This window comes from Erinaceus europaeus, chromosome 7 (genome assembly GCF_950295315.1).
Source record: "Erinaceus europaeus chromosome 7, mEriEur2.1, whole genome shotgun sequence".
Lineage (NCBI taxonomy): Eukaryota > Metazoa > Chordata > Mammalia > Eulipotyphla > Erinaceidae > Erinaceus > Erinaceus europaeus.
Window position 1 is genome coordinate 72,563,485 of NC_080168.1, and position 72,089 is coordinate 72,635,573.

The window sequence follows — 72,089 nt, forward strand, 5'->3', positions numbered from 1 at the left end:
TATTAGTGATTTAATAATGGTTAACAAGATTGTAAGATAATAGAGGTGTGATTCCATACAGTTCCCACCACCAGAGTGCTGTGTTTAACATTTATTTCATTCAAACAGTGGAAATTTTTTTTTTTTTTTTTTTTTTTTTTTTGGAGGGGAAGGGAAATGAAACAGTCTTAAGCAAGGAACCTTGGAACCAGTCAAGGGAAGGGAAGGGAAGGGAAGGGAAGGGAAGGGAAGGGAGGGGAGGGGAGGGGAGGGGAGGGGAGGGGACATTTATTGGGCCATATTTATGCTGCGATTTTTGGCAAACTAACCCATGAATTTGGATCCTTGACCCAGTTATGTAATTATTCATCTGATTGACTTGAAACAGTCTCTTTCCCCAGTCTAATCTGGGCAAAGGTCTGGGGCAACTAGTGGCGGCCTTTTCAGCATGTAGCACACTGAGATTTCCCTGAGCTAGCTGTTTCAGCAGCATGCAGGTGCCACAGAGGTTTGCCCTAGAATGCTGTTTTTTTTTTTTAATTAATTTATTTTTTATTTATTTATTTTTTACATGCATAACAACATTCCCCAGAAATTTCCAAACAGTGGAAATTTTTAATATCAGGACAGCAATAAAAACCTAGAGTACAGGTCCTGGAAAAGGATGACAGAGGATCCCCAGTGAAGATTGTATTGTTATGTGGAAAAATAAATGTTATGCATATACAAACTATTGTATTTACTGTTGATTGTAAATCATTAATCCCTCAATAAAGAAATTTAAAAAAAAAAACCTAGAAGAGGGGCTGGGTAGATAGCACAGTGATTATGCAGACACCCTTGTGTCTGAGGCTCCGAAGTCCCAGGTTCAATCCCTCCCACCACAATAAGCCAGAGTTGAGCAGAGCTCTGGTTAAATAATAATAATAATAATAATAATAATAAATAATAAGTAGAAGAGGAGAACACAAGTGACCAACTCTCTATGCAGCTTGATGTCTTCTTTTTTTTTCATTTTTAAAAATATTTATTTTTCCTTTTGTTGCCCCTGTTGTGGTTATTGATGTCGTTGTTGTTGGAGAAGACAGAGAGAAATGGAGAGAGGAGGGGAAGACAGAGAGGGGGAGAGAAAGACACCTGCAGACCTGCTTCACCGCCTGTGAAGCGACTCCCCTGCAAGTGGGGAGCAGGGAGCTGGAACCAGGATCCTTTACGCAGGTCCTTGCGCTTTGTGCCACGTGGACTTAGCCGGCTGCACCACCGCAGGACTCCCAGCTTGATGTCTTCTAAAGCAAGCTGCTATCACAGGGGCTGATAAAACTGAATGACTTTCACCTTGGAAGTGCAAGCATTAGTTTGCTATACAATTGGGTAAGAACAGGAGGTGACGCAGTGGATAAAGCATTGAACTCTCAAGCATGAGGTCCTGAGTTCGATCCCTGGCATCTCATGTACCAGAAAGATGTCTGGTTCTTTCTCTCTCTCCTACTATCTTTCTCATTAATAAATAAGTAAATTGTAACAACAACAAGAAAAGAACAGGAGGTGAAATCCCCTTTTTTATTTCTATAGAGATATAGCTCTGTAAGGTTCTTTAAAGCACATAAAAGGGGCCAGGTGGTGGTGCACCTGGTTAAGTTCACACCTGCAACGAAATGGATTCAAGCCCTCGGTCCCCGCCTGCAGGGGAAAGCTTCACATGTGGTGAAGCAGGGCTGCAGAGTCTTTCTCTCCCTCTCTTTTCCTCCCCTCTCAATTTCTCTGTCTCTATCCAATAGTAAACAAATAAAGGTTAAAAAAAAAAAGCTATGTAAAAAGTTATCTGAACCTATTTTCTCATGAATAGTCTTAATCAGGAGGTTAGTAGGAAGACAAGGTTTCCATAAAGGCAGAAAAGCGCGCGCGCGCGCACACACACACACACACACACACAAAAAAAAAAAAAAAAAAGGCACAGAAGAGCGAGTCCGGCAGTAGCGCAGCAGGTTAAGCGCATGTGGACCGGCGGAAGGATCCTGGTTCCAGCCAGGTGAAGCCGGTGTGCAGGTGTCTACTTTCCTCTCCCCGTCTCCCCCTCCTCTCTCCATTTCTCTCTGTCCTATGCAACAACAACGACATCAACAACAACAATAACAACAACAAGAAAAAACAAGGGCAACAAATGAGAAAATAAATAAGCAATTAAAAAAAAAAAGCACAGCAGGAATGCTGTGGGTTCCTAACAATACTTTAAGCCAGACTGAGTAATAACTCGTCCTCCTTGATATGTTTTTTTTTTCTTTCATTTAGGAGCATTTTTCTAGTCATTTATGTGCTACTCTTGAAACAAAAGCTACAGGAAAAAGTCAAGTTCTGTTGCATTTTGGTTACAAGACAATAAGCAGCAGAGTGCAGTTATTCATAAGGAACCTGTGGCCCTGGGTAAATCCCCTCATCACAGAGCTCAGGAGTGTGTGGCTCCTCGGGGGAGGCCGCAGGAAGAAGTGCCGAGGAGGTGCCGGCGGGTCAGGCAGCGGTGCACTCGGTTAAACGCACGTACCACCAAGCACAAGGATCTGGGTTCGAGCCCGCCCTCCCCACCTGCAGGGAGGTCGCTTCTTGTGCGGTAAAGTAGGTCCGCAGGTGTCTCTCTCCCTTTTTAAAAAATATTTCATTTATTTATTAGAGACAGAGAGAATTCGAGAAGGGCGGGGGAGAGCGAGGGAAAGAGACCGACAGACACCTGCAGCCCTGGTTCACCACTTGGGAAGCTTTTCTCCTGCAGATGGGGCCCAGGGGCTCGAACCTGGGTTCTTGTGCACTGCAGTATGTGCGCTTAACCAGGTGCGCCACCGCCCGGCCCTCTCCCTATCTCCCTCTCAATTTCTCTCTGTCCTGTTAAAATTAATTTAAAAAGGAAAGAAAAAAACCCTCCTCCATGCCCCAGCACATCTCTGTGGCCCCGGAAGTTGTGTGCAGGCTCACAGGAGGCCGGCGCCCTGGTTTCCATGTGCATCTCACTGCACCTGCCCGTCCCCAGCTCCCCTCCCGTTTCTGACGCCCTGGTTCACCTGTCCCCCGAGTGCCCCACTCATGTCCCCTTTCATCTGCCTCCAACGTACTGAGCCCCGCCTCTCCCCACCAGGTTCCTGGGAGGCTCCCCCCAGCTCCCCTGCCCTCCTCCCCAGAGGCCGGGCCCCCTCCCCTGCCCTGTTCCTGGCCGAGCTGCCTCCACCCCGTCTGGTCACCAGCCTTGCGTCTCCTCGCAGGCTCCACCGTGCCCTGGTGGGCCAGGCCCTCCGGGCTAAAGCCTGGAATGCTCACCAGAAGTTCTAGACACCCTCCGTCCACATCGAGCACACTGAGGTTCAGTCGCCCCCCAGGGCCGGCTCTGTCGCCTCATCTGCCGTAAAGAGGACAAGGAGAGCCTCGTCTTCGATGCCTTTGAAGCTTCCGCCGCCATGGCCATCGCCACTGTGACTAAGGCCCTACTGCCTGCTATCCCAGCAATCTTCGCTGGCAGCAGCCAATCAGGAGGGACCAGGCGGTTCCAGTAAGCCAACCAGAAGTCAAGGAAGCCAGTCTGGCTCCAGCCAGCCAGTCAGGGGAGAATGAGCGAGAGCGGGCCCGCCCCCCAGCGTGCCTGCAGATACCAAGCGGAACCACCTGGCTTCAAGCTTCCCGGACTTCCGCTCAGAGTTTCTGGAACTTCCGCCCAAAAAAAGGTGAAAAGCTGCTTTGTGATCAGGCACTGCAACAGAGTTGCCATGTAGCCTGTGTGAGTTGGCGGTGCAGGAGCTGACCCGTCTAATGGCCTTCCCGCCGCCTGTGCTTTGGGCCAAGCCTGACCTCTCCTGACAGGGCCTTTCCGGTAGCCGGCTCACCGAGGGTTGGAGTGTGCAGAGGGCAGTGTCCAGGCACCTGGTGGAGGAAGGCAGCACAGCACAGACAGAATGTTCTAAAAAGTGTGGTCCTGGACTTGGACGAATGAGAGACAGACTGACAGACACCATGGCAATGAAGCCTCCTCTAGTGCGGTGGAGAATGGGCTCGACCCTGAATGGCACACATGGCGCAGCGCTTTGTCCAGACAAGCTGTCCCTGGCCTTGGAGTCTCTCTCTCTCTCTCTCTCTGGGTGTAAATTTTACTTTTGAAGAAAATAGTGACACCGTTTGGACTGTCAAATAACGGAAAGAAGAATCTTGGTTTCTTCCTATTCTGCATCTCAGAGCTTTCTTGAGAGGTTCAGGGGTGGTGAAGAGGAATTGAAGGGGCCAAGTAGGATAAAAATGAAATTCTCACCTCCCCAGAACCCCGCCCCACTAGGGGAAGAGACCGGCTGAGACAGGTCGACCTGCCAACGCCCATGTTCAGCGCGGAAGCAATTACAGAAGCCAGACCTTCCACCTTCTGCAACCCACAATGACATTGGGTCCATGCACCCAGAGGAGAAATATTAGGGGAAGGTGATCAGGGCTTTGAACTCCAATCCAATACCATTACGACCTGGAGAGTAGGAAAAAAAAAAAAGGAAAGACATTGGGAAGTAGGTGTAGGTGTGACTTAGGAAGAGAAGGGGCGGTAACGCAAAGCGCCAGGGACCAGCTTGAGGATCCCTGTTCGAGCCCCCAGCTCCCCACCTATAGGGGGGTCGCTTCACAAGCGGTGAAGCTGGACTGCAAGTGTCTTTCTCTCCCCCTCTCCTCTTCCCATTTCTCTCTGTCCTATCCAATAAAAGGGGAGGGAAACAAAACCTGCTGCTAGGAGCAGTGAATTTGTAGCTCCAGCAATAACCCTGGAGGCAGAGAGAGAGAGAGAGAAGGCAGGACAGTAAGGAAAATTTGGGCAAAAAAATATTTAAACATAGTTACAGAATTAATAGTAAACCCATATCTGTGACCTTGAGGTGTATAATTCCCCACATTCCCACCACTAGAGTTCTGTGTTCCCATTCACTCCACTGGAAACCACAGTGATTCTCCCAAGGTCACAGATATGGGTTGATTATATATATATATATATATATATTTGCCCTTTTTTTTTTTCTATGGTCCTGCCTTCTTTTCTAAGTCACACCTACATCTATTACAACTCTTGAATGTCTTTCCTTTTTCCTCTTCCCTTTCTGGGTCCTGATGAAGTTAAGAGTTCAGAGCCCTCTGGTTATCTTCCTCTAACATTTCTCCCGCTCTGAGAGTATGGACCAAAATTCTTTTTTGGGGTGCAGGAGGTGGGAGTTCTGATTTCTGTAGTTGCTTCTTTCTCCACTGGATGTGGACATTGGCAGGTCGATCCATACCCATGACCTGCTTCTCTGAATGATTTCAAATTTTACAAAGTCTTGCATTTTGAGTCAAAGGGTTTGGCTTTTACCCTTTAATTATTAAAAAGCTGGCAAGGTGATCTGGCAGCCAGGTGGCAGATGTGTTTTCTTGTTATTATTTTATTGAGGGGTAATGGTTTACAGGACAATTGCAGACACCAAGGTACAATTTCTCATCTCCCCCTGGTAAGTGTCTACAAAACACTGTCACCTCCAACTGAAGTTCTTTTCCACAAGGACTCCCAAGCCCTCTCCATACCCTTCCTGCCTTTCTTCCCCAGAGTCTTTTGCTTTGGTGCAACACACCACACCCAGTCCAAGTTTCACCTTGTGTTTCCTCTTTCTGCTCTTGTTTCTTAAGTTCCACCCATGTAGCAGATGTATCTTGTGGAAAGCACCTGGGGAAGACTAGGGTGCCTTCAGCTGCTAAGAATAAAATCTGCTTCTAGTCCTCATTTTTTAGTCCCTCTAAACTAAGTATTAGGTTGTTGGAAAATATGAACCATTTTTTGGGGAGTCGGACGGTAGCGCAGCGGGTTAAGCACAGGACTGGTGTATGAATCCCAGTTCAGGGGGTCGGGCGGTGGCGCAGTGGGTTAAGCGCATGTGGCGCAAAGCGCAGGGACCGGCGTAAGGATCCCGGTTCGAGCCCCCGGCTCCCCACCTGCAGGGGAGTCGCTTCACAGGCGGTGAAGCAGGTCTGCAGGTGTCTATCTTTCTCTCCCCTTCTCTGTCTTCCCCTCCACTCTCCATTTCTCTCTGTCCTATCCAACAACGAATTGCGTCAACAAGGGCAATAATAATAACCACAACGAAGCTACAACAAGGGCAACAAAAGGGGGAAAAATGGCCTCCAGGAGCGGTGGTTTCATGGTGCAGGCACCGAGCCCAGCAATAACCCTGGAGGAGGAAAAAAAAAAAAAGAATCCCAGTTCAAGCCCCCCAGCTCCCCACCTGCAGGGGAGTCGCTTCACAAGCGGTGAAACAGGTCTGCAGGTGTCTGTCTTTCTCTCTGCCTTCCCCTCCCCTCTCCATTTCTCTCTGTTCTAGCTAACAATGACTACAACAATGAAAAAAACAAGGGCAACAAAAGGGAAAATACATTTAAAAAATGACCCTTTTTTTTCATAGCAAAACAGAAAAGGCATGTCATGATTTTTCTGATAAATCACTAGAAATTCAGCTTCAGCCCTTGACATTGACATATGCCAGAACTAAGCACAGCATGTTCTCACTCATGGACATTAATCTTCTAAAAAGGAAGAAATGAAAATATTCTATTGAAAACCTCTGCCAGCTCAAAAATCTTTATCTTCTGTAGCCTTTCGGAAAGAGGGCTGGTTCTTTAGCATGTCTTCATATTCCTACCACTGAGCCATGGTGAGATTCAGGGTACTTAGCAAACCAATGTCCCATGTCATGCTCATTCTCCTACAGTTCTGTGAGTGGCAGTCTCACTCTAATTCATTGACACATAGTTTCCTTATCCTTCACTTATCTTGTTCTTGAAAGTTTCATGTTTCTCCTTGAGTTTGCAAGTCACAACATCTCTTTTTCAACTATGGAATCTGCATTGTTATTTGAATAACAACCATCTCACTGCATGAACACTTCTTAAATCATATTATGAATCTCATATACTGCCACACATCTCTGAATATCACCAAGCATATTGGAATTATGCCTTTACTCAGAAGTCGAATGACTCATGGATGAGTCAGGGTAGTGAAGAAATACAAGGACAGATGTTTTAACTCCATACATTAAATTTTAGTACTTAGCAGAACCTCTCCAAGATAGCAGCCAGGATGACCTTACCATTTAATTCAGATTGTTTTAATTTTTCATTGACTTCCCATTGTGATGAGTTCTTAAAATGATCTTTAGGCTTTATAACTTGGCTTCTGCATCCCTCTCTGGCTTCTCATTATACTCCAATATACTGAACTTAAAAAAAAAGATTTCATTTATTCATGAGAATAATAGGAGAGAAAGAACCAGACATTACTCTGGTACATATGCTGCTGGGGATTGAACTCAGGAGCTCATTCTTGAGAGTCTAATACTTTATCCACTGGACCCCTACACTGAACTTTTTCAGTTCAGTAGATAGGGCAAGCTCTTTCCAATCTCAGGACCTTCACCTAGAACCCTGTTCCCTGAGTTGTTAAAAATTGGTCATACAGAATTTTGGTGATGATTGTGGTGTGATCTTATAATTTTATAAGCCATTAGTACACACACACACACACACACACACACACACGTGTGTGTGTGTGTGTGTGTGGCTTGATGTCAACTGTTACATTTCACTTCCACAAAAATGAATAAACAATAAAAGTATGGGGCTAGAGAGGAAACTCCCTTGGTAGAGCATATTTCCAGATGTGAACTTTACCACCACACCCACCACCAAAGTACCAATATTCCTCCACCAAAGTGCCAACACCCTTTACCCATATAACCCACTCCTTCCCCCTATTTGCTTTGGTAACCTCAGTTCTAGAGCTTGTCTTCATGTGATTTTGTGCCTCTTATTTTCTTCCTTCCTTTCTTTCTTTTTATCTTTCTTTCTTCCTCCTTCCCTCCCTTCCTTCCTTCCTTCCTTCCTTCCTTTCTTCAATAGCCCATATGAGAACATTCAGTATTTTCCTTTTGTGTATGTAGTGGGTATTTTATTTAGTGCTGGTTGATTGTAATGGATATCTTTATTATTTGTTTAAAAATCCCTTTAACATACCTTCAAATCTGAGTTATAACCTAACTGGATATAGTATTCTTGGGAGGGTCCTTTGACAGCTGCTTTTGCCAGGCAGGTGGCCCCACAATTGCACAGGTAGGTGGCCAGCTTGGGAGCCCCTTAGCCAGGGCTGTATGGTAAGACCACCATGGTTGCCCTACTGTCCAAGCCCAGAGCCCCACCAGAACGGCACTGCCCCCTGATGGTCACTGGCTGCCTCCTCCAGCCTGGTCCTCAATGACAGGTAGTCAGGCCTAGGACTGGCCTGATGCATGATGAGTATCTGGTAGTCACCATGTAGTCTGGTGGCACTAAGCCCATGTGTGGAGCCCATGGTTCCCACAGGGGGTGCTGCTCACTGGCAAGCATGGTGGGGCTCAGGGGTGGTAAGATCACCAGCTCCTTGGTGCAGGGCCCCACACACCTTTAACCATAACACCCTTGGGAGAGCAGTGCCACCAGGCCCCTGCGTGTCTGTAAGAAGTCTTGCTAGAAGCAGGACACACCTCTCACTTTTAGGGACCTCCCACCCCAGGAAGGACACCCTCAAGCCAGGGGTCTGCTAGCAACCAGTGACTGAAGAGCAGAGGATGACAGAGGCTGCCAGGCCCCCTGTATAGCCCAGTTTGAACTGGGGTTAAGGTGGAAGAAGGTGAGGCTGGTGAAATAGTTCACCTGAATAGCGCACTGCTTTGCCATGTGAGCTACCCAGGTTCGAGTCGGGCCAGGCCTGACTGGCTGTCTCTGAGCAGGACTGCTCTCCACATTGTGTGCAATATAAAGAACAGAAACACATAAACTTGTTAAAAAGAAAAAAGCAACCAAATAGTCACTAAGACTTTGTGAAAACTGGTGGTTATCCTTGGGGGGTGGGATGGGCACAAACTGTGGTGGTGGGTCAGATCTTATAAACTATTATTAAATAACTAATAAAAATTAAAAGGAAAAAGAACGGGCAAAAAGCCTTAGAGAAAATAAAGTGCATAGAACATTCCAGAAAATGAAACATTTTATACTCACTAGAAAAACTTCTGGGAACAACAGCAGAAGTGGCAAAAGCCCCTCCTCATACCTCAGAGACCAAATTTTCTCCTCTTATGGATATGCACCTGAGTTGTCTATAAGTTAAGGCAGCATCTCCCCGGTCTTGAGGAAACAAAACTCTTGTGTTTCCTGTGGTCTAGGTACCAAGTCTACAGTGGACACTTTAGGCTGGCCAGTAATGGAGAGCTGCAGTGCTCCCTGCTGGCCATGGCGGTGAAGTGCAGGAAGCATTCATCAACTGGAGCTCCTGCCACTGCTTGGTGGTCCTGCTGAATCTCTTAAGACTCAAGTTCTCAATGTCATGACGCAGGAGGGTCAAGCCTGAGTGTAGTAGTACATTTTCCTCTGCCTAGATGGGAAAGTATAGCATGAGCATGAAGCTAAGTCCTAAGTGTTATTGGGGGACTAAAGATGAGTTTCCATTTTTGAGAAATGTGGGCTGGCCAGTGGTGCACCTGGGAGAGTATATATGATACATTGTGCATGGATCTGGACCTGGTTGGGTTCAGGCCTCTGGTCCCTACCTGTAGGGGGAAGCTTCATGGGAAATGGGGCAGTGCTGCCAGTGCCTTTCTATTGCCCTCTCTATCTTACCTTCCTCTCTCAACTTCCTTATCCAATAAATAGAAATTAATGTCTATAATACGGAAGAAAAAAACTGCCATTTACTGCACACCACAGGAGAAAAAATTGCTCAAGTATAACTCTCACAGAGTCTGTGTAGATCTCTTTAGGGGAAGCATGAGCCCTCTGGAGTGCAGTGAGAGAAATCAGCCTTGACCATGCAGAGCATTCTAGAGAGTCTGGGCCTCTGGCATCTGGGCCCATTTCTGGGTCTGGGACCCTGCTGTGGGGCTGACACCTTTTCCTACCGAGTTGAAGCACAACAGCTTTCAGGGTCCTGGCTCTGAACAAACCAGCCTATGTCAGCTTTGAGGACCAGGTCTCAGCGGAAGGGTTGGGGATTGAGGCAGTGGGGTTGGCAGTTGGGAATCTGGGCTGGGAAGAGCTGACAAGTACCTAGGGGGTTGGGTGGGGACAGTGGAGTTCAAGTTCACAGCCCCAACTGCAGAATCAGTACTCAGGTTCAGGAGAATTTTGGGGTGAGGACAAGCAAGTGACACATGTACCATGCACACCACACAGAGGTGGTCATTATATGAGCCCTCCCTCATTCATTTCCTTGGTGTTCTGGCCGGCTCACCAATTGTTGGGCCATAACATAGGTGTAATCTGAAACTGGGCTCTATATATGGAGGCAAGGAGACACTCAAAGTGGCAGAAGGTAGCTTGCTTAGATTTTGGGTGGGTTGCTTGCTGCCATCTCAGGAGTGCCATAGAGACCATCTTCACTGTGTCCCAATAGCCTTAGTTTCTTTCCTAGGTCTGCCATGGCATAGGACCATAAGTTGGGTAATGAAGTCTTGACAAAGTGACCTTACTACCATGGTGAAAGACCCCAATAGAACTAAGAACTCTGGTAACCAAGCATCCACATTCTAAAGATAGCCTTCTGTCCAGCTCACTTGCATGGAGACACTGGAGAGAACAAACTGTCCTTCTGCTGTGCCCCAGAAATGTGAGGGTTTGGCTTCACAATCCTTAGAGTGAGCACCTTTGGGTCAGTCTAGACACTGAGTCCTCGCCTCCATCATTTGGGAGTATTTGTAGAAGGTGCCCTGAGGAAACGCCGGGCAGTGCAGGGAGGTGAATCCTGGTTACAACTGTGATCCCATCTTACTATTGTGAGTCACTAAGTATCTTTCCTATATCTTTTTTGTGTTTTTCTCATCCTTCTTATCACAGATAATAAGTTGAAGTTCTTTTAGTGTTTGTTAAAGGATTATTTTTACCAGAGCACTGCTCAACTCTGGCTTATGGTGGTGTGGGGGATCAAGGACTCTTGATGCTATGGTTTATAGCTATTACCAAATGACCTGCATTTCTCTGAAAGACAAGTACCATATTGTTTTGGTCATATGTGCAATATAAAGAACTGAAGTACATGGACATGTTAAAAAGAAAAACTATCTTGAAGACTTTGTGAAAACTATGGTGATTATCCTTGGGAGTAGAGCACAGAACTGTAGTGGTGGATGTGGAACTAGTCCCCTGTAATCTCATGATCTTTTACATCAGTAATAAAGTAAAAAAAAAATAAATAAACCACCAAAGAATATAAATGATAAAAAAAACTTGAATTATAGTTTCTGATGCTAATCTTGAAAGGCTCCATACAGATTTATTGCATTATATTATATTCTGAAGTGAAAAACTGATAAGAGAATGAGAACCTTAGTGGTGATAGGGAAAGAGGGGGTCATAGGAGGGTTGACTGTGGCCATAAAAGGACAAAAAAAAGGGGCCTTGTGCTGACTTTGTGCCTGCACTTTATGTCTCTCTGGATATTGTGCTCTGGTACCACTGGAGGGGCAGGGCATGAAGGATACAGTGGGTCTCCCTTGTACCCCAGGGCATCATTTGTCACAACCTCAAGTGCAGCCGAATTTCTCAAAAGAGAAGATCCCTTTTAAAAGAACGTAACACCAGGAGCTAGGGATACTCACCTGGTAAAAAGTGTAATATATCATGCATGAAGACCAGGATTTGAACACACTGTCACCACATGGGAGCACTCTGCAAAAGGGGAAGCTTCACAAGTGGTATAACAGTGCTGTGGTGATTCTCCTTCTGTTTCCCTCTGTTTCTTGTCCTTCATAATGTTAGGAGCAGTGGAGTCATGTTGGTGAGAAGACACAGTGAAAGTCTGGTACTAGCTCCACCAACAAACATAATGGAACAGTGGGAGAAGGCTCAGTGGTAGAGAACACTTGCCTCTCATATATGAACCCTGGGTCCCATCTGGAGCAATGCTGTCCACACCAAAACAATAACACAAATGAAATTTCACCTAGAGTGTGAGGTAATTAAATGCACATGAAGAAATATCAGCTTCAGTGGGAATGGGCTCAGACACATGAAAGGTCTTAGACACATGCAAGGTATTCTGAGATCATTCAGCTAAGGAGACTGGGCAGTTTTATGTGTAGGTCAATGTTGAGCCTTAGGATACAGATCATCCATGTGGTTGAGATTAGGGAGAGAGGTTGATGGGGCTTAATTAAGTTCATGGAAGCTGAGCTCACTTCCTGCCCCTGACCTTCTGCAATTATAGGTCCCTTCCAAGCACACAGCAAAAAAAAAAAAAAAAAAAATGAGGGTCAGGTCATTTATTGAATTTCACTTTTTGTGCATGGAGAAATCTGATTTTATGGGTTTTCCTCTGTAGGTGACTCTCCTGCAGCCTTCAGGATCCTTCATCCTTATTCCCTTTCATTCTAAATATGATGTGTCTTGGTGTCTTTAAGTCTGAGTTAATTCTGTTTGGGACCCTCTGAACTTCTTGAACCTTTGTCTTATTATGTCCAGTAGGATGCTTTCTTCCCTTCCCTTTCTTCCTTCCTCTGTTAAGCCAATAATGCCTGTATTCTTTCTTTTGAAGTCATCCCACACATCTCTGTTATTTTCAATGTTTCTTAATCTCTTTTTGAGATCTCTTAGTTTTCTCTAATTCTTCCTCAATCTTGCTGTTTTCTGCCTCACTTATTCTCTCCCCCCTGTTTTCTGTTGCTCAGCTATTTTGTTACCCTGTTCTGATACTGTATTAGCTTGTTCAGCTAGTTGTGCACTTAGCTGAGCTATTTCAGCTTTCAGCTCTCTAATTACCTCAAGATTTTAAAAAAATATTTAATTCATCTTCCCTTTTGTTGTCCTTGTTTTTTATTACTGTTGTAGTCATTGATGTCATCATTGTTAGATAGGACAGAGATAAATGAAGAAAGGAGGGGAAGACAGAGAGAGGGAGAGAAATATAAGACACCTGCAGACCTGCTTCACCGCTTGTGAAGCAACTCCCCTGCAGGTGGGGAGCCGGGGGCTCGAACCAGGATCTTTAAGCCAGTCCTTGCACTTCATGCCACATGCACTTAACCTGCTGCACTACTGGCCAACTCCCAAGATAGTGTTTTCTTTCAGAGTTTCATTTGTTGTTTCCCCATTTCTGATATTACTTTCAACAACTTTCCTCACTCCTATGACTAATGCCTCAGTTAGTGTTTGGATCTAATCCTCATTCTTACATGCTTCTATCTTTGAGGGGTTTTTATCCTAACCACTAGACCACCAGGGAAGGCAAGGAGCTTTTATCCTAGTTTATTTCTCCAATGTCTCTTCTTGGTTTAACCATTGTATATAGTGTGTTATGAGGTCCCTCTCTCAGTACTTTTCAATACACTGATCACTCTTGCCTGGATTGACTTGTGTCAAAGAGTTCACAGTTGTGGAAATTTAACAGTTGTTTCAATGTTATCTCAATCTCTGAGTTGAAGCACAGTGGCTGTTAAAACCTCTTTTGTTCTTTTTCTTTCCTGTATGCTATGGGAACCTGAGGGCTTTTTAACTATAAGTAGGTTTTTTAGCTTACTCACTCCAGACCAAGAGATAAAGCAGGGTGGGGGGAAGAGATAGCACAGTGGCTATGCAAAGAGTCTCCCCCACCCCAAGGAACCAAAGCCCCAGGCTCAATTAAACTGCTCTGCCAGCAGCCCAAGTCAAGCTGGGCAGCACTTTTTGGCCTTGTGAGTTTCTAGACAAATTCTACTTACACTCTGGGGGTTCTGAGGCAATTGTTCACCACGTCTCCCAATTCATCAGGAGAACAATGTGGAAAGGCTCCCACTATACAGCCCCACCTCTAGACCACTGGGGTATAGATCTTCTGAGTTTCTTGGTCAGTTTTCTGCCCCCTGATGTCAGTCAGCACAGGGCCTCCCCGCTGCTGCTCCAGCCTCGGAGGGCAGACAATGGAGACTCATAGTTGTATTTGGTGAGCCTTAGAGGGCGTCCTCTCCTCCCTTCAGCAGTCTTTTTGTTGGTAAAACAGACTGGAGATGGTGCCTCAACTGGCAAACTGCCAGACTGTTACCAGCCACTAGGGAGCACAAACAGGCTTTAGCCCCAGGAATCTCTCCTTAGGCTCCCCTCTGCCCAGGAGCCATGTGTTTGCACTCACTGATGACTTGGTGGGTTCACAAAGTAGTCCAAGTCTTGCTGTATTCTCAGCTGATCTTCTTTGATATTCCTTAGGACCAGTCTTCCTCGAGTGGCATAGTAAAAGTCATCTTGTGGGTCTCTCTAGGACCTTGCCCTCACTGTAGAGCAGCAATGGTAGAGAAAAACCCCCCCCCACTCTCTGAAGAGAGGCTGGGTCAATAGTGCTAATTTATAGTAACTTATAATATTCTCACATAAACAAACTATTATATATGTAAAAATTCCTTGTTATAGTATGCTTATATATGTTTTTATGTCATTTTTTTATTAGAGAAGGCTCAAAGTACTAATATTACTGGATCAAAGATCAAGATGACTCTTGATATAGTCCCTAATACTTGCAATGTCACTATACTTGCAAAATAGTTATTTAATTGCAATGTCACCATCAGAGAAAAATGTAACTTTGACATTCTTCAGTATAAATTTTATTCATTATATTTTGCTTGTGTGCTCAGGAAATGCTATTTCATTTCATCTGATTTTGCATTAGTTTGATCACAAATAAAAGTTGAATTTTTTAAAAAAGGCATTAGGTACTAACTTTACTTTCTCTTTTGTTTGCTTATTCCCATTTAATTTTTTCTCACGAATATATAAAATAAGCAATTATTTTAGCTATATTTGCAATTTTGTTTCAAAAGAAGTCAACAATTATCAGAATGAACCAAACAACTCTTTATTAGTGATTCAATATTGATTTACAAAATTATAATAGGGGTGCAATTCCATATGGTTTTTACCACCATAGTTCTATATCCCATCCCCTCCACTGGAAACTAGAGTAGTTCTCCCAAGATCACAGATACGGGCTGATTCTATAACTATTCACATGCATCTATATACATTTTTTCATATTTGTATGTTCCTGCCTTCACTTCCTTTTAAAGTTATCCCTACACATATTACTACTTCCAAGTGTCTTTCCTTTTATTCCTCCTTCTCTCTCAGATAAGAGAAACAGTGCCTGGCTTACTCTCATGTTTTCCAGATTCACTTCCCTTTCAGTGATTCCTAGAGACAAATGCTGGTGGAATAAAAGTACAGAGCCCTCTGGTATTCTTCCCCTATCACTTAACCCTCTGGGAGTATGGATCAAAATTATTTTTGGGGTGCAGGAGGTAGAAGGTCTGGCTTCTGTAATTGCTTCTCTGCTGGACATGGACACTGGCAGGTCGATCCATACCCCCAGCCTGTTCCTATCTTTCCCTAGTTGGGTATGGCTCTGGAAAGGTGAGGTTCCAGGACACACTGGTGAGGTCGTCTGCCCAGGGAAGTCAGGATGGAATCATAGTAGTGTCTGCACTGGTGGCTGAAAGGCAGTAAGATAGAAAGCAGGACACAATGTTTAATAAACAGGAACAAAAATGTAGGAATAGAGCAGATGTAAGAAGTGACCGTAGGTGGAAGAAAGCTAAGAAGTCTATTTTAGGCTTGTTCCTAGGAGCCTATGTCTTAGCAATCTTTTCTTGAACTTGATAGCTATTATAGGGGTGGACTAGAAATAGTCTGGGAAGATGGTGTCAAGAGTTGAGAATACAACAAGGAAGCAGGATTAGGACAGTAAGTTGCTCAAAAACTTGAAGAAAATATATAAATGCAATTAACAGCTTATCACAATGATCTAACCTGGGGCCCATATGTATTTATATTTAGCACTGAAGTCTGAACAGCCTTCGAGTCCCTGTCAGACTGAACTCACAGTCCATATTCACATATCTTAATTTCTTTAATTGAGTTGATAGATAAAATAGTGATTGAGGGAAATCAAGTAAGAGAGGAGGGTGTCTAGAACTAAGTAATAAATACATAATTAGAGAATTTATGTTGCCTTCTTTAGGCCATTCTGTTGGATTTTCAGGCTTACTAGGTCTAAGTCTAATCACAAAAGGCTATTAAGCACTTTTATTTTGAGATATAATTGCCCCTTATTTATGGATACATGTGCGTATGTACTGAGTAACCTAGGCCCTAGTCTGTATCTAATATCTGTAACTTTGTTAGATAACAAGTCATCTTAAATGGAACTAGGTAGTCCCATGTGTTAGGAAAGATTTCACCAGATTAAAGGAGTTGGGGAGGCTGGTATCTCAGGCTTGGCATCTCTGGAGACAATCAGTAGTAACAAGGCAGTAGCAGCATAACATGGCAGCACTGGTAACATTGATTTAGTTGAGGTCAACAGAGGTAGTATAAGGCAGGGAAAGAGATCAGGAAAAGAAACATCAAGAAATATAAGCCAAGTCCCAGAAGCTCCAGGACTAGGAGAAATACAGCTTTTAAAGAGAATGGGAAAGGTTCCCTTGCAGTCTCAGAAGAAAGAATTTAAAATAGCAGTAAATTATTATTATAACCATCAACCTTCCCGTGGTGCATCCCGTGAGTACCCATTCATTGGGGAAACTGATGATCCTTCCTAGCCCACTGAATCCACATGGATCCCAGTCACTTTCAAAGCCATTAACTGGCTACAGAAGAAGGGCAAACGCTAGAAGAAGAATTATAACCATGTTAGTTAGAAGCTTTTTTTTTGTTGTTGAAAATCCGATGGTTAGAATTTACTGTAATATACTTGACATTGTTATACTTTATGCCATTTAAAGATATCTACTAATAACAGTATTTTAGATACTGATAGGACCAAATGATTTTGCTATCTGGTCTAAGGTTGTAAGCAACTTAGGTATTACATAGATTTAAAGCTGCTTAAACAATTTAAACCCAGTGTCAGAATTCTATCATCTTACAAATCTAAAACATTACAACTTAGGGGAAAAATACATATTCAGAACTAAAATCTAGGCAGAGAACTTGAAATATTAAATCTATTTCCCCCTGATATGTTGAATTTTTAAAATAAGATTATAAGTTAATAAGAGTATATAGTTTCACAGTGTCTCCACCCCCAGTCCTCTAGATAACCACTGTAGCTCTCCCATACTCTTGGATATGGGTTGAAATTTTTTTTCCACTTTTTTCCCCCCCAATTCTCTATATTCCACATGAATGAAACCATTCTGTAGTTGTTCTTTACCTCATTTACTTCACTAAGCATAATCTTTTCCAATTCCACCCCAAAGGACACAATATCATTTTATTTATTGTTAAACAGTACTCCATTGAATATATGTCCCATACATTTTTTAATCAGTCATCTGTTGCAGGGCATTTTGGTTGCTTACATATTTTGGCTATTAGAGAGCATTGCTTTGCAAAAAACCTACTGGTGGAGCTGCGTGGTAGACCAGTCAACAGAGTGTACTTGTTACCATGCATGAGGACCAGGGATTCATATCCCCATTTCCTATTTGTGAGGTGGGGGAAAGCTTCACAAATAGTGGAGCAGTGACACAGCTGTATTTCATGTTTTCTCCCTATCTTTCTCTTAGCCTCTATCAAAAAGAAAATGGTCGTCGGATACTGTTGCATCATTGTGTAGGTAGTGAGCCCTAGCTATATAAACCAGGTGGCTAAAGAATGGAAGGAAGGAATGAAGGCCAAGAAGGAAGGCAAGAAGGAAGAAAGAAGGGAGAATTGAAGGGGAGAAGAGGGGAGGGGAGGGAAGAGGAGAAAATAGAAGAGTAAAGAAGAGAAACCAAACCAACTGGTCTCTTAGGCTAGGCTATTCCAACATTGAAAGGGACTGTAATTCATCCTGATAGTTACATACTGAGGAGATGGATTTGCCACTCCTGTCTTTAATACCCAACTGTCACCTTTCATCCACAGATATTGAAAGATTACAACTAACAGATTCAATGAACAGATTCCTTTCAAGGCAGGGAAATGGGAGTGTAGCCATGACCGTGGGGATCACTAGTCATATCACTGCTTATCATCCAGAAAAACACAATCTCACAGAACCATAGAACAGTCTTCCAAAGTCATAGTTGAAATTTTACATGGGAGACAACATTCAGACAAGTTGGGATGATACCTTCAAAGTGCTGTGTAAACATAAGATCAGAGAAATCTATGTGATGCTATACTCCCAAGAATAAGGTCATGTGGGTCTAAGAAATAAGAAGTGGAGACCTGGGATGCCTATCTTACCATCACTACATTTACTATCATTCCTAACTGCATTGGAAGAAGCTTCAGTGATGTGGTCTCTCTATGTCTCTGTCTCTTCCTCTCTATCTGTAAAGTCAGCTTGGAGCAGCAAAGTCATGGTGAAAGAAGGAAAGAAAAGAAAAAGAAAAAAGGACAGAACAGTCCATGTCTCTCAGCCCACCTGCATCTTCCCCAGACCAGTCCCATGAAGAACAGAGCATAGCAGAGGACTCTAAGAACCTACCACATCAGAATAACAGAAGCAGCTGCTCTCTCATGGCAGTATTATCTGTGTGCTCCCTTAAAGAACCATGTAATATCCAGGGGGCCCATGTGGTGCTTACAGTTATTGATATCTCTAGCTGGAATATAATTTTGTGTCTTTTTAATCCTCTCTTGTCTAGGTTCTCCCATCAGTTGGACTTAAATGCTCTGGCTTGACTTCTGGGGTTGGGGTGGAGGGTGAAGAGACAGAGATAGAGGAGGGAGAGACAGAGAGAGAGAGAAAGAGAGAGAGAAGAGAGAGGGAAAGATACCACAGCACCAATACAATTGGGGCTAGACTCAAACTTTAGTCATATGCAAGACATATCAGGCTCACTTTCCAGGTGAGTTATCTGGATAGCCCTAGTACTCAGACTTTTGGTAGGACATCGTTGATGTCTCATTACAACATGAAGATATTACACTTATTATCCTATATATGAACCAAATGAAGGACCATCCAATACATGAATTAATTATTAATGGAACTTGTTGGACCATCCAACACATGAAGTAATCATTAATAAAACTTGAGCATAACATTAACAGCAATATAGTTAACAGAGATTTAAATGCTCAGAGATTTAAATCAGAGATTTAAATGGGGGGCTGGGCGGTGGTGCACTTGGTTAAGCGCACATAGTAAATGCTCAATAAGTAAAAGTGATCATTATGCTATCTAGCAGATATGCACATGCCCTGCCCCCCACCCCATTCCAAAGCTACTGTTCCTCTATCATGCATTATGGGGGGGTGGTGGGGTGGGAATGCCATCGCCTTAACTGAACATAGAAAAGCCTTTTCATAGGTACACGGCAAAAGCAAGCCCTCTCCTGTCATATGACACAGTGGTGGTTAACTTTATGATGGGGGAGATGAGGGGAGAGGGAAGGTACTCTAGAGTACCCAGTATAATTTGGGGTTCCATAGGGTGAGAGAATGCACATCTACAGATCCTGTCATCTCCCAGGTCGGCACCTGTGCAGTACCTGGAGGTCCTGGACCCTCTCCATGGGGGTGACTTTCCTGCTTAATCCCCCCTCTACCCCAACACACTTTGTTTGCCTGGGCCCACAGCATCCACTAGTTTCCTGGCAACAGGTCAAGCACTGGCATCACCTGAGCTGAGCTGACCTCCCAAGAGATTCCCCTTTCTCTGCATCTGATTCCTGCTCTGTGTACCTGCTCCTGTCATTTCTTCAGAGCCTGAGGACACCTCCTGGGGTCTGCAGTGCCTTCTGCAGGTGGACAGGATCCCTAAGAGCCAGGGCAGGGCAAGGGGGGGAAAGTATGTCATCCCTAGGCCCTGCTACTTGGAGGGTCCCAGGCAGTTCCTGCCACCATCCCCAACACACACACACACACACACACACACACACACACACACACACACACATACACACACCAGTTTGGAGACATCCCATTGGAATCCACAAGTCTTTCTCTGGACTCAGTGTATATCCAGGTCCTTTGGGTTTCCTGCTGGAGTGTGTTGTACTCCCACTTTTCTTCTAGTCATGTAATTAAGGGCAATTCCTAAGACTAGGAAGCAGGTGAAGATGGAGGAAGAGAAAAAGGAAGGGGAATAGGAGAGGGAGAGGGGCCCCAGAACACTGTGGATACAAAGGCTTTTAGGCCCATGGGGATGCAGAGACCCCACCTCCTTCATGCACAGACCTGGGTCTCCACACACCCCCCCAAATCTGAACCCATAGATGAGTCCTCAGAGTATGACATCCTGAGCTCCAGCACCATCTGGAACCCCATCACCAGTTCCTACAGCTCCACTCGAGGTCTACAGATTCCAAAGAGGGGCAGGGGGGATCCCTCCTCACCCCACTCCTGCCTATCCCAGAGGTCACCCAAGAAGGGGGACTCTGGGGACCTAGGCTCTCCCTCCCAGGTGGTGCCAAAAAGGAAGGAGCTGTCCACACAAGGGGGAGCTGTCTCCACAATACAGGACATAGGGCCCAAGAGACACTGCATCCCAAGGCTTGACTCCTTCAGATCACAAAAGCAGAGAATCCAGTGTAGCACCCCAGGCTACCACACCCCCAGAGCTGGGCTTCAAGGTGACAATGGAAGACCTGGACAGGAAGAGGAGGGCAGCCATTCAGGGCATCAACGATACCCTGAAGAGGGACACAGGAGCCACCTCAGGCTGCAGGGATAGGGCACCCCTGCCGACCCTGGCCCCTGCCATGTCTGAACATTCTCCAGTATGTAGTGACCATGCCATCATCCCTTCTGAAGGGGGAGGGTTGGGAGGTCTGTGCACACCCAGGCCTCCCATCCTGGCTATAGCAGATGCAGGGTCTGCCTTTCCAGCAACTCTCAGCACCTCAAGATTAGAGACACATACCCCAGTGTGTGTGGTGAAGAGGACTCTGTTCCCTGCAAAAGCCCCCTGCACCCAGGGGTCCCCACTCCTCTCCCTCTGCCCAGCTGCTCCCACCTCTTGTACCTAGCACCCTCACCAGCTCAGCTGCAGGCTGGGCATTCCCTAGGGCTCCCGACTCAGCCATCAGCAGTCAGCCCTCCTCTGCTGCTGCCCCAGCTGCAGTCTCCCTTGGCATTGCCTCTGGGTAGGCACCAGCTCCCATCAAACCAGGTGCTAGGACCCAGGATGCCACTGTCACCACCAGCCTGCAGGCACTGAGGGGACTCACATGAGAGTAGAACACTAGGTCCCTCAGCCACAGGGATGTACAGCTCTGGGGGTCCTAAGGGCAAGAAGAGGAGAGCCCCCTGATCCAAAGGTGCTCCTTCTGGAGGGGAAAAAGGAACACCAGAAAAAAAAAAGTAAGGGGCCCTACCTTGGCTGGCACTCCTAATGTAGTGACCTCAGTACTGCCACTAAGTCTGGAGGGACACCTACCACCACAGTGTCCAGTGCTGGCACCAGGACAGGGATGGTCTCTACCACATCAAGTGCAGGGTCTGGGGAGGGAACAGCCATTGTGTGTGCCACCACCAGCCTGCAGGCACTGAGGCTTTGTCACCAGGACTCACGAGTGTGACAAAACATGCTGTAGCCACAGGTAAGATCTCAGGGGCTCCAAGATGGAAGAGGAACAGAGGCCCAAGGTCTGAGACTGCAGCTTCCAAAAAGAATCAGGTGTCCTTAACCCCACAAGGGTCCTGAACTTTAGTAAAGTTCAGGCCACTGTGATCAGTGCTGAGCTCAGGATTGAGGGGGTCCTCAGCTACAGCTCTTATGAGGGGATGCCCAAACCAGCAGCCAGTCCACCTCTGTAGCTACCCAGGCAGCAGCACCCCCTGGCACTGCCACCACCTACCTCTGTAGAGATAGCCGCCATCTCCCTTCTTAGTGCTAGGAACAGTGGGGGCATGACATGGACACTCTCACCACCAGCCCATAGGCTCTGAGCCAGGGTGACTGATTTTACCGCACATGGGATTGTGGCCCAGGGTCACTCAGCCACTGCCCTGTCCCCTTCTTTGGGCCTTGGTGGGATGGACCCTAAAGCCCCCAGCTCTGACAGTGTCCCATCAAGAACAAAGTAGACCACTATAGTCAAAAGTACCTTCTCCAGATTTGTTCTCTACATGGCAGAAGTCTACTCTGGCAGGCCTCTGGCCTCTGGAGGGACAGTTGCCACCACAGTGTCTACTGCTGGCTTTAGCAAGAGGTATGATGGGGACACTCCCATGACCAGCCCTCAGGTTCTAAGCCATAATCACTCCAGCTCACAGGGGACCATGGACACAGGTCACTTAGCCCCTGTGCAGATGCTCTCTGGGGGCCATGCAAAGAAGCCTGGGGCTCCCACTTCTGACACTGCTCCGCCCAGCAGAGCACACTCCACCACAGCACTAGATTGGGGGTGAGGGTGGGGGGGCTTCTCCACTACATTCCCAGACACTCAGGGCTCCTCTACTACAGTGCCCATGTGGGGTACCCCTACCTGTAGCCAGCTCTCTGCTGCTATGGCTGCCCTGGATGTAGGCCCCCTGGCACTTACTTCTTGGGCACCAGCCTCCACCAGGCCAGGTGCTGGGAAAAGGGATGCCACTGCCACCACCAACCTGTAAGCATTGTCACCAAGATCCACAAGTGACTGTGACAAAATGTGCTGCAACCACAGGTAAGCAGATCACAGGGGTCTCTGGAGGAAGAAAGAACAGTGGCCCAAGTTCTGAGGTTTCAGCCTCCAAGAAGAATCAGGCCTCCTCTGACACCACAGAGGTCCCCAGCTCCAGTCAAAATCAGGTCACTGTGGGCAGGTCTAAGGGGGGTCTTCAGCCACAGCCACCATTGAGGGTGCCACTGCCAAAATCCAGCCCACCGCTGCTACTGCCCAGGCTGGAGGCCACCAAGTCACTGCCACCACCTCTGTAGGGACAACAGCCACCACTCTTCCCGTGCTGACAACAGTAGGGGGTATGATACGGGCACTTTCATCATCATGCTTCAGGTTCTGAGCCTGTATCACTTTACCACATAGGCGATTGTGGCCCAGGGTCCTTCAGCCACTGCCCTGTCCTCCTCTAGTGCCATGGTTGAGAAAGACCACAGAATCATCAACTCTGACAATGCCCCATTGATAAGGAGACCACCACTGTCCCATCTGGAGTTCCCACTCTTCCTGGTGCTCTGGGAGCAGGCCCTTCTAGCAGTGCCATCCTGTCTGGAGAGGCAGTGCTCTTGAGTCTTCCCAGTGTTGGCACCAGACTCAGCAGTGAATTGGAGTCATTGATTACCAGCCTGCAGGCTCTGAGCTTTGGTCATTCCCACATGCAGGGGACAGTGGCCATAGCTCACTCAGACACTTCCCTGTCTCATTCTGGGGTCCCTACGAGGAAGGAGCACAAAGCTTCCAGCTATGTTTGTGTTATACCAACCATAAAATAGACCACCACAACCCCGACTAGGGTCCCCACCTTTCTTTCCTGGTGCCTCAGCTGCAGGCCTCCCTGGAACTGCCACAACCTCTGGAGAGGCCACTGCCACCATCTAGCCCAGTGCTGGGACCTGTGATGATGTGACATACATACACTAATCATTGGCCCAGAACTCTCCACTTCTCCTCTAATATTTATTCTTTATTAATTTTATTATTTTGTTTTCAATTGACTGGACCAACAGAAATTGAGAGAGAAGAGGGAGAAAGAGGTAGAGAGAAAGAGATATCTGCAGTACCTGCTTCACCACTTGTGAAGCTTACCCACTATAGGTGGGGAGCAGGGTTCTCACACTGGTAATATGTGCAATTAACCAGGTACACCACCACATGACCCTCCTATTACATCTTATTTTAGTACCCTAGTGTTATCCTTTCCTAGGACCTATACTCTCCCCTGACACCCACCATTACACTAGTGTTATCGCTGGGGTTTAGTGAGTCCCCAGTGCTGGCATTGCTCCTGGCAACCATTTTTATTCCCTTTCTGATTTCCTTATATTTAAAAAAAATTTTTTTACTATGTATACAACAGAGAAAATTTGCTTTAGATACACACACTCAACTAACCTACAGGCTCTGGGCATTTAGTTCATTGTTAATATTTTTAAAACTTTTTGCTACAAGCATTATCCTAGATCTTGGTGCAAGGACACAGGTCCAGGGTGAACCCCTAGTTTTCCCCCGTAACTCTGGCAAGTCTACCTCCCATGTCTCAGAAGTTTCACTTGCAAAACAGGACACCTCAGAGATGGAGCGAGACACGTGGATATGCTTAGGACAGCCTCGGCACAGTAAGTGTCCAGTGAACGCTGCTTTGATACCACTATCCTGAGTGGGTTCTGGGAGGAGGCCCACCTTCAGTATGATTCTCAGAGGGTCAATCTGATTCCAAACACTATATGGAGGTTACATGCAGGGCAGCTCTGTTCCCCATTAATGAGGTTTCTTACATTTCAAATAGTCCAGCTTTACATAGAGTTATTTAAGCAAGTACAATTGGAGAGAACAGAAGAGCACAAAGTTACTATTTCTGATGTGTTAACACCACAGAGCACAGCATCAGAAACTCAGAAGCTCCCACCACTGAGTTTTTACATGGACCCTGTGGGTGACTCCATCAGTGTCCTTGGCTGTTGAGCATCCTGGGCAGAGACCAGATGTAAGCTCTGTAGCACATACCTCATGTGGTGGATCCCTCACTCAGAAAGGAACAGGTTTCACATAGACCCCTGAATTTTCATCTCTGCTCATGCCCCACCGTCCATGCATCACCATCTAGTTCTACATCTACTCACCCACCCACCTGTCTCCCCACCAGCACACACTCACTCAGCCTTTCCTCAGAGCCAGGAGCCCCTCTGGCCAAGGGGATACAGTAGAGGGAAGATACACAGAGTCCTTGCTTCATGATGAGAGAGGACAGAATTCCAGACACAGATATGAAGGGAAGTGAAGCAAAGCTGTCCACATGTTGGTTGCTCATCACTTTTCTTATCCAAAATTGAGACAGGCAAGGCTTCTTAGTTGTGGAGGGAAGGAACTGTTTTCATCTGAGAGCAGGAGAAAGCCCTTTGGACTTACCAGTTATACTCTCACACACTAAATTAAAAAGCATGATTTTATATCACTTCATAGATCTGACAGTATGGTTGTAATATGCAGGTTATTCTTTTTCTCTTACGTATGAAAGCAAATGACAAATGCAGCCCAAGAGTTAGAGCCTTGGCTGGAGTTGGAGAAAATAGTTAAGTTCTCCTAAGATCAATCCTCAACATTACATGGCCAGAGAGATGTTCTGGTCTCGGTTTCTCTCATTGTCATGTGTAAGCAAATACTTGTATGGGTCATGGCAGGGACTCAACTGGTTAAGCGCACACATTACCATGCACACTGCCCCTCTGTTCAAGCCCCTCTGTTCTACCTGCAGGGGGCATGCTTCACAAGAAGTAAAGCAGTGTTGCAGGTGTCTTTTAAGTCACTCTCTCTATCCCCCTTCCTTTGCAATTTCTCTCTGTTCTACCAAACTAAATTTTTAAAATATAAAATATCAAATAATTATATAAATCTTGAGAAATATAAGAATTTTTGAGTCTCATGTATTTCAAATATCATCTTCCTAATATCACTGGTGACATACTATTACCACCCAATTATATGAGTTGATTCTGGTCCAACTTGAAATGCTCTTTGTATGTTGACTAGAATCAGCTCCCTGTGCACATTACAAGTCCAGGGATGGCGTGGGCATCAGGACTCCTTACTATGGGATAAGTGACATCTGCAGAGGGTCTCTTGAGGCCAGGCAGTCAGCAGAGGACAGGCCAGAAGAGCAGAGACCAGCAGGACACAGAAACATGGAGAGGAAACAGATGCCTGATTCTGGGCGAGTGAGCCCTGCACACTGTTAAGAAACCAGTGGAGCCTCCACCACAGAGAAAGAATTGTCAGTGCAGGAAGGACATATGGGCTGAGTGGGGTTCAGTCTCTGTTCCCCTCTGAGTAACTATAGAGGCTCTGAATACCCTGCCCTCTCGTAGAGGAGCTATAAGAGGGGAGGTGCAGACTGGGAACATCTGCGGAGTGAGTGCAGTGAAGAGTTTCCTGGTTTTGCCAGTCCTCCTTCAACATAGGGCTCCCAACACCCAACACTACATAGCAGAAGTTTTGTCACAGAATGTTTCTTTCATTAAATATGACCAAGAACGTAAGTTCTGTATACCATGTCACACTCACATCTGATCATCTGATGAAATGGGATGCATTTTGAGAATGGATGCAAAGGAATTATCTCAAATTTAACAATGCAGAAGAGAGCATCTTCTGGCCACGGTAACCACTAATCTGGTGAATGAATTGCTACCATCCCAATTAGAAGAGCATGCTATTCATATAGAATGGAGACAATTAAAAAAAAAAAAAAGAATGGAGACAATTTTCACTTAGACATTTGCCTCAAGGCTATGGCATGTCTCCCATCATCTGTCATAACATAGTCTGAAGAGACCTGTCACCCATGTAACTGAGAAAACATCTCAATTACCCATTATTCTGTGGACATCACCTTGCTTATCAGAAAAAACAAATGCATGTTCATATTCTAGAGGTTCTCTGACAAGACACGTGAACTCAAGCTTATGGGAAGCTATTAGAGAAATTTCCAGTGATATTTTTTATGGTTCCAGTGGTCAGAGAAATTTTGTATTTCCCCAAAAAATTAAAATACAAATCACTGCCTTTTGATTTTCCTACAGAATAGAGAAAGCATAATGCCTATATAGCTCTTTAAGTTATGGAGTCTACACAACTCCTATCTAGGAAATTTTCTCTGGCCCATATTCTGAGTGAACCAAGACTGCTAGCACAGAATAGAGTCTGGAAAATGAAAGACTGCTGGGAGTAGGTTCTGTCCTTGATACAGTCAACTTTGCAGCTTACATCATGTGATCTTGTGGACTTTATGATGTTAGGAGATGCCAGTGATGGGACAAGATGCGTGTGCAGCCTACGGCAAGTTCTGGTGGATGCAAGAATAGATACAAGGCACTAGAGATTCTGGGGTGACATCATGTAGCCAAAGGAAATAATTAGATACCTTTGAAAAGCAACTTCTGGAAATATTTTGGACTTGGTAGAAAGAAAATGTCTTACCAGAGGAACCCCAACTAAATATCAAACTACAAATAGTCATTGCGAGTTGAATTACCAAATCAGAAAGTCAAGCATACCAAGTAACTGTCCATCACCAGACAGAAATACCACATGGGGTTAAGTTTAAGTTTGCACAAGAATGGTCCTATAGGCCAATATGAAGAGTATCAAAAGCATATGGACACCTCAAATTATGAACTTAAACTTCTCAAGGCAAAACTGCTTTGACATTTTAAGTACTAATGCTTCTGATTATGTAGATTATCAACAACAGATATCAACACAAGTTTCCAACAAGGTATTATTATTCCCTAAGAAGAGTTGCTTTTATTGCTGGTGTCACTGCCCCCTCATCCACCCCAGGAATTCATCACTCCAAACCAACTTTTTCAAAGAGAAAGAAACAGAGACAGAGACACAAAGGGAGGGAGGGAGGGGAGAGAGAGAGAGAGAGAGAGAGAGAGAGAAAGACAGCATAACACCAAAGCTTCCTCCATGTTAAAACCTTGATTGAGCACACAGAACACTATCCATGGGAGTTATTTTGCTGCCCATCTAAGGTCAACTATACTAGTTCCCTATAGTTTGTCCCTACAGGATGAGATACTATGGGTTAGGTTTCTTTCTCTTCTTTTCAAAGCCTAAGCCAATTCTAATATTGATATACTTAAACAATGTCTAATTCATATGTATAGAGCCCTAGACAAATAGAATCTAGCCAGGGTGCTCACAGCATAATGAGAATGAGCTGGTGACCTGAATATCACCACAGCCCCCAACTAGTCTCATCCAATGCTGCAGCATAGTTAATATTATTATTGCTATAAGGGTTATCATGATATATCCACCACACCCAAAGCCATTTGTCTTCCCCCCCTTTTTATTTGATCAAATAGATAGAAATTGAGAGGAGTGGAGGAAATAGAGAGGGAGAGAGAAAGATACCTGCAGACCAATTTCACTGTTTGTGAAGCTTCTACCCTACAGGTGGGGAGCAGGGGCTAGAACCAGGATCTTCAAGCACGGCAATGTGTGTGTTAACTGGGTGCACCACCTCCTGGCCTTGCTCCAGCAGTTATATAAAGGTTACAAAAAGCACTGTGTATTCTTCTGGGACACATTGCACAAATAAAATCAGGGCCATGCTCAAAGGAAAAAAAAAAAAAGGGTCCTTCTAAGAAACAGAAATTATCCTGCTTATCATCTCTTGCTAGGAGATAATGGGAAGATCTGCTTTCGGTTCCAATGGTTCTGGGCTCAAACAAAGCCCAGAATGCAACTCACTGGCAAGAAGAATTCTTTAAAGTAGGTTTGACAAAGGTGATGTGTTGTGCTCAAAGCTTCTCCAGGGTGGTCCCTTGCTAGCCGATGACCCTTAACAGAGCAAGAAAAGGAAAAAACATGGATTCAGATCAGTGGACAGGTGAGACTTGTCTGCCCAGGCAAGTTACATTTTATGTCTCTAGTCCAGCTTTGTCCCCCCAGATGCAGCTCAACCAAGGCTGTCAAGCTGATTCCAAAAGAGTTCATAGTGTTTTTGTTTTAGCCAGAGCCCTGCTCATTGCTGGCTTCTGGTGGTGCTGGGGACTGAACCTGGGACCTCATATCTCAGTCAGGAGAGTCGTTGCTGTCTCCCTGGTCACAACAGTGTTGACTTTTCTGGAAACAATAGACTCTGATGTCCTCACCAGAGTTCCTTGTGTCCTGTCCCAGAGCCCCCATGCATGTGCTTACCCATAAGTTCCACCTATCCCCAGGTCACTGAAAGTCACCGTAGAACTGCCACCCACCACCAGGGGCCTGTGGCCCCAAAGTCAGGCACCCTTGCCTGAGCACCTTGCTGATGTTAGTTACTCAGGGGTTGAGTGCTTCCTTCCCCCACCTCCAAGTACCTGGACCCCACCTCCGGTTATCAGATGTTCTCCCTAGCACTCTGGATATTCCTACAGGACCCCAGATATTCCTCCAGTAACTGGCATTATTCTGGGGTGTGGGCAGTGGAGTGGGTGCTGGGAGCCCCAGGGGCTTCCTTTTGGGGTGGGACTCAGTGTCAGCTCTGGGTGCCTCCCATGGGCTTGTCTTTTTGCTCATTTTATTGGGGAGTCGATGGGTGATAGTACAGTTGTTGACACAGGGGCATAAATTCTCATCTCAGTAAGAGATAGCAAGGGGTCTTATTTTTCCCCCTGTAGTTATTAAAGTCATCTCAATATTAAGTATACCTGGAATTGGGGTGATTCTCCAGCCTTGTCTTTGCAGAAGACTGTTCTCAGTAAGTGACTGAATCCAGAATACTTACTGTTTCTGAGAGATTTTACCTGCAATTTCAGAACAGAAAACACTGTGAAACTCAGAGTAGTCTGTTCTCTTAGTGATGATCTAAATCAAATAGCCCAAACAAACTAGAGTATGTCTTTTTGAGAAGGCATCAGCTTTTCTGAGAGCATGTCTCCTTCAAATTTACTAAGGTGACAATGATAACATTCCTAATCCAAAATGAAAAATAGAAATAAAAAAACTTAGCAAAACTCATCAAGAAGGTGGTATTTACCAGGAACAGTGTGACTGTCTCATGTTTTCATATTCATTAAAGAAGACAAACTTGAAGCAAATATATCTACTCGGGCAGGCAGGTGAGATGGAATTAAGTGCAAATGACAGTGAAGACATAGATTCTCATCTATACACATAGTACTATGTTCCATGCTATCATGCAAATTAATCCTGGTACTTGTTTTGAGGCCCATCTCACTGATTCTATCTTCCTGTCATCCTTTTCCAACATTGTTCAGAGCTGTAGAAGCCACAGTTTCTTGAGTGAACCTGAGGAAGCCATCTGGGGAGATGCAGGGAACTGATCACTGTACCCCTGTAGCAGGAAAGGCAATCAAACTCTAAGGTGTCTCAGATGACATAGAGACCCTGATGAACTGGGTTAAGGCTGCCCTGCAGGTGAGAAAAGTGACTTTGACATCATAGCACAGTTCCTGCTTCCAGGAAACAGTCTCGGAAGAGCAGGAAGAGGTCTGGGATCCCTTTCTCCACTGCTCAAGATGCTTCCCACCTGCATTTAAGACCGGGGGCTTGAATCCAAGTCCTTGTCATAGTGATGGGTGCACTCTACCAGGTGCTTGACAGCCCAGCACTTATATAACTTTTACAAAAGCCTTCATATGAATATAACAAAAATACAAACACACACACACACACATGATATGAGGGGGAAAGGCACAGCCATCAAGAACCAAGCTCTACAATTACAGAAGCCAGATCTCCCATTTTCTGTACCCCCAAACCAACTTTGACCCATGCTCCCAGTGGGGAAAAAATGATAGGGGGAAGATGACCAGAGGGCTCTGAACTCCATCAAGAACTAGAGGGAGAGAAGGAAAAAGGGAAGGACATTTGGATGTAATTATAGTTTTATATGTGACTCGGAAAGGAAGAGATGGCCCCCCAAAAGGCCAAATATATACAAATATAGACAGACGGTTGTAGAAATAATAGTTAATCCATATCTGCAACAGTAAAGGGGTTGGGGATCCAGAACTCTGGTGGTGGGAAAGATCTGAAGTTATACCCCTTACCTTGTAATTTTGTAAATCAACATTAAATCGCCAAATAAATAAAGAACCATACTTCACTCTCCAGGGGCAGAGGTTCTCCTGGGCTATGGCAGGGAAGGAGCCATAGTTTGGCCACCTGAAGTGACAGTGGCCCTTATTGTAGGGAAGCCCTGGATCCCAGGAGAGCAGGGCAGCTCAGGACCTTGCTGTGTAAGCTCTCTGTTCAGACAGGCCCCCAGGCAGGGTCCCGGGAGGACACGCCTCTTATCCAGGAAAGATTCTAATTGGCCAGCCCTGTGTGACATCACAATAAGCCTGTCTTAGGCCTGAGATGATTGCACTGGCTGTGATCCTTGGCCTCTATGACCATCACATTTCACATCACTCCAGGGGTCTCTCCTTTTGTTCACATCTTCTCTTTCTTTCCTGGACCCAACCCAATCACTCTGGTTGAGTGTGATGAGAGAGCCTCTTTGTTATAGCATGCCACCTGGGGAAGCAGATCCACTGTTAGATCCATCAAGGCCAAATCTCAGGGGGATAGTGGCTAAATGAACTTATTTAGAAGTTACAGTTGTAAATTGGTGAGTTTTCAGAATATTTTTTTCTTATGTTATTTATTTATTTATTTGCCTCCAGGGTTATTGCTGGGGCTCAGTGCCTGCACCATGAATCCACTGCTCTTGGAGGCCATTTTTTTCTTCTCTTTTGTTGCCCTTTTTGTTGTAGACTTGTTGTGGTTATTGTTGTTGATGATGTTGTTGGTTGTTGGATAGGACAGACAGAAATGAAGAGAGGAGGGGAAGACAGAGAGGGGGAGAGAAAGACACCTGCAGACCTGCTTCACCACCTGTGAAGCAACTCCCCTGCAGGTGGGGAGCTTGGGTCTCCAACCCGGATCCTTCCGCCATTCCATGCCCTTTGCGCCAGGTGCGCTTAACACGCTGCACTACCGCCCGACCCCTAGGATATTTTTTTTAGAGTTGTTTTATTTCACTGATCCCTGGAGTGATGTGATATTAATGTTAATCCTTTGCCCTGCCTCCAGAAGTTGCCTGGGATTTATTTTTCTAGCCTGCTGTGGAAATCCGAGTCAATCACAGGGCTTTAATCCTCAGATTTTTCCCTTAAAACACTAGTGCATCCTTTTGGGCAGTACAATATCTTGTTGCCTCTGAGGTTACCTAGACCCATTTTCCTGTCACTGGAAATGTGCTCTCCTATGTAACTCCCCAATGGTGCCAGCTCACACTAAGTACAGCCTCTTAGGTCCTAATAATCTCTCCCTGGGCCCATTTCCATCCAATGGCCACATGTGGAAGCACTCACCTGTGGCTTAGTGAGTTTCTGAAGAAATTCCAGCTGTATTTTGTTGAGTTTTTAGTGACTTTTCATTGCTTTTTCTGGTTGTTCAAGAGAGTGAAGTGATACAACTGTTACTCCATGGACACACCTCGGTAACCTAGTATTAGAAGATGATGTTTGCATATCACATATCTGACAAGTAACTGAAATCAAACATTCATAATGAAATCATTAAACTCACAATGAAAAACAAAAGGCAACCCAATTTCAAAATGGGGGACAAAAAGTCTGAATAAAACTTTTTGCAAATAACATACAGAAATGGCCCACAGACATGTGGGAAAACACTCCATATCAATAATCACTAGATAATTGCAAAGTAGAACAACATTGAGATTCCAATGTAACATCTGTTACACCAACAAGAAAGGAAATGACGGGTATTGGTGAGAATGTGAAAAATGGGGATTAAGTTATAGTATCTTGGGAATGCAAACTGGTGTAACTACTATGAAAAACCAGATGAAGCCTCCTTTACAAACAAAAATGGAAATACCTTATGACCTAGCAAGACTCTCCTACATATACACACAATGGACATTAAAATACTCATTCAAAGGTACTGATACATGTCTATGTTCACAGCTATAGTATTAATAATAACCCCCCCCCAATAAAAAGCCCACAAAACCCAACAACATCAATCCTCAATGCACATTTAATGACAACAGGATAAGGAAATTAAGAAACTTCTGGGAGGACAGGATTGCGGCATACCTGTATATGTTACCATGCTGAACAAATTATGAGACTTCTATTCAATGGAATATTACTCTGCAATTTATAAACATGATATTGTATCCTTTGGTATAACGTTGATGGAACTGGAGGTGATTATGCTTTGGGAAATAAATACAAAAGTGAAAGATAACTACCAGATAATATTTTTATTATCTTTATTTATTGGATAGAGACCATCAGAAATCAAGAGGGATGGGGAAGATAGAGAGGAAGAGAGAGAGAAACACCTGCAGCACTGCTTCACCACTTACAAAGCTTTCCCCTTGCAGCAGGTGGGAACTAGGGGCTCCAACACAGGTCCTTGTGCATTGTAACATATACACTTAACCAGGTGCACCACCACCTGGCCCCAGAATAATTGTGCATCAATTTGCCAAAAAAAGCAAAATAAAAGTAATCTACTCAGACTTGCTGAGAACTAAGGTGGATATAGGGAATAAAAAACATAGAGTTCTGGGTGAGGATAGATAGCATAATGGTTATGCAAAGAGACTCTCGTGCCTGGGGCTCTGAAGTCCTGGGTTCAATCCCCCACACCACCATAAGCCAGAGATGATTAGTTAGTGTTCTGGTAAAAACAAACAAACAAAAAACATATAGTTTGAAGCTGTACCTCTGAAATCTTCCATCTTCTAAGTCAGTATTAAACCACAAAAAAATACATATTAAAAAAAGGAAATATGATTATAAGCATAGCACACTGAAAGCCCTGAGGCTCACTTCCTCTTCCTCCAATGTCACTACAATGTGAGAGAAACAAATTTGCACATGGCTCACTTTGTCTTTGATGCCATGCCTCCCACTTTGTCTTCAAAACAGTGTGAGTAAGAGTGACCCTTCCCCCTTTACTTGATAGCACTTGAGTGTTATCCCTGCTGGGCTCCATTTCGGAATGCCTTCCAGAATACACATTTCAGAAATCATCATGAGCAAGATTAGTGGAGAAAGGGCCTCAGTTCTCCACCTCCCACTCTAGGAGAGGCCATGCTGGCCCACACCACATCCCTGTGCTCTCAGATCTAGCTTCTACTCTAGCGCTTGGAGCAAGACGCCCTCCAGAGGGCACAGATCACAGGTACACATCTTGTAAGTTGTGTGTGGTTCATTGCAGCACAGGACTCTGGGGAGGGAGAAGTAGAAAGGGACAGAGAGGGTATACTGGAGACCCAGGACATGATGGTAGAGGATTATTACCCCCAAAACGGTTTGAAATAATAAGAAGAAAAAATTATGATTAAGAACAACATCATTTTAAACACTTGGCATAATAAAATGAAACTCAACTATCAAGGGTCCTTCATTAACTAGACTTTTCAATTTTTATTACTAAAATATTACATCACAACACTAAATAATGTGATGTGTACACAATTGCTGAACCATCCTTTACTGAGTTCTCTTTAAGTCCATTCATCATGACTTTTAATTATGGCTCATTAGCATGGTTTTAAGTTAGTAAACAGGCATTTTACATCTTACTCACCAAGACATGCATCAGCTTTTTCTTACTGAGGTTTTTTTTTTTATTTTTTATTCCTTGCCTTCTTTTTCTTATTCCTTGAGTTTTTTATTCTTTGCCTTCAGTTTCCTTTATTCATGCAGCTGGTTCAAATATTTTTTTTTGCTTCCACTGTCTTCAATCTGATCATCCTGTTTATGAGACAGAACTGATTACTTGAATAAGTAAAGCTAAACTATCTAAAGTTTTTACTGCATGTAAACATGAAAACTTTACAACTCTGTAAGAATCAAAAGTCACTGTTTTGAGCAGGAAAGTGGTGAACTTGTGCTGGGAACTGACTCTCTTTCCTCTGGTGGTAACAGAAGCTTTGGAAGATAATCCGGGTGGGTTGGAGGTGCACTGACTGTACTACACATTGCCTTGTAGCTGTAGAGACCCCTAAAATGTATATTTTTGTATGTGGTACAATGTAATCTAAAAGAACCTCTCCGTATGAATATTCAGTTAGGGAGTAGTTGGAATAAAAACATTTATGACCTCAGGTCTAAAAATTCTTTGGGGCCTGGGAAATAGCTCCCTTGGACAGTTTGCTGCTTTGCTATGTCTGTGACCCAGGTCCCAAAATAAACCCACACATATGAAGGCACATTATCTAAAATAAATAAGCTGTTTAGAAAGAAGTTTTCTCCAATAAATAGTGCTGGGAAACCTGAAAAGCCCCATGTTCAAAAATTAAACTAGACCAATACTTAACACCAGGTGCCAAAATTAGATAAAAATAGATCAAGAGCCTGCCTAGTAGGCCTGAAGCTACAAAATACACAGAAGAAAATAATGATAACATGCTTCAACTTGGGAGTTGGGCGGTAGCGCAGCTGGTTAAGTGCACGTGTCAAAAAGCGCAAGAACCGGCTTAAGGATCCCAGTTCGAGCCCCCGGCTCCCCACCTGCAGGGGAGTCACTTCACAGGCGATGAAGCAAGTCAGCAGTGTCTGTCTTTCTCTCCCCCTCTCTATCTTCCCCTCTATCCATTCCTCTTTGTCCTACCCAACAATGACGACATCAATAACAACAATAATAACTACGACATTAAAAAAAGGGCAACAAAAGGGAAAATAAATAAATATAAAAAAATGCTTCGGTGTTTTTCTCCTTTCCTTTCCTGGGTCAACTAGGAATACCAAAGGAGACCACCTGGGACCGCAACAAGACAGGACTAGAACGACTTCAGGAACACACCAAATCACCAGTAAGTGCAAATACGTGTGGCTGGTGGACAGAGAGGAGCCCAGGGAGAGATTAAGTGGCTGGTAACAGTCCAGCAGTTTATCAGTTGAGGCACCATCTCCAGTCTGTTTCACCAATAAAAAGATGGCTGAAGGGAGGAGAGGACTCCTCTAAGACTCACCAAATGCAACTGTAAGTCTCCATTGCTACTGCTCTTAAGAGGCTGGAGTCACGGGGGGCAGGGGGGGGGGGAGGGCCCTGTGCTGACACCAGGGGACAGAGAACTAACCAGGAAACTCAGGAGAAGATCTATAACTTAGTGGCCTAGTGGTGGGGCTGTGTGGTAGGAGCCTTTCCATGTTGTTCTCCTGATGAGAACATTGTGAATAGTTGCCTCAGATCCTACAGGCTATAGGTGGGACTTGTTTAGAAACTCACAGGGCCCAGCTGTGCTGCCCGGCTTGGCAGTGAAGCTAAATTGAGCCTGAAGCTTTGGATCCTTGGGGTGTGAGAGTCTCTTTGCATAACCACTTTGCTATCTCTCCCCCACCCTGCTTTATATCTTGGTCAGGAGTGAATGATTAAGATAAGAAGCCTACTTATAATTTAAAAGCCCATAGGTTCCCATAGCCTACAGAGAAGAAAAAGAACAAAAGAGGCTTTTAAAGCCACTGTGCTCCAACTCAGGGATTAAAATAATATTGAAACAACTGTCAATTTCCACAACTGTGAATCCTTTAAGTACCTTACTTAGACACAAGTCAATCCAGGCAACAGTGATCAGTAATTTGAAAAGTACTGAAGAGGAACCTCATAACATACTACATTGAAAGGTTAAGCCAACATTAAGAAATATTGGAGAAATGAACCAGGACAAGAGTCCAGCTAAAAGCCTCCCAAAGGTTGAAGCACAAAATAATGAGGTCAGGGAGTCGGGCGGTAGCGCAGCGGGTTAAGCGCATGTGGCGCAAAGCGCAAGGACTGGCGTAAGGATCCCAGTTCGAGCCTCTGGCTCCCCACCTGCAGGGGAGTCGCTTCACAGGTGGTGAAGCAGGTCTGCAGATGTCTATCTTTCTCTCCCCCTCTCTGTCTTCCCCTCCTCTCTCCATTTCTCTCTGTCCTTTCCAACAACAATGATGACATCAATAACAACAACAATAATAACTACAATGATAAAAAACAACAACAAGGGCAACAAAAGGGAATAAATAAATAAAAAAAAAATAATGAGGTCAACATCCAAATACTAGTTAAGGAAATAGTCATAGGAGTGAGTAAAGAGTTTGAAAGAATTGTCATCAGAAATGCAGAAACAATAATTGAGACTTTGGAAGAAAACACCAATTATCTTAAGGTTATTGGAGAGCTGAAAGCTGAAATAGCTGAGCTAAGAACACAACTAGCTGGACAAGCTAAAACAGTATCAGAGCAGGGTAACAAAACAGATGAACTCCAAGAAACAGTAGAGGGCTCCACTAAACAGGAGCATCCAGTCTGTCCAAGAAGCATATGAGAAAGACAGAGAAAGGCACATGAAAAATTATTGTTACCAGCCTCCTCCTGAACGCTTGCCTTTAATTTGACTAGGCCCAACAGCCATGTCCATTTGAAAAAGTCAGAGAGAAAAGGTCCTTTGGCTGATAGTATGGGGACATTACTGAGGAGCAATTAGGATGGGGGAGACAGGGCACCTGAAAGCAGGGTCAGTCCTTGTTCTGGTGCAGAGGGAAACTGTGGGCAGGGCAAGTTCTCTGCTTTTCCCTGCTTGTGAAGTATAGATGTCAGGCCATCAGGAGCCCCTAAAAGAGAAGACACCAACCTGAGACGTCACCCCCCCTTCCCTCCTTTAGTGTGCTAGAAAACTCTGGAGTATCTGAAGAGCGACAGAAGAAATTCTTATTCCTTGACCTCTGGTTGTATCTCTAAGCAGTGAGTGGGGCCTGACAAATAACCCTATAGTGTGATCTGACCAAACACACCCAACATTCCTAACAATGGGGGCCTGACACAACACAGTAGTCAATGACAGAAGATCCCCCTTAAAGGCCTGACCCAACACATGAAACAATTGGGCCTAACCCAACACACCTGTCAGTGAGACCTGACCCAATACCCCCGGTAGGTGGGGGCTGACCCAACATACCAGAAAATGGTTCCTAACTAGCACACTAGTCAGTGGAGCTTGAGCCTTCCACCAGAAGTGTAAACAGAGGAAACAGGATCCTTCACTTTCTAGGAGACAGAGGTCCTGCTGGGCTGTGGGAGGGAGGGAGCCAGAGTCTGGCCACCACCTGAAGTGACAGTGGCCCCTCTGCTGGGAAGCCCTAGATCCCAGGAGAGCAGGGCACTTCAAAACCTGCTATGCTCTGCCCAGACATTCTCCCCCACCACAGCACCCCCCCCATGAGGACACACCCCCTAGTCAGGGAGGGCTCTGATTGGCCATTTGTGTGTGACATCACAAAGAGTCTTGTTTCAAGTTTAAGATTCTTGTGTTGATTCTGATTAGAGTCCTGTCCCCACTCCCAGGATTTCAGGGGTTTTTAATTATCTTTAAAGATTTTAAAATATTTATTACTTTTCACTTATTTATCACTATTCAACATAGTGTTGGAAGTTCTTGCCATAGCAATCAAGGAATTCAAGGGATATAAATCATAAGAGAGTAAGTCAAACTCACTATTTGCTGATGACATAATGCATACACAGAAAAATCTAAAGAATCTAGCAGGAAGCTCCAAATGGCCAACGCACACATAAAAAAATGTTCCAAATCAGTTATTGTCAGAGAAATGCAAATAAAGACAACAATGAGATGCTACTTTATCCCTATGAGAATGTCATACATCAGAAAACAAATGCTGGAGAGGCTGAAGAGGCAAAGGAACCCTGTAATGCTGGTGGGAATGTAAAATTGGTCCAACCCCTGTGGGGAGCAGTCTGGAAAACTCTCAGAAGGCTAGAAATGGGCCTGCCCCATGACCTGGCAATTCCTCTCCTGGGGATATATCCTAAGGAACCAAACATACACATCCAAAAAGGTCTGTGTATACCTATGTTCACCACAGCACAGTTTGTAATAGCCAAAATCTGGAAGCAACTCAAATGTCTAGCAAGAGATGAATGGCTGAGAAAGTTATGGTATATATACATAGTGGAATATTACTCAGTTATTGAGAGAAATCAATTCCCTTTCTTCGCCTCATCTTGGGTGGAACTTGAAGGAATCAGGTTAAGTGAGATGAGTACAGGATGATTTCACTCATAGAAGTAGAGAGATAAGAGCAGAAAGGGAAACATAAAGTAGAACTTGGACTGGGTTTAATGTACCAAAGTAAAGGACTCTGGGGGAGGAGGCATTTTTAGGTCTTGGTGCGCAATGGTAGAGGAGGGTCTAGATAAGGGGTTAGAATGTTTTATATTCTGAATAACTGAGAAATTTGACACATGTACCAACAACTGTAGTTACTGTTTACTATAAACTATTCATTCCAATAATTTTTTAAAGCTTATTTTTAGAAAGTATTTTAAGGCCACAATTACAATGCCACTTCTGAGGGCAATGGAAATTCAGAAAAACAAACCCGAACAACAAAGCCCAGAACACAACTCACTGGCAAGCAGAATTCTTCAAAGGCAGGCTTGACAAAGGTGGTGTACTGATCTAGGAGTTGCTCTAGGGTGGCCTCTCTTGCTAGCTGATGTTCCTGTAAGCGAAAGATTAAAACATGGATTTAGGGGTTAAGCACAAGTGGCACAAATCTCAAGGACTGGCATAAGGATATGAGCCCCTGCCTCCCCACCTTCAGGGGAGTCACTTCACAGGCAGTGAAGCAGGTCTGCAGGTGTCTATCTTTCTCTCTCCTCTGTCTTCCCCTCCTCTCTCCATTTCTCTCTGTCCTATCCAACAACGATGGCATCAAGAATAATAATAAAAAAACAAGGGCAACAAAAGGGAAAATAAATAAATGAATAAATATTTTAAAAAATTTTAAAAAACCACATGGATTCAACCAGTGAGAAGGCTTGGACTTGTCTGTCCAGTCCAGGCTCCTCCACTAGCCAGGTTCGAGAAACACTGGACCCAGAACAGCCAGCTTGGAGAAAGTAAGTTACATCTTATGTCTCTCCACAGTTGGACTTTGTCTTACCAGAATGCAGCCCAGTCAAGTCTGTCAAGCTGAGGCCAACAGAGTTTTTATTGTTGATGTTGTTTTAACCAGAGCACTGCTCAGCTCTGTCTTCTGGTGTTGCTGGGACCTCAGATCTCAGGCAGGAGAGTCACTGGCACAACTACTACGCTGTTTCCCCAGTCATAACAGAATTGTTGTATCTACAACATTAGACCCAAATGAACATCAATGAAGGAGTCCCTGATGAGAGGCAGGTTGCCAACAGAATTAAAAAAAAATTTTTTTTGGAAGGGGGGGATCAATGGGGTTTCACAGCTCCAGAATGACTTCTTTCAGGTAGACAGAGACAAAGCAACCGAGATGGAGAGGTAAAGAAACCATGGCACCAGAGCTTCTTCTAATGCAGCAGGGGGGTGGGGGGCTCAGGTTCAAACCTAGGTGATGCACATGGCAAAGAATCACATTGACCAATGAGCTATTTTGCCAGACATTCTTCTTGGTTCACCTCCACCCTGAACCCTGAGCACACTGACCTGGCCTTCCAAGTTTAGCTCCCCACTGCAGGAAACCCCCCATTCTTCAGCTCTCACACGCATGGGTCCCATCAGGACCCCACTCTTTTTTCTAGTCTTGGCTAGAAAGGAGTATGGGTCCTTCTGGGATGTGTGGTTTTCTCCCTGCTAAATGGTTCCCTGTTTTCACACCTGTTCTTGGGGTTCTAGTGGGGCCCATGTGTGGGGGTGGAGGTGAACCAAGAAGAAAATTTTAAAATAAAAAGAGTGGGCAGTAAAGATGCTACAGTCCTGGTTCTATGTATTACACTAATCTCCCCAAACTCTAGTGAGTCTTGGAGGACATTTTCTCAAAACAATCTCTGTGGGCTCCTGATCCTGAAATGAAAGGTGAATGTGGGACTGGGGGAGGGGGGCGCACAAATTATTACACCATCTTTGAACTCCCTTTAGAGATTATTTTCTTGTTTTAAGTAATATCTGCTGGCCCTAAACTCTTAGACTTAAGTGGAAACATGCTCTTCCCATTTTGTCTTCATAAAAAAGGATGCTTTGTGGGATGTAGATTTGCAGCTTGATAAATTACTGTTTCTAAGTATGTGAGGGGGAACATTTTACTGAATTGTGGCTCTCAGTGTTACTACTGAGAAATAAGCCTCCAGTCCAATGTTCATTCTGCTTGAAGTCATAGATGAGATGAACTTAACATATATTCATAATCTTTCATCCCCCCTCAAAGAATATACATTTTATTTTCAAGAGCACATGTAACATTCTCAAGGGTAAATGTGTTGGGACATAAAGACAGCCTTAATTAATGAATGTTGAAATCATAAAAAATATCTTTTCTGACCATGAGGCAGTGAGGTTAGAAATCAATCACAAAAAGAAACAAAAAATACACAAAAACCATAGAGACTGAACAACACGCTTTAGAGTAACACCTGGGTCACTAAATAAAAGAGAAATGAAAAATTACTTGGGAGGACCATGAAAATGAAGAGACCAACTATTAGACCCTGTGAGATTCAGGAACAGCTGTACTAAGAGGGAAGTTTATAGCAATACAGGCCCATATCAACTAACAATGAAGATCTCAAGTAAGCTACCTAACATTACAGCGACAACTAGAAAAGGAGCATCAAAGAGACCCAAAATTCAGCAGAAGAAAGGAAATGGCCAAAACTGGAGTGGGAATTAATGAAGTAGAATCCAGAAAGATGATTCAAAAGATTAATGAAGCTGGTTCTTCAAAAGGATAAGTAAAATAGATAAACCACTGGCTAGACTCACAAAAATAAAAAGCTTTGATAAAAAATAATCAGGAACAAGAGAGATGAAATCACAACTGAAGATGAGGAGATACAAAGAATCATACGTGTATATGATGAACATCTCTATGGTAATAAATTGGACAACCTAGAAGAAGAGATGGATGCATTTCTAGAATCATATAACCTACCAACCCTAACCCGAGGAAGTAGTTAGCTTAAACATGCCAATCATTAGGTTAGAAGTTGAATCAATCATCAAAAATCTTTCCAAGAGGAAGTCAGGCGGTAGCGAAGTGGGTTAAGTGCACGTGGCTCAAAACGCAAGGATGGTGTAGGGATGCTGGTTTGAGCCCTCAGCTCCCCACTTGCAGGGGAGTTGCTTCACAGGCAGTGAAGCAGGTCTGCAGGTATCTATCTTTCTCTTTCTCTCTCTGTCTTCCCCTCCTCTCTCTATTTCTCTCTGTCCTATGCAACAATGAACGACGTCAACAACAACAATAATAATCACAATAAGGCTACAGCAACAAGGGCAACAAAAGGGGGAAAAATGGCCTCCAGGAGCAGTGGATTCATGGTGCAGGTACTGAGCCCCAGCAATAACCCTAGAGGCAAAAAAAAAAAAATCTTTCCAAGAATAAAACTCCAGGCCCAAACGATTTTACTAACAAATTCTATAACACTTTCAAAGAGGAAACAACACCTAACTTCCTCAAACTATCACAGAAAATTGAAGAAGGGCAAGCACTACCAAACCCAGTCTATGAGGAAAACATCACTTTGATGCCCAAAGCAGGAAGGGACTCTATCAAAAAGAAAATTATAGACCTATATCCCTGATAAACATTGATGCAAAGATCCTGAACAAGATCTTGGCAAGCCAAATTCAACAACATATCAAAAGAATAATTCACCAAGACCATGTGGGATTAATCCCTAGGAAACAGGGATGGTTCAAAATCCAGAAATCAATTAATGTAATTCATCATATCAAAAAAAGATAAAAATCCCACAATCCTCTATCAACTGATGGTCAAAAGACATTCAACACCCATTTGTGATAAAGATCTTCCAGAAACTAGGGATAGAAGGACCATTTCTTAGCATGGTAAAGACCATTTATGACAAACCCACAGCTAACATCATTCTCTTTCTTATTATTTATTCTAATTAATTTTTTGCCTCCAGGGTCACCATGCTAGGGTTCAGTGCTGGCACTATGAAGCCACAGATCTTGGTGGCCATGCTTTACTTTCCCCCACCCCCCCCCCCATTTTATTGGATAGGACAGAGGGGAGGGCGGGGGGAGGAGACAAAGGGAGCAAGAAAGAGAGACACCTGCAGACCTGCTTCGCCACTTGTAAAGCAAACCTGCTGCTGTTGGGAGTGGGGGCTTGAACCCAGTTCCTTGCTCAAGTCCTTGTGCATAGTACTATGTGAGCTTAACCTGGTGCACCACCTCCAAACTCCCACTAACATCTAAAATCAGGAAACAGACAAGGATATCCGCTATCTTCACTGTTATTCAAATAGTGCTGTAGGTCCTTGACACTGCAATCAGACAAGAAAGAGATATCAAAAGCATTCAGATTGGAAAAGAAGAAATCAAACTATTGCTATTTGCTGATGGCATATTATACCTTGAGAACCCCAAGACTCCACTAAAAAACTACTAAAAATAACACATCCAATAGTGTAGCAAAATCAATACACATGGGGGGCTGGGTGCACCTGGTTAAGCACACAAAATACCAAGCGCAAGGACCTGCAGAAGGATCCAGGTTCAAGCCCCCGCTCTCCACCTGCAAGGAGGATGCTTCACAAGCAGGTCTGCAGGTATATCTATCTTTCTTTACCCCCTCTGTATCTCCCCTTCCCCTCTCAATTTCTCTCTGTTCTATCCACTAAAATGGAAAAAATGGCCACCAGGAGTAGTGGATTCATAGTGTAGACACTGAGCCCCAGTGATAAACCTGAAGTAAAAAGAAAGAAGAAATCAGTACACATAAATCTGTGGCATTTCTGTATGCAAACAAAAGTCATAAGAAAGGGAAATTAAAAGACTCAATTCCATTTACAATGAACCCCAAAGCATAAAATTTATCAAAGAAAATGTTGGTGAAACTTTTTTGGATCCTCACATCAAAGATATATTTGAGACTCAACCTCATAGCCATGGGAAATGAAATTAAGAGTAAATAAATGAGATTATATCAAACTAAAAAGCTTCTACACATTGAAAGCAAACTATACAAGGATAACCAGGCAGCCAAGTAAATGGAAGAAGATATTTGCACATCACACATGAGACAAATGATTGATATCAAACATCTATACAGAATTGGTACAGATCTACAAAAGAAGCTAGGGCAGGGGAGATAGTATAATGGTTATGCAAACAGATTCTCACACCTGAGCTGCTGAGGTCTCAGGTTTAATCCCCATAATACCATAAGTCAGAGCTGAGCAGAGCTGGATATATATTAAGTTCATATTTTAAAAGATAGTTGAGTGCAACACTTACTTCAAATCATATAAAGTAAGATTCCTTTTAAACATTATTGATATTTTCCATATAATTTTTTCACTGATAACTGTTATTTCTACATAGTAGTGTGAAACAGTCAAGCAGAATAAAATAATATAATAAAATAATATATAAAATAATATATAAAATAATAAATGATGATCTGGAGAAAAAAACCACCGTTTGTCTTATTCTCAGTACTTACTCAGCCAGCAGACAGTAGCAGACTATCTGACTCAGTTTTCCCATTTCCGGGTGGCACACTGGGAACCAAATATTTCTCCCTGTAAATATGGTTAAAGTGGATTAGTATCAAGTTACAAATGGTAAAATATTTATAAATTATATATCACCTAAATTTTGCACATTTTTCATGCCCAGAATGCATGAAAAATGTGCAAAGTAAGTACACTGGATGCCAGCTGTTTATATTTTGTAACGTTGCCATGGACACTGAATTGGTGAATATAGAATGCTATTTCTAGGAAAAAGTATTGCCTTACACTGTGAGGCAGTGGTTTAAAATATGTGTATTAACTGATCAATACATAACCTAGTTTGTTTTAGACACGTTGTTCAATATATATATTATTGTTACTAAGTTTAAAGTAACAGCCAACAGCATTTTAACTCTACCTGAACAAGGTTTACTTAATACATGTACTGTCATGATCATGGTATCTCCCCTATGCAAGGACTGACATAAGGATCCCGGTGTGAGCCCCGGCTCCCCACCTGCAGGGGAGTCGCTTCACAAGCAGTGAAGTAGGTCTGCAGGTGTCTGTCTCTCCCCTTTCCCCATCTTCCCCTCCTTTCTCCATTTCTCTCTGTCCTATCCAACAACAATGACATCAATAACAGCAATAATAACCACAGCAATGGTAGAACAACCAGGGCAACAAAAGGGGGGAAAAAAGCATCTACTGTCTCCTCTAAGGTACACCAAAATATTTTCATACTGATGAACACGACATGACATCAGCATTACATCTGAGGATCATTTTCTTATGTTAACTAAAAATTTTGGTTGAAGTATTATTGTGTTATGACTCCTGTATTTCAGGTGTGTATCACTGAAAGTCACTATGTCTCTTGATACATGCCCTGACTCATACCCTCAGCCTTCCTTCTTCCTTTTTGATAAGCATCAGTTGGGTCTTATATTGCAAAAGTTTGTTTTCATTTTTTGTTATGTTTGTATCTTTATTTATTATATACTAGAGAAATTATAAGATGTTTACCCTTTATAAGGATGACCCACATATATATGAAAAATATTCCATCTCTCTTATGATTGGAGAAATGCAAATAAATTAATATTGACCACTTCATCCCAGAGAGAATGCCTTCCCTCAAAAAGATTGAAAGTAAATGTTGGTAATGATGTGGAAAAAAAGGAACTCTGGTACACTGATAGTGGGAATGTAAAGTGTACACACCCCAGTGAAAAATGGTATGAAGGGGACTGAGCAGTGACACATCCAGTTAAGCATACATAGTACTGAGCACAATGACCCATGCAAGGATTCAGGGTAGAGCCCTCAGCTCCCCACCTGCGGGGGGGGGGGTCACCTCACAAGCAGTGGAGCGGGTCTTCTTTGGGTGTCTTTCTCTTTCCCTCTCTATCTACCCCCGCCATCAATTTCTGTCTTATCAAATAAAGTAGAAAAAGAAAAGGGCCCTCAGGAGCAGTGGATTCTTAGTGCTGGCAGTGAGCCCTAGTGGTAACCTTGGAGGCAAAAAAAATAAAAAGTCTTTAAAAGTAAAAGAGGAAACACTTTATGAGCCTATATTATTGCTCACTGACATTACCAAAATGACACACAAATATACTAATTCACTATTTATGCACCCTTTTGTTCAGAGGTAGTTATGCCTACCAACAGGTGACTAGATAAGCTTTGGGATAAATATTCAATTAAATAAACTTGGCCATTAAAAAAAGAAATTCTGTCATTTGGGATCAAATGAAGGGAACTAAATGTGATTATGCTAAATGGAATAAGAAATGAATGACAACTACCAGATAGTTTTGGTCACTAGTAGAATATAGATTAGTAAAGCAAATAAACTTTGAAAATACAATCATAAGAAAACTAATGCTTAGACTCTGAAAACCATGGTGGTATCAGAGGTAAATGAGGGAGAGGGGGTGAGCATTAACTGTTTAACTCCCTAACTGCCTCAGAACTCAGACAATTCCAAACCAACTGCCAGTGGACACTTCCATAGTGAAATAGCTTCAGTTTCAACTGATCTTCTGTTGAGCAGTTACTATGACTTGGGAAAGGGGTTGGCTGGTCTGGAGCTGGGTGATGGACAAAGGCTCTCAATCCCCAGTGTCTCACTGACTAAAGATCTCAGTGGAGATCTGAGCAGCAGGAAAGAGGTCTGGCTGAGAGAAGGGCTGTGGTTGCCTGGTGCATCTTTCTACTCACCCAAACTCAAGTCTCCACAGACTACAAACTCCTCCATCCCCAGACTCTGCATGTCAGGACACTGAATAGGTTTCCCGTTAGAGGAGCCCTTTGTATAATATTGACATATTGTATAATATTTGCACCCATTCATGTAATGTCTATAGATGCTTTTGTGCTATAATGTGGGGTTGAGTACTTGTGACAAGTGGCTACAGGCCTGGGAAATAATTTTAACTATTACCTGGTCTTTGGAGTCTTAATTGAATATTAATTATTTCAACTTGTGAAGATTTCCTAATCCTCCTCTATTACAAAATATACACGCTATTATATTATCCCAAACTTCTCAACTTATACAAATATTTTTCATAGTTATTTAAAGTTCAGTTGAATTTCTAAGTCAAAGAATAGAGGTAGAAAAATAATTCATGAGTACTCATTTTTGTCACTCTCACAATAGCCAAAATATACCTCCTATTTGAAGGTACAGGAGAATCAATATAGGAAATACTCAAGTCTTCCTTAATAGCACATACGACCCTCTCTATTTATAAAAAGGAAAACAACAAATTTACTTTGAGGAGTTTGAGCTACAGACTCAACACCTGTATTGGAAAGATGCCATATAACAATTCAAAGACTCAATCACTTAAAGCCAACTCAGTGAAGTCTATGGAAGGGAATAAAATTCAAACATAAGCACATGGGATCAAGTAAATTACAAGCATTTTCTAGAACTCCAGAAAATGCAGACTTTAAAATAGCACAGATAAAGATGGAAAAGAGAAAAAAAATCAGAGCTTGTTTCTTTCCCATCTAGTAATTAACAGTGGATATCATATAATTTAGATATATTTTTATGTATAATAATCAGTGAGGGTCACATAATTTGTATGTTAAAACTATACATAATTGTGAAAAGAAATTCTCTTGTTTACAGACAACTGAAAGACTTAATTTTTTTTGTCGCATGACAGACCCAGCATATTTTAAGATATTTAGATACAAAAGTTTTCTATTTAAGATTCTAGAAACTTTATCTTAAATCATTATTAAACACATGAATTTAGTAACTTAGTTCTTCACACATTAGCTGCTTTATCTATAAAATGTGAACAGTTAAGTTAACCTCTAGTGGGAAGTATATGCCACTTGGAAAGGCACATCTATTACTATAGTAGACTTCGATTTTTATGAGAATACAGTGGGGAAAAACAATTGAATTAAATCATTTTGACAGCTAATTCTATCTGAAAGACTGAGAAGCACTCAATCTAAATTGGTGTATAACATTTATTCACTTCAACTCAACTATTAGTGAACTTATTTTTCTGTATGAGAGCTCTGGGGCTTGAAGCATGAGCTCATCTTTGTGAGGTCCCTGTCCCTGAACTGCAGCAGGGCACTGTCTTCAGAATCCATGGGGATGGCATTTGATGGAGGGAAGGGACTTGAACAATGAACAACTTAAAACTTCTGACAATATCAGAAATTAGGCTAGCAGTTTGTGTAATAGTTAAGGTGCTGAGCTTACAAGCAAGAACTCTTTTGAGTTCAACCTCCTGCACTTTCCCCCCCCACCTCAATAATTAATAAATCTAAATTAATAAATCTAAACACAAGATAGACTAAAGGGAAATTCCTAAATTAGTATAAAACATTTCTTTTATGGAACTTTACAATAATAAAAGGAACTAAAAGATACTGGGGAGTACTATAAATAAATGGATGCAGGGAATTAAGAAACAATGGGCTTCTGTTGTTGCTATTGTTGTTTACCTCTCTGAGCCAACTTTTTCAGCTAGAAAAGAGACACAGAAAGGGAAAGATACCATATCATGACAAAGAAGGCGAACTATTAAGTGAACTATTGTATAGATCCTATGATGCTTTTTAAAAGTACTAGAGAAGAAAGTTTTTTTTTTTTGCCTTGAGGGTTACTTTTGGGGTTTGGTGCCAGCACTATGAATCCACTGCTCCTGTGACCATTTTTTAATTTTTCTGGATAGGACAGAGAGAAATTGAGAGGGGAGGGAAAGATAAGAGAAAGAGAGAGAGAGAGACAGAGACACCTGAAGTCCTGCTTCCTCACTTGTGAACCCCTTGCAGGTAGGGAGCTGCGGGCTCAAACCAGGATCCTTGTATGGGTGCTTGCACTTGGTACTAAGTGCGCTTAACCTGGTGCACTACTACTCAGCCTATTAAAAGTTTTCTTATTCAAAGGCTCAGGTTAGAAGTGTTACTCTGCTGGTGGGAATGTAAATTGGTCCAACCCCTGTGGAAAGCAGTCTGGAGAACTCTCAGTAGGCTAGAAATGGACCTTCCCTATGAACCCACTATTCCTCTCCTAGAGATATATCCTAAGGAACCCAAACACACTAATCCAAAAAGATTTGTGTCTACCTATGTTCACAGCAGTATAATTTGTAATAGCCAAAACCTGGAAGCAACCCAAGTGTCCAACAATAGATAAATGGCTGAGAAAGTTGTGGTATATATACACAATGGAATATCACTCAACTATTAAAAATGATGATTTCACTTTCTTCACCTCATCTTAGATAAAGCTTGAAGGAATCATGTTAAGTGAGACAGGTCAGACAGAGAAGGATGAAAATGGGATGATATCATAGACAAAAGTTGAAAAATACTATCGTGACACCAGCCTGACTTCCCTGGACAGACAGGCTCACCAATGTGTCCTACAACCCCACCTCCCCAGAGCCCTACCCCACTAGGGAAATACAGAGACAGGCCAGGGTATGGATCGATCTGTCAATGCCCATATCCAGTAGAAAAGCAATTACAGAAGTCAGACCTCTCACCTTCTGCACCCCAGAGATCTTTAGTCCATACTCCCAGAGGAAAAAGAATAGGGAAACTTCCAAAGGAGTAGATGAGATATAGCACTCTGGTGGTGGGAATTGTACCCGTCTTATCCCATAATCTTGTTGATCATTATTAAATCACTAAAAAACAAAAAAGAGGTTGAAAAATAAGAAAACACAAAGCAGAACTTGGACTGGGTTTGTTGTACTGCACCAAAGTAAAAGACTCTTGGATATGGAGGGGGGAGTGTTCAGGTCCTGAAACATGAAGGCAAAGGAGGACTTAGTGGGGGTTGAATTGTTAGGTGGAAAACTGGGAAACGTTATGCATGTACATCCACTGTAAATCATTAACTCCCCAATAAAGAAATTGAGAAATGTTATATATGTACAAACTACTATATTTACTGTAGACTATAAGCCAACCTCCCCCTCACCCAAAGTATTATTCTTAGAATAGCACCTTGATGTGTCTTATGTCACGTTTTTTAATTTGCACAGCTTTACAATACACATCAGTGGCTTAATAGCCACTGTTCATGTTCATGTCTCTGTGGTTGGGTTCTTAATATCTTCACTTCTTCAGATTTTAGCCTCCAGTAGTAGGATATTCTGTTGTTTTTTTTTTAAATTAATTTTTATTGCCAGCTGGGTCAGTGCTGGAGGTTCAGTGGTTGTACAACTTATCCACTTCCTGGCGGTCTTTTCTTCCTCTCTTTTTGATACAGAGAGAAATTGAGAGAGAAGGGAAGAAGGGGGTGTAGAGAGGGAGAGAGGGGAGTGGGGATAAATTGGGAGAGAGAGGCCTGCAGCATTGCTCCACTGCTCATGAATTCCCCCCCAACAGGTGGGACCAGGGGCTTAAAAAGTCAAGATCTTGCACATGGCAACATGTGCATGTTACTGGGTGTGCATTGTCTGTCCCTTATTTTGTTTTAGTGGAAAAGAAAAGGAAAATGGTATTAGATGCACTTCTGTATGTAGATTTTCTATACTCCCGTTTAGAATTTAACAAAATGAATGCCAATTTAAAATTGATTCAAGATGTATACAATCTCATCAGTTGTTTTAAATGCTCTTATTAAGTTAGTGTAGAAAGCCAACTAAAGTTTCTGTGTCACTGATAATATGACATAAGCATGGGATGACAGAAAGTTAGGCTATAAAGGTTCAATTTGCTAAGTACATATTCACAAATAAAGAACTTAGTAATAAAATATTTTTAGAGACAACTTAATTGAAAAAAAAAACAAATAGTGCTTCAGGGAGAATCACTTTAGCTAACATTTATATAAATAAGATCTGTGTCCAAACATTAGTAGATATCTCTGCCATTAATTGTGCACTAATGAGATACAAATGCATTTGTTTACTTCTATGACCATAACATTCCTAACGGTTATCTTGGTAAATTATAATTTCACATATTAAAAATCTGTGAAAATGCTTAGCATTTTAAGTCAAGTATGGGACACTTAATGTACTGGTATAATTCCTCTTGGGTCACCTCTAGCTAAGGAATTTTGACAGACCTCTAAAGTCTCTCAAAGTAGTTGACATCCTTCCACTTTATGGACTTCTTGGGCTTTATGGACTTTTCGGAGTCTTTCTAGATGTTTCCGTTAGAGTTACCAACAGTCACTGGATATACTTCTTATGGGTTCCAGGAGAATACAGTGCAATTGATAAGACTTGATGTTTTGTTATTAAAAAGGTATAGAAAAATTAGTGGTGTTGATTGCAGTGAAACTTTTTCTTCCACTATCAGTTTCATAGAAGCATCTCCTGATTCACAGTGGGGCTCAGGAAGATCTTGGAGTTTGATGTGTACTGAAAATAGTCAAAAGAGAATATAAACTGATATTCCCTCAAAATAACAATTGAAGTACCACTATATAATACTATCTTCTTCTTTTTTTATATTTTATTTTATTTTATTTATTTATTCCCTTTTGTTGCCCTTGTTGTTTTATTGTTGTAGTTATTATTGATGTCGTTGTTGGATAGGACAGAGAGAAATGGAGAGAGGAGGGGAAGACAGAGAGGGGGAGAGAAAGACAGACACCTGCAGACCTGCTTCACCGCCTGTGAAGGGACCTGCCTGCAGGTGGGGAGCCGGGGGCTCGAACTGGGATCCTGACGCCGGTCCTTGAGCTTAGCGCCACCTGCGCTTAACCCGCTGCGCTACAGCCCCGACTCCCATAAGACTATCTTCTTTTGGTGTGATTACAAAGGGACTGAGCCTGGAGCTCAAAGAGATCTAGACCACTCACTGCTCAGTCCTGCAATGTTCACAGTTGTGAAGCTATGAAGATGATAAACTGAAATTTACAAACTGTGAGATATAGTTATGTCTTTACAAAGAAGAATGCCCTCTTATTTGTGAAAACATGAATGAACCTGGGGGATACTATCTATGCTAAGTGAAAGAAGTTAGGCTTTGAAGGGAAAAGGAAGCCAATTTTATAAAAATCTAAAATTCTGAAATATAGGATGGTAGTTCTCTCAGGGTAAGGATAGAAAGGGAGGAAAAGAAGAAAAGCTTGACCAAAAGTCACAGACTTTTCTGTTACACAAAATAAATCTTTGTTTAAAAGACAAACAAAAAGCCAACCCATATTTAGCTGGTGTAAAACGACATTGGTTATCTAGTGGGGTGGGAGGTGGGCACCTTCATTGGTGGGAAAAGTATGAAATTAAAATCCTATTAATTTATAATCTCACAAATCAATACTAATGTAATGTGTCAGGGGGAAATAGATTAAATATTTCAAGGCCTCTTAACTGCCTAGACCATAGCTCTAAGTATAAATATTTTCTTTAGTCTATTTATACTATGTATACAGATATATTTTTAGAGCTCCTTGAACAAATTAAGCCCAGTGTCAGAGTTTGAGCATCTTACAGATCTGAAACATTAAATACTTAAATGATAGCAGCAAGATGACCAGATGGCTCTGAACTCCAGCTCTATCAGAAACTGGAGAGGAGGAAAAAGGGAGGGACATTTGTATGTACTAATAGGTGTATGTGTGACTTGGAAAGGAAAAGAAGATGGGACCTCCCCCGCAAAAAAAAAGGTCAAATATAGACAGATGGTTGTAGAAATAATAGTTGACCCATTTCTTCAATCTTGGGAAAACTGCTGTAGCTTACAATGAAGGGACTGAGGATCCAAAACTCTGGTGATGGGAACAGTGCAGAGTTGTAATTTTGTAAATCAATATTAAATTTTGTAAATCAACATTAAATAACTAATTAAAAAAATGTCTCTTGCCTTCTTGCCCTTACCATAAAGCAGCGATGGTAAGGGACTACTCCAGTCTCTGAAGAGAGGCTAGGGTATCCTGCCGTGCCACTCGAGGAAGACTGGTCCTGAAATGAGTGCAACGTTCCCAGCTGTGGCCATGAACTGTGAGCTCAGACCTATAGGGACTGAGATGTTACACAGGCTCTGGTGCTAAATATATATATAGGCCCAGGGTTGGGTGGATAGAGGTAAATAGTTAATTTTATCCACAGAATTTGTTTCAAGAATGGAGCTACTCTTTGCCCTAGTCCAACTTTTTAGCCCTTTTCTTCACTCTGACATCGTTTGCTCAGACAACAGTTTTATGCAACTCCAAATTAGCTATCAAACTCAAGCAAAAACTACCATAGTCGTGGACCCCCAGAAACATGCCTAAAATGGACTTCCTAGCTTCTTTCCACCCTATTATCCCTAATCTCATCTACTCTGTTCCTATTTTTTGGTTTTTGTTCATTAATCATTTTGTCTCACTTTATATCCTGCCACTTTCCAGACAACAAGTTGCAGATGCTATCATGATTACATCCTCACCAATGCAACCTGGAACCTCACCACTTCAGAATATCTATCCTCCTAGGGAAATATAAAGATAGGCTGGGGGTATAAATCAACCTGCCAATGCCCATGTCCAGTGGAGGAGGAGTTACAGAAGCCAGAACTCCTACTGTCTGCACCCCCAAAACAACTGATCCATACTCCCAGTGGGGAAGAAGTGATAGTAGGAAGAGGATAAAAGGGTTATGAACTCCAGTTCCATCAGGACCCAGAGAGACAGTAAAATAATAATAATAGTAATGTAGGAATAGTGTCAGGAGTGGCTTGGAGGGGAAGAGAGGACTGGACCTTGAAGAAAAAGGGGGGCAATTATGTACAAATGTAGACAGGTAGTTGTAGAAATGATAGTTAACCCATGTCTGCAACCTTGGGAGAACTGCAGTGGTTTGCAATGGGGGGATTGGAGATTCAGAACTCTGGTGGTGGGAACAGTGTGGAATTATACCCCTGTTAACATGTAACTTTGTAAATCAATATTAAATCACTAATAAAATAAAAAATAAAAGCAATTTATTACTGAAAAAAGTCAAGTGAATAATAATAGTTTGAAGACACTGTGTAGTATAGACAATATTATTGACAACATTTGAATGGTACTCATAAGGAATGGAAGAGGATCTTCTATGAAGTCACCTTACCACAGAAGGTAAAGCACAGTGCATTTGTACACAAGTGATTTAGTTTCAACATGATAATATAGAAAAACTGAAGAGCAGTGGACTGATCATGCATACTTGTACCAGCTGCCCTGTGCCTATGCCCTCTGACCTATAGAGGCTTTGGAGTCCTGGTATATGATGGTGGAGGGGGACCCAAATTGGGGGGGGGTACAGTGTTCTGCAGGCATCTGTTAGGGGAGATGAGAAACTGTACCCATGTGACAACTAATGTAAGCCATTAACCCCCCAATAAAATGATAAAAGAATTAAAACCATTATTTTAAAAAGAAAATGTTCATAGCACATAGTTAACAGTATGAATCCAAAAATGATTAGGTACTGTGTAAGTGAAAAAAAAAAACTATGGGAGGGGTGGGTGGGCAGTGGTATACCTAGTTGCGTGCAATGTTACTATGGTCAAAGACCTAGGTTTGAGGCCATACTCCCCACCTGCAATGGGGATGCTTCACAAACAATGAAGTGGGTCTGCAGGTGTCTCCCACTCTCTCTCTCTCCCTCCCTCCCTCACCTGCTCAATTATCCTCTGATCAAATAAAATTTAAAAGGCTACCAGTGAATTATCATGTAGGCACAGAACCCCAGTGATAACCCTGATGGCAATAAAAATAATCTACAGAAAAGAACACTGGTGAATAAGGAGTATTATATAATTTGGGGGTTATAGAATATCTGGAAGAATAAACTTGGTTCTTGACAGTGATTTACAGCAGAGGCATTGTGGATGATCAGTGGACATTGTGGAGGATATGGACTTGTTATCTTGGCACAACTCTGATGTGTCATAGTCAAAGGTAGCATTTGTGAACTCCATGTGATTTCCACACCCATCATGCAAACTGCACAGGTTTGTAATGGGGCCAATATGTCTTTATTCCTGGCAACGATATTTAGTGATTTACTTGGTTTTCCAAGATTCCAATATTGATTAGGGATCTAGGACAGGAATATTTTTGGTTTGCTGTGGGGGGAGAGAGACCTCTAGTTCTGAGACATGCCAGGGAAACCCAGGCCAAGCATTAGACCTTTAAGAGATTAAGAGCTCTGATCATTATCAAATGCTCTTGCTCCAAGATTTCTAAGAGAGAATTAATGCTCTGGTGGATGAATGGAAGTAAGAAAAATTACAAATGCTAATGCAGCACTTTCTCTCCATGTCTCAATTCCTGATCCTTAAACGATGCAGATTCTCCTAACCAAAGTCCTAGAAGAACAGCTGAGGTCCCAGCACTGGTCATCTTACTCAGCATCATCATCACACTTACATTCTGCCTTCTTGTGACCAACTCAAATGTCCTGGAGAGGGCTTGCCACCCCCAAGAAACTCAAGGCACTATAAACCAGCAGTCTCATGATGACACTGTGTGGATTAGTTCTTACTGAGCTGTACCAGACATGTGCCCATGATCACCAAAGCCTAGAATGCTGTGTTTACAACTCAGACCTGGCACATTAGGATTTACTGTTTCTCTCATGTTATCATTGTAAGTAAATTCAAATATAAACTAATAACTTTTCTGCTTCACTCCTAGGGGTTGCTAATTAAATATAACCAAAAAACTGCATGATTTGAAGTGACCAAGCATCAGTACTAGTCTCTGTGAAACATCACACTGATTTCCCAAAGGAAAACAGACCATTATTAACTTTGCACAATGAAAGGTCTAAGGCATAATTAATTTTTTAAAAAAAATATTTATTGAATTAAGACAGAGACATTGACGGGGAGGGGGAGATAGAGGAGAGAGACAGACACCTGCAGCCCTGCTTCACCACTCATGAAGCTTCCCCTCCATATGTGGGAACTGGGGGGCTTGAACCTGGGTCCTTGTGCACTGTAATGTGTGTGCTTAACTGGGTGCGCCACTACCTGGCCCCTAAGGTATAATTCATTTTCCTTACATGCCACTAAAATATGAGAAAAAGAGAAGGAACCTCAGACTCTCTTTCTGGTTTCAAACCTCCTACCATCAACTCTCAAAAACAACAGGTAGAACTTGGTACCCCACACCCCTGCATCCATACTCGGGGACTGTTCCTACCTGGTATCTCTGCAATCACTGGCAAATTGTCATCATCTGCTGATTCTGCAATGTTTTCTAAACATGCACACACACACACACACACACACACACACACACACACACACACACGAATTCTACTCAGCTGTGAGCAGTCAGGAAATCTTGTCTTTTGTCACACAGGGGAGGATGTAGTGGGGATCATGCTCAGTATAATAAGCCAGAATCAGGCAAATACCAGATAATCTCATAAGTGGAATTTCAGAAACAAAGGAAAATAAGGGTGAAACATTAACAGGCCTGCATCAATGTCAGCACACCTGAAGGAGAATACAAAAGGGGGAGGGACTCTCAGGGGGTTGAATTCAGAGCCCTGTGGTGGATGAAGGTGGCACTTTAGTGAAGGAAGAGGTTTTGCTGGCAGTTATGTTGAGGGGTATGAAACTGAACCCCTGAAAAAGAAGTGTCTTTATTTATTTATTTATTTATTTATTTATTTATTTATTTATTCATTCATTCATTCATTCCCTTTTGTTGCCCTTGTTGTTTTCTTGTTGTTGTTATTGATGTCATTGTTGTTGGATAGGACAGAGAGAAATGGAGAGAGGAGGGGAAGACAGAGAGGGGGAGAGAAAGACACCTGCAGACCTGCTTCACCGCCTGTGAAGTGCCTCCCCTGCAGGTGGGGAGCGGGGGACTCGAACTGGGATCCTTACACTGGTCCTTGTGTTTTGCGCCACGTGCGCTTAACCGCTGAGCTACCGCCCAACTCCCAAAGAAGTATCTTTTAAAAGTTTTGTTTAATAATAATAATTATAAAAGCAATAGATTAAATAACAGTAAACTTAATGCACAGTACTTACCCAAACTTGCAGTAAGTGGATGCTGCTGTTTGAAGCTGGGAAGTGGAGAATAAGGGCATGGTGCTCCTTCATGGGGGCGAGGCAAAGAGGATAGAAAGGACAGGACACTCAACCCTTGCTTTTTTTTTTTTTTATTTTTCAGCCCTTGCTTTGTTTAGTAAGGTATCATCCATATATGATGAGGAAATATATATACCAGCATTCAAATGACAGAGATATATCACCTCTACAGCCAGATTGAAGCGCAGCTAATGCAATCCCAGAAAGTGCATTCAATGAGGAAGAGAGCTCAGTAGAGTAGGGCTGTGGGCTGAGCACTTGTTCTCTTAAAAGGAAGAGCTCTAAGAAGCTATTTAAGTGCTCTACGAAGAGCATTACAACAAAGATTGCTAGTTGCAGCTTAACAATAAAATGGTACCACGGGCTCCTATTTGTGCTAAGCTCTATAGTTCAGAATGTGAGTATTTCTCATGGTGATAATATACAAAGTTCATGGATTCCTGTTATTTTATTTTATTTTTTTATATTTATTCTCTTTTGTTGCCCTTGTTTTATTGTTGTAGTTATTATTGATGTCATTGTTGTTGTATAGGACAGAGAGAAATGGAGAGAGGAGGGGAAGACAGAGGGAGGAGAGATAGACACCTGCAGACGTACTTTACTGCTTGTGAAGTGACTTCCCTGCAGGTGGAGGGCTGGGGTTCGAACTGGGATCCTTAGGCGGGTCCTTGCAGGATTCCTGTTTTGAGCCCAGGAATGAGAGGCAACCTAGCACCAGAAGCTATGTCATAGATGTTTCTTAGTGGTGCCTCACTATTGTTACATCTATGAGCTGACCAGAATGCCTGGGTCCTCTATGAGCTGTCACACTAATAATATGGTGACAAGATGTGTGAGCAGATAAGCCATCATGTATTGTTAGACAGCTTGGGCTCACTATGCATTCAGATTTGTAGAATTGCACACAAACTGTGGAACAATCTGAGATGGCTCCATGGTCAGGGGCAGCCTTGTAGTGTGCTCAGTGCAGCCAAGCATATCACAGACCTTGGGGGCCACCAGTCTGGGGTCACATTTTTGCTGCTTCTCCTTCAGACACTGTGTTTTGGTACCTTAATTTTTATGGTTAATTTCATTAATCTGAGCAGTGTCTTGCCTCAGGTTTTATGGCTAAAAATTGTGTAAAGTATGGAGCAATAAACACATTACAACAAGGATCCTTGAGTCAATACAATAATGTGATTTCTACTCACTTTTCGGGATTGTTGGTAGTTTCACTGCCACCTCAGGTGTCCCATGGATGGTGATAATCCACTTCTGGAGACCAGTACAGTGGTAGAATTAAACAGATTTTTTTTGATGTTTAGTTCTTGGAAAATTTATTACAAGAAGTTCTTGCCATCTTCTGTTAGAACACATAAGAAAAAAGGAAAAAGTCAGTTCATCAATCTGAGCAGTGCCTCAGCATTTGTGCCACATGTTAAGGATGTGACAATGATGACTGTTGAGTCAATTCAGTGAAGGAATTTCTCATCCCTTCCAGTGGTTTTGTCACGTACTCTGGTCTTGCCTGGACTGGGACAACACACTCATGGGCACCTGTGATCTCAGCTCAGTTGTCCTCCTGGTGAATATTGTATAGATACTCCACTGAAGTTTCTGGAAACTTATTTCAATAGAGATTGTGATCTGCTGATTGAATCTAGAAGAATATAATAATCTATTCAGAGTTGATCATTCTGAGTGGTGACTGATATTTTGTCTAAAACTGTGTTAAGGATATAGGACACAGAACACATTATAAAAATGAGCCTTAAGTCAATTTTCAATTTAGGCATTTCTACACAATACTTGTCATCCTGTCCAACTCTGTCACTTGCTTTGGCAACTACCTGACTGGGTACTAATGGGTACCAGCGATCTCAGCACTGGCTTCTTCATCCACAAATATACCTAGAAATCTCACTAACAAAGCTATTGGCATCTATTGTTATAACAACATGGATAATAGTAATTAACTACTAGAGAGTTTATCAATCTGAGTGGAGGTTGACATTTCTAAATCTGTGTTAAGTATGGGTCACTGAACACATAATAATGACTTGAGCCAATTCAATGGAGAAATTTCTATATGACATTTCTCATCCTCTCTAATTCTGTCACTTGCTTTGGCCACTCCTTGACAGGGATGGCCCATATTGAGGACCAGTGATCTTTGGGCTTGATTCCTCATCCACAAAGATTCTGGGACTTCTCATTAAAATAAAGCTACTGGCATCTATTGTTATAATGACATGAAAAATAGTAATAATTAGAGAGTTCATTGTTCTGAGTGGTGACTGATTGTCTAAAACTGTATAAAGTATGGGTCACTGAATGCATTATAACAGTGACTCTTGAGCCAATTCTAAGAAGGAATTTCTATACAGCATTTGTCAACCTGTCTAGTTCTGTCACTTGCTTCAGCCATTCCCTGATGGGAAGGCCCATGCTGAGGACCAGTGACCTCACACTGGCTTCCTTATTCAGGACTCCTGGAATTCTCATTGAAATAGACAAACATGTTGTTAGAACAACATGGAAAACAGTAATCATTTCTATTCACAGTTCATCAATCTAAAGAGTGACTAATATTTTATTTAAAACTCTTAACATGGATTACTGGACACTTTGTAACAAAGATATTTGAGTCAATTCAATAAAGAGATATCTACACACCACTTCTTAGTCTTATCCATTACTGTGGTCATTCATTGACTACGATGGCCCACGACTAGGGACCAAAGATCTCAGCACTGGCTTTCTCATGATCAGATCAAAATAGAGAAAGCTATTGATACTTGTCATAGCATGGATTACAGTAATCATCTAGTCAAGAGTTCATCAATGTCAGTGGTGATTGACATTTTATCTAAAATTGTGTTAAGTATGGGTCACTGAACTTATTACAGTAGTGATCTTCATGGATCAGTTCCATGATGGTATTTCTACTCATCACTTCTCATCCTGTCTATCTCTGTCACTCGTTTTGGCCATTCTGGGATGGCCCACTACTGGGAATCAATGATTTCAGCACTGGCTTTCTTATCCCCAAAGATTCCTGGAATTCTCATTGAAATACAGAAAGCTATAAGCATCATGGATAACAGTAATAACTCTTTTCAGAGTTCATCAATCTGAGTGATGGTTATCATTTTGTCTAATACTGTTGTTAACTATGGGTCACTGGACACATTATAACAATGAACCTTGACTCAATTTAATGAAGGATTTTCTATTTCTCAACCTGTTCAGTTCTGTCATTCCAGCTTCAGCCATTCCTTGACTGGGATGACCTACTACTAGGGCCCAGTGATCAGCACTGGCTTCTTTGTCCACAAAGATTCCTGGAATTCTCAACAAAATAAAGAAACCTATTGGTAATTATTGCTAGAGCAACAGGGATAATAGTAGCATTTATTCAGAGTTCATCAATCTGAGTTATTTTGTTTAAACTGTGTTATGTATGGATCACTTAACACATTACATATTACAATAATGACTCTTAAGTCAATTCAATGAATCTCTTACCCACCCTTCAGGGTTCCTTGAAATTCCATGCCTCTCTTCCTTTGGTTTCCCATTGATGGTGACTAGCCAACTCTGGAGGCCAGCACAATGGTAGTATGAATATGAGTTCCAATATTCTTAAAAATATTCCGCAGATATTCCTGGCAAAATTATTGACATCTGTGTTCAGTACAACATGGAAAAATAGCAATGGCCTATTCAGAGTTCATCAATCCGACTGATGTCTTAGTATTTTTACCCCAAACTGTGCTCAGTATGAGATGAACAAAGAATTTCTACTCACCTCTGAAGGGGACCACCAACGTCTGCCACATCCCAAACCTTTTCATTTGCTGTCACAGCCCACTTTTGGAGGCCAGTGCAGCCCATTTGTAGCCCTTATAGTTCCTGGAAAATTCACTCAGTGTCTCTTTGCCACATCACCCCACTTCCCAGTCACTGTGACTGTCCACTGCTGAAGTTTAGAGCTACTGACACATTGATTGTCAATACTCTCATCACAATTTTCTCTTTATTTCTTCTTCAAGAGTTTCTGGAAATTTTAGTGAAGAGAATCACTGACACTCTGATGTGAGGATAAATAGAAAAACAGAAAAATTTATTAAATTTCAGAGCCCCAGTGGTCATTCTCACAAGGCATCCAGTATCAGGTAACTTCAGAGACTGAAGTGGGTGGGTAGGTCCCACAAGCCTTATATAGTTTGAATTCCCAGCTAGAGAGGGATTCTAGAATTCTTACCTATGTCACAATAAATGAAGACAACTACTTACAGAGAGGAAGGCACTAAGGATCATACCACATTGGATCTTGTTTTCGCCACATCTCTTCAACATTTGTCATGTGTGTCCTTTCTGATGAATGACATTCTCACCGGTGTAAAGTGGCATCTCATTGTTGTCTGTATTTGCATTTCTTTGATGATCAGTGACTTTGAGAATCTTATTATATATCTGTTGGACCTCTGGATCTCTTCCTCAGTGAAATTTCTGCTCATGTCCTAGCCCCATTTTCTAATGGGTTATTTGTTTTTTTGGGTGCTTAGTTTGCTGAGCTTTTTATGTCTTTTGGTTATTAGATCTTTGTCTGATGTGTGCTGTGTAAAGATCTTCTCTTATGCCTTAGGGTGTCTTTTTGTTTGGGTGGTGGTACTCTTCGCTGTGTAAAAGCTCTTCAGTTTGATGTAATCCCATTGGTTTATTTTTGCTCCTAACACAGCTCTGACCCCAACCATCCATCAGTTACTGCTGGGCTATACATGGAAGGCAAGGGTACAAAGTCGGGGTCTGCAGAGCCCAGTAGCTGACTTCCTTACTAATAATGGGGTAGGAAATGAAGTCTGAAGTGGCACTTCTATAAGGGCAGCCTGCAGTGCATATCTTGCTCAGCACAGTGCTCCCTGCTCTGCATCTCAGGCCCTACTGCCTGATATCAGCTCACATTGCCAGCCTCAGTCTCAGCAGGTGCAGCTACACAGTCACACCAACAGGACAGGGCGCTCAGGTCAAGGTCTCCTCTGGCTGCTGTTTCTGCTGCTGCTCCTATCGCAGGGACGCTGGCAGACAGGGGGAGCCTCCATGTCCCAGCATTTTTCTTTTCTTTTCCACTGCCTTCTACTCATCCTAGGGCCAGCCTCCCTTGTGCTTGACCCAATATTTTCTCACACAAACTTCCATAACATCTCTCTAAGGCCAGCAGATGTGGAAATGCCTAGTGCTGATCCTATATCATATCTCTGACAAGGGACTGAGAGCAAATATATAAAAAGAAACCATGCAGTGAAGTGATTACTAAAGATAGGTGGTTATACTCTAGTACAAGTTAAAACATTGAGTCCACTAACAGAGTTATTATCCTTATGAGGAAAAGACATCTGTGTTTGGACTCACCAGAAAAGCTTTAAGGCACAATGGTATATTCCTCCACAGTCACATAGCATTAGTCACTGCACTGGCCATTAAACTAGCCATTGCCCTAGTCATTGCACCAACCTCTGTCACTGTACTAGTAACTGCAGTAATTACTTCACTAGCCACTGCTAGCCTCATTCAGCCACTATGAAGTCTAGCATGAATCATGACCCATGACTTCAAATCGTCATTATTATTTCACAGGTAAATTGCAACCTTAGCTCAATAATTACAAACACTGCTACCAATAATTGCAACATAATGACTATTATTACTTATTGCCATATTTCTACAATACTAATGACTATAATTGCTAACTTAATGAATAGCAACATTATACGGCCTAACCTCCAAATTACCTACTTGGAAAATATTAAACAGTAATGTTATATCTTCATGATCCAGTTGTCCTAACAGTGGTCAAAAGAATTTATCTGGGACTACCAAAAGAGATAACATGGGACTGCAACAAGGCAGGACTAGAATGACTTCAGGAACCCACCAAATCACTAGTGAGTGCAAACATGTGTGGCTCATGGACAGAGAAGAGCCTAAGGAAAGACTGAACAACTGGTAACAGTCTGGCACTTTACCAGTTGAGACACCACCTAAAGACTGCTGAAGAGAGGAGAGGACTCCCCTAAGACTCACCAAATGCAATTGTGGGTATACATTGCTACTGCCCTCAGAGGCTGAAGCAGCAGGCGGGAGGCCTTGTGCTGACATCTGGGAACACAGAACTGATCAGGAAACTCAGGAGATCTACAACTCGGTGGCCTATCAGTGGGGCTATATAGTGGGAGCCTTTCCACATTGTTCTCCTGATGAGAACATTGTGAATAATTGCCTCAGAACCTACAGACTATAAATGGGACTTGTTTAGAAACTCACAGGGCCCAGCAGTGCTGCCCAGCTTGGCAGTGAAGCTGAATTGAGCCTGGAATTTTGGATCCTTGGGGTGTGGAAGTCTCTTTGCATAACCACTTTGCTATCTCTCCCCCACCCTGCTTTATCTCTTGGTCAGGAGTGAATAATTAAGATAAGAAGCCTACTTATAATTTAAAAGCCCATAGGCTCCCATAGCCTACAGGGAAGAAAAAGAACAAAAGAGGCTTTTAAAGCCACTGTGCTCCAACTCAGGGATTAAAATAATATTGAAACAACTGTCAATTTCCACAACTGTGAATCCTTTAAGTACCTTACTTAGACACAAGTTAATCTAGGCAACAGTGATCAGTAATTTGAAAAGTACTGAGAGAGGGACCTCATAACATACTACATTGAAAGGTTAAGCCAACAAGAAGAAATATTGGAGAAATGAACCAGGACAAGAGTCCAGCTAAAAGTCCCCCAAAGGTTGAAGCACAAAATAATGAGGTCAACATCCAAACACTAGTTAATAGTCACAGGAGTGAGTAAAGAGTTTGTAAGAACTGTCATCAGAAATGCAGAAACAACAATTGAGACTTTGGAAGAAAACACTAATTATCTCAAGGTTATTAGAGAGCTGAAAGCTGAAATAGCTGAGCTAAGAACACAACTAGCTGGACAATCTAAAACAGTATCAAAACAGGGTAACAAAACAGATGAACTCCAGAAAACAGTAGAGGGGAGAGATACTAGAATAAATGAGGCTGAAGACAGAATTAGCAAGATAGAAGATGAATTAGAGATAACTAAAAAAGAAGTAAGAGATCTCAAAAAGAGTAAGAGATGCTGAAAAGAATAGAGACCTATGGGATGACTTAAAAAAAAATAATATGGGGGTCGGGCGGTGGTGCAGTGGGTTAAGCGCATGTGGCGCAAAGCGCAGGGACCGGTGTAAGGATCCCGGTTTGAGCCCCCGGCTCCCCACCTGCAGGGGAGTCGCTTCACAGGCGGTGAAGCTTGTCTGCAGGTGTCTATCTTTCTCTCCCCTTCTCTGTCTTCCCCTCCTCTCTCCATTTCTCTCTGTCCTATCCAACAACGAATTGAATTGCATCAACAAGGGCAATAATAATAACCACAACGAAGCTACAACAAGGGCAACAAAAGGGGGGAAAAATGGCCTCCAGGAGCGGTGGATTCATGGTGCAGGCACCGAGCCCAGCAATAACCCTGGAGGAGGAAAAAGAAAAAAAAAAAAGAAATAATATACGCATTATTGGCTTGGCTTACCAGAGGAAGAAAGGGAGGGGAAGAAAGCATTCTTCCCCATAACCTAGACATACAACAGTTTCTGTGAGAGAGAGCTTAGGTTCACACGTATCCATAAACTACTGCAAAATATATACCTGAAAGCAGGATTACACTAGAGTTTGCAGTGAGTACCTCCCTAATACTTCCTCTCCACTATTCCAAACTTGGGATCCATGATTGCTCAACAAATTGTTTGGCTTTGTATGTTAACTCTCTTTTCAATCACCAGGTTCCAGATGCCACCAGGATGCTGGCTAGGCTTCCCTGGATTGAAGACCCCAACAATGTGTCCTGGAGCTCAGATTCCCCAGAGACACACCTTACTAGGGAAAGAGAGAGGCAGACTGGGAGTATGGACCGACCAGTCAACGCCCATGTTCAGCGGGGAAGCAATTACAGAAGCCAGACCCTCTACCTTCTGCAACCCTCAACGACCCTGGGTCCATGCTCCCAGAGGGCTAGAGAATGGGAAGGCTATCATGGGAGAGGGTGGGTTATGGGGATTGGGTGGTGGGAATTGTGTGGAGTTGTACCCCTCCTATCTTATGCCTTTGTTCACTAATCCTTTCTTAAATAAAAAATTAAAAAAAAAAAAAAACAATACAACCCCCACTAGAAAAAAAAAAAAAAAAAAAAAAAAAAAAAGAAAGCATTCTTCAGGACATAATAGCTGAGTTGTATTGTTATGTGGAAAACTGAGAAATGTTATGCATGTACAAACTACTGTATTTACTGTTGAATGTAAAACATTAATCCCCTAATTTAAAAAAAAAGCAGACTTGAAAAAATAGGGAAAACACACAAGAAAATAAACAAATGCTTAACTTTAGTAGTCACAAAATCATTGTCACTTGATCAGTAAATGATTTTGTGATTCATTTCCATGGGAGGATAAACAACCTATTGTTAAATACAAAGATTATTATAAAAATAATTATTGTAGTAGGGATTGTATTGTCATATGGAAATGTTATACATGTATAAACTATTGTATTTTACTGTTGACTGTAAACCATTAATCTCCCCAATAAAGTAATTTAAAAATAAATGTAAAAATAAATAAATAAAAGTAGAAAAAATAATAATCCCATCCAGTATTAGAGTTCAAGCCCCTGCTCCCCACCTATAAGGAGTCTGTCTGCTTCATGAGTGGTGAGGCAGGTTTGCAGGTGCCTATATTTCCCTCCCTCTTTCTATCTCTCTGTCCCATTTAATAAAAAAATTAAAAAGACAGGATTAAAGAATAGGAAAGCTATTGGGGAGGGGATGGGTTATGGAGCTCTGGTGCTGGGAATTGTACCCCTCTTATCCTATGGTCTTATCAGTGTTTCCATTTTATAAATCTTATAAATAAAAATTAAAGAAATTAGAAAGAAAAAAAATGGCCATGGGGAGCAGTGGATTCATAGTGTTGGCTCTGAGTCCCAGCAATAACCCTGGTGGCAAATAAATTAAGTTCATTAATTTAATAATCAAAGCTATTTTCTGAGAAAATATGCAAGGACTGCTAATTTATGCTTCCATAACATGGCAGGCCTTCTCAAACCTTTATGATGATGATGGATAATGATGATGATGTCATTATCCTCATGGGAACCTCACCACTCTAGGCTGACCTTTTTCAGATAGAAAGACAGAAACAGAGAGATAGGATGACACCATAGCACCAAAGCTTCCCCCAGTGAGGTGTAGGCCAGTCTCAAACCTGGGTTGTGCCCATGACAACAATTACACAATCCAAGTGAGCTCCCTTGCCTGCTCTTCCCAAACTTTTAAAAGATGAAAGTAATCCATGGGTCCTCCAAAGCAAAAAACTAGAATAACTGCACATGAAAGTAATAAACCATGTATTTCTCTAGTAGCATCAGTATTTATGCTGCCCCTGCCAATCAAAATAACTTCTTGTATCTACAAAAATAGAATACATTCACACTGAGAATCACTATTTCCTTTTCATCATATTAGTCCCCACATCAAACTGTGCTGGCTCAAGAAACAGTTTCCTCAAGTTGACACTGAACTATCTAACAACAAAACTATTCAGCTTTGAATCAGACTACTTCTTATGACTGTGCTCTTCTTTCATGGTCAAAACAATTTCTTTTATTTAGTTTTTATTAGTGATTTAGTAATGATTGATGAGACTGTGGTATAAGAGGGGTACAATTCCACACAATTCCCACCACCAGAGTTCCATAGTCCCTCCCCTCCACTGGAAGTTTCCCTATTCTCTATCCCTCTGGGAAGATGGACCGAAGATCTTTGAGGGGTGCAGAAGGTGGGTGGTCTGGCTTCGATAATTGCTTCTCTGCTGAACATGGGCATTGGCAGGTCAATACATACCCCCCCGCAGCCAATGACAGAACTTTTTAGTGTGATAATAGATACACACTTTTATAATAATCAGCTTCTCAAGTGTTTGTTTATCTTTTTAATTAGCCAGGGTTGTACTTAGCAGCAAAACACCAAAATGCAACATATCAGAACTTCAATAGGATTGAAAAAATGATAAACAGCAATATCAAACAAAATGTGTTTTCTGACCACAGTGTAAAGTAAAAATTAATAGAAAGGAAAAGAGAACATTCAGAATAAATAGCTATAAAAATCACTCATACATAAAGAATGATCAGGGGTGTACATTTTAAAAAATGAGATAACTACATGTGAAAAAATGAAATAATTATGACAGGACTTCGGCAATATGCTTTAAGGAGTCTTTCATGGACACTGACATAGAAGGTTGCAACCGTTTACACTGAAGAAAAGATCATAAATGAACTGTTAACCTCACATTTTAACAACCTGGAAGTTCTGCTTCTTCTTCTAGCGTTTGCCCTTCTTCCGTAGCCAGTCAACAGCGTCAGGTTGAGCCTGATGTAAAGTTTCGAGACCTCCTTTGAATCTGGAGAGGTGGCAGTCGTTGACTATGTGGGTCATAGTCTGTCTGTAGCCGCAGGGGCAATTCGGGTTGTCTCTGGCTCCCCAGCGATGGAACATAGCGGCGCACCGGCCATGGCCTGTTTGATAGCGATTGAGGAGGGCCCAATCATAACGTGCTAGGTCAAAGCCGGGTTGACGCTTACAGGGGTCTGTGATGAGGTGTTTGTTCTTTACCTCAGCTGACTGCCAACTCTGTTTCCAAGAGTCTGGAACAGAGAAGTTTAGTGTAGGCGTAGGAGACCAGATTGGATGTCGAGACGTCAAGCGTTGAACAGGGTGGGTGAAGATATCCGCATATATTGGCAGGTCCGGTCGAGCATAGACGTGGGAAATGAACTTAGATGATGCCGCATCCCGACAAATATCTGGTGGGGCGATGTTGCTAAGAACTGGCAGCCATGGAACCGGGGTGGAATGGATGGTTCCAGAAATTATCCTCATGGAGGAATATAATTTGGAATCGACCAAGTGGACATGGGGGCTACGGAACCATACTGGGGCACAGTATTCTGCAGTGGAATAGCATAATGCCAGAGATGATGATCATAGTGTGGAAGCGCTCGCGCCCCATGAGGAGCTGGCCAGTCTTGCAATGATGTTATTCTGCTGAGGAATTCTGCTGAGTTCTGCTGAGGAAGATGAATTCAAAGGGAAGAAAGGAAACAAAACAGAATCAACAAGAACAAAAATTAATTCTATTAAAAGTAAGTAAAAAAATAAAAGCTAAGTTGTTAGTCAGACTAACAGAAAGGGAGGGAGGGAGAGAAGAAGCAGCAAGTCATTAAATATAGTATTTACTGGAGACATTATTTCAGTGCACAGTAGATGAACTCCAGACAGGAGACTGTGCAGAGTGTTTTACGGTTAGAGGAGTCTCCCAAGAGGACATGGTAGCAGAAATCTAGCTCATAACCTCACTGACCAGTATCTCCTGATGGACCATGTGGGCCAACTGGGCAGTAGTGCCTAGGTAGTGGGCACAAGAAGGCTGGTGGGTGTCCCAGGAAGTGATAGGCAGGGAGTAGGGGAAGAAGGCACAGAGCACGAGGATGGTGGGTTCATTTGTCCCTGCTCTTCCCAGCCTCATGGCTTGTGAGGGGTCCTCAGGCTCCAGCACTTGCTCATGTGATGAGCCTCCAGCCCACAGTGCTGACCTCAGTGTACCCACCTTAATGAAGCCCCCCACTGGGTCCAGGATTTCTAGATGGTCCCCAGTACCTGTGGGACCTAGTGGCTGATCAACTAGGTCAACCCCCCCATGGTCCCACTTCATCTCTGAGTTTACATCTCTGGTAACAGGGGATGCTGCAATGAGCCTCAGCATTGGAGCTCACTGGGTAGGGTCAGCAGGCCCAGGCTCTAGGGACATGCAGGCACAGGCTCCTGGCCTCCACAGACCAGTGCCTCCCACGCCCAGGAAGGGAAGCTGAGTGGGCAATGTGGGTCTGAGAGGTGAGTGGGGTCTGGACAGTCCAGATGTCTTGTGCTCCTGCCACCCACAGTGGCATGAGTCAGCAGGGTGTTGGCTTTGAAGGCACAGGGTCAGAGCCTGTCCCCCTGGAACACAGATTTCTCTCTACCTTCCCACATGTCCTCTTGTGGGGCTTTGTCAGAGGAGCCTCTTGTTTGTGTGTGTGTGTGGGGGGTGGAAGCCAGTGGGAGGAAGCTGCTGCAGGGCACAGAGTAAAAGCTGTTCCCCACCCCCACCTCCAGAATTAAAGCCTTCTCTAATGAATTATCAGGAGTTTTGCTGACTCATCTAGAATCCTTGATCACCTTATAGTAACAGTGATCACTGAATTAAACAGCATTAATACTCCACCCAGAACTACAGTCATAATCTGCAAGGACACACACAGGTGATTTTTTTTAAAAAGTTTTCCTATTAGTGATTTAACAGTGGTTTGCAAATTACAAGATTTCAGGGGTACAGCTTCACACCCATACATGATGTATGTCAGTCACTGCACCCTCTGCCAAAGACCCCCCCTTACCACACATACACACCCCCATTATTACACTCCCAGTTTTGCTCTACTTATTTTTATTCCACAAAGGAGTGAAAATATCCGGGAGTTGTGTTTCACCCTTGATTTCACTGAGCACATATGATAATAAGTGATGCTATAGCTTTGGTTTTCTTTTTTAAATGTTTTTGTTTCAACATTTTATTTATTTGTTCATTTATTGGGTATAGACAGAGAGAAACCAAGGTGGAAGGGGTAGAGATGGAGAGAGAGAAACCTGCAGATCTTGCTTCATTGACGGCCCTAGTTTTTTGTTTTTCTACATGTGCCAAACTAGTCTGCCTAACCATCATTTGTTCCAGAGGCTTTCTTTTTTCCTATGGAATATTTTACTGACACTATGCTAAATGAAAGAATGCCATGAGCAATATAAAATACAGTAGAATTGACAGGAAACCAAATGCCTATTTCCTCAAGAAGTGAAACTCAAATTTTTGCTGCTAAGTTTAAATTGTAGCTCCTGAAGCTGACTCTGAGGCTGTCTGGCGCCCCCTGCTCGTACTAAGGAAACTCAGCAGAGATTGGGCCTCTGTAAAGGCTGCTGCAGGTGAAGCTCCTGGCTCCAGAGCTGCTGGGCAAATGTTGCTGTGGCTACAGCTCAGGAGTTCTTGCTGGAGGCAGTGCTATAGCTGAAGGTGGAGGTGTTCCATGCCCTGCAGCTGAGGTCCTTTCTGCTGTGTCTTCTCCCACTGCGACCAGATCCTGGGATGGTCTAGGAGCTGAGCCACTTCTGCCCCCACTCATCCAGCCTCAGGCTGTGTGTGGGAGACACAGGTCCTCAGGAGGCCTGTGGAATAGGTTGTCATGGTCCAGACACCTGTTGCTGACCGTTGGCTACACAAAACCCTTGGGGAGGGGTCTGCCTGATGATGGGGCTTGAGCTCATGGCCCCAATGGTCTAAGAAGTCTTCTGGCGAGCACTACACGTGTGACACTGCCTGAGAGGTTGAACAGCTCTGTGTCTTTGATTCACACATGCCATTCCCCCCCACACACTTGTGGGTCTTCGGTGTCCATGGCACTGAACTCCTGCAGAGATCTCTGGGTAAGTGCAGCAACATGTCCAGAGATGTCAAGAGTGGTCCTTAACTGTTCCAATGTCCAAAGGGAAATTGGGTAACATACTCTACCACTCGAGGAAGATGGGTCCAGAAATTAGTGCAGCCTGGAATGTTCCTAGCTGTGACCACAGAATGTGAGCTCAGACCTACAGGGATGCAGAGGTTACATAGGCTCCTGGGCCTATGTAATAAGAATATGGGCCCCAGATCAAATTGATGGGTTTTATAGTTGACAATATTTATATACTTTCCCCATATTTGGGAGCCATTCTCTACCCTGATCCAGCTTTCTAGTCCTTTTTCCAACTATGACACAATCTCCCCAGACAATAACTTGGGTCCACCTGCATGTTAGCTGTCAGATTCAGTCATAGGCCCCTTAGAATATACTTAAAATAGACCTAATAGCTTTTTCTAAAATGGAGAACCCAAATCTTCATCTGCAATATTCTTGCTTTTAGGTTCATGATTAGTCAACATTTGTTCTGCTTTATATCTTAATGCTTTTTCAGCCACCAGGTTCCAGATGTTACCCATGATGCCAACATGACTTCCCTGGGCAGACAACCTCACCAATGTGGCCTGGAACCCCACCTCCCCAAAACCCTGCCCCACTATGGAAAGAGAGAGGCTAGGAGTATGGCTCGACATGCCAATGCCCATGTTCAGCAGGGAAGTAATTAACAGTGGCCAGACCTTCTACCTTCTGCACCCCATAATGATCCTGAGTTTATACTCCCAGAGGGATAAAGAATAGAAAAGCTTTCAAGGTAGGGGATGGGATACAGAGTTCTGGTGGTGGGAATTGTGTGGAACTGTACCGCTCTTATCCTATGGTCTTGTCAATATTTCCATTTTATTAAAAAAAAAGTGGTCCCTAATCCAGTTTTTCCTTTTTAAAAATTTTTTAAAATATTTATTTTCCTTTTGTTGCTCTAGTTGTCTTTTTTTAATTGTTGTTGTAGTTACTATGGTTATTGTTATTGATGTTGTCATTGTTAAATAGGACAGAGAGAAATGGAGGAGGGGAAGAGAGGGGGGAGAGAAAGACAGACACCTGCAGACCTGCTTCACCACCTGTGAAGTGACTTCCTGCAGGTGGGGAACCAGGGGCTCGAACTGGGATCCTTACACTGGTCTGGTCCTTGTGCTTCATGCCATGTGTACTTAACCTGCTGTGCTACCGCCCAACTCCCCCTAATCCAGTTATTCTACTGATGTTTTCTTTGCTTTTGGTCTTCAAGTGGGCCATCACTGTTGGGAAATTGTGCAGATGTGGTCAAGCTTGGCAGGGCCCACAAACCACCCTATTTCCATGCTAGTAGTATTATCTACACACCAATCTTCTGATTTGTCTTATATATGACTAAAGATCTCCTTCCTAAGTCCCCGCCAACTGAATCCCTGGCAACGGTTGCTAGTGATGCCCCTACCATTTCCAGCCCTTCCAACTTACAGTATTATAAAAGCCACTTCTGTTTCTAGTTTCTCTTCTGCGTCCCGACCTAGAAGAGGTCAGGCATGCAGACTGGGAGTTGGATGTCGGCCATTGCGGCTGGCTCCACGTGGCATCACCCGTTGCACTCAGGCCTGACTCTGGGGCTTCTGCATGAATAAAGATTTGTATTGCTACCACCACAAGCTTGGTTCCTGAGTCATCTCTCTCCCACGTGTGAGTAGCAGCCCAGGCTGAGTCCGGTCGAGTTCTCTCCAACCTGGAGAGCACGTGCCCGGGGAAGAAGCTCCCCCATGCTAGCCCAGCACATCACCATTGATGAGGTAATGGAGCTGCCATGTGCCTCTCAGAACCCCCAGATTCCATGTGCACATAGGGGTTATCCAGCAAGTATTCT

At 43.0% G+C, this 72,089-nt stretch overlaps 1 protein-coding gene and 1 long non-coding RNA gene across 5 annotated transcripts in view; both read right to left on the minus strand.

Moving 5' to 3' along the window:
- Positions 1–3,421, minus strand: part of RNF17 (ring finger protein 17) — a 127,583-nt gene extending 124,162 nt beyond the window's left edge. For both annotated transcript variants that reach the window (XM_007528942.2, XM_060194751.1), the window contains exon 1: positions 3,283–3,421. In XM_007528942.2, the coding sequence (XP_007529004.2) occupies positions 3,283–3,421 (139 nt within the window). The remainder of the gene's footprint in view (positions 1–3,282) is intronic.
- An 18,521-nt stretch (positions 3,422–21,942) lies between these two features.
- Positions 21,943–45,969, minus strand: LOC132539453 (uncharacterized). 3 transcript variants are annotated; one of them, XR_009550743.1, is made up of 8 exons: positions 45,899–45,969; positions 44,081–44,159; positions 39,047–39,139; positions 34,227–34,393; positions 31,967–32,099; positions 29,294–29,389; positions 28,356–28,445; positions 21,943–24,973 (listed from the first exon to the last, which is right to left on the minus strand). It is a non-coding gene; the product is annotated as an uncharacterized LOC132539453 (long non-coding RNA). The 3 variants fall into 3 exon arrangements; XR_009550742.1 differs by lacking the exon at positions 21,943–24,973 and having other exon boundaries at positions 27,508–28,445; XR_009550744.1 differs by lacking the exon at positions 21,943–24,973 and having other exon boundaries at positions 27,508–28,445; positions 39,017–39,139.
- Between the last annotated feature and the right edge of the window lie 26,120 nt (positions 45,970–72,089).